General features: G+C 40.7%; 1 protein-coding gene and 1 long non-coding RNA gene across 2 annotated transcripts in view; both read left to right on the forward strand.

The window, feature by feature from the left end:
• Positions 1-1884: 1884 nt before the first annotated feature.
• itga9 (integrin, alpha 9) lies at positions 1885-56737 on the forward strand. Its single transcript, XM_023268148.3, has 28 exons — positions 1885-2337; positions 2587-2714; positions 4954-5060; positions 7176-7299; positions 8922-8989; positions 12015-12144; positions 12233-12318; positions 12405-12467; positions 12926-13063; positions 13453-13558; positions 15740-15834; positions 17269-17359; positions 17695-17740; positions 17839-17993; positions 20466-20626; positions 38360-38512; positions 39884-39960; positions 40379-40526; positions 44263-44349; positions 44550-44629; positions 44782-44865; positions 45407-45515; positions 45628-45735; positions 47541-47666; positions 47824-47943; positions 48033-48128; positions 51666-51785; positions 54284-56737. The coding sequence occupies exons 1-28, from the start codon at positions 2147-2149 to the stop codon at positions 54380-54382; spliced, it is 3096 nt and encodes a 1031-aa protein (XP_023123916.1). The 5' UTR covers positions 1885-2146; the 3' UTR covers positions 54383-56737.
• A 2904-nt stretch (positions 56738-59641) lies between these two features.
• LOC129350800 (uncharacterized) overlaps positions 59642-60422 on the forward strand; it is a 3230-nt gene continuing 2449 nt past the window's right edge. Inside the window, exon 1 of the long non-coding RNA XR_008604320.1 lies at positions 59642-59812. This is a non-coding gene — a long non-coding RNA (uncharacterized LOC129350800). The remainder of the gene's footprint in view (positions 59813-60422) is intronic.

Genomic DNA, 60422 nt, shown 5'->3' on the forward strand with positions numbered 1-60422 from the left:
GCTTTTACGTTGTGTAGGCTGTCTAACAGGGGGACAAGTTGTGATAAGATCCTGTTGAATAAGACATGGCGAGCAGACATCACAACATATCTGGGTTTTAAAGATCTTGTTGGATAAGGGTCACATACTTAACAAGGTTAACCTTTGTTTAACCTTTTCCTTCCTCCACAACAAAAACACAAGTTTTTTAATAGACTAAAGATCCCCTCATTGAAGGAGAATCAACAAAATTTCTTAAGTATGAGGACACATACAAGGAATTTTATTCTGATTTTCTCCTTGTCAGTATACTTAAATGTGTATAGAAATACATACTGTATAATTAAAGACCCAATACCTAGAGTGAAAAATCTATTTTTTTACCTTGGTAACATGTCCATGTGGTGTGTTTTTATGTGCTAGAAGGCCTATCACGCGCAAAACTAGTAGAAGTAACAGTGATTTCCAGGGTTTGGTATGCAACAAATCAAAGGAACCAATCCTGTTTGCTCATAGAGTGGGGCTTTCTGTATTATTCTTCTTCTTTAGCAACATTTTCTTGTCTGAGCATGTATTTGTTGAATTACTTTAATGTTGTAATTTACCATTGTGTAGTAGTACAGCGTAGTTTAGTTGTACATGAGCTGATATGCTCGAGCTGCAGTGAGCAGTGGAGAGGAGCTGCAAGAACTTCAATGATCTGCACATTCTAAAGAAGAACAGTGTCGAGTTACATCTAAGCCACTTTAAGGCAGCAAGAGATCATTTTCATTGAGTAAACGTCTAAATATGCAACTCTGATCCACAGAGATGAGTTTTTAGGGGTTTAGTCAATGACCAGAGAGGAGCTTTAAACAAAAACTGTGTAAATAAACATGACAGAAGTCCCCTGCAGAAATATAGGAAGTCATATGAAAATGTTCTGCTTTGAACTAGCGTTTGATCTGATGCGGTTTCTCCACCAAAGGAAAAAAAGAAAACTGAAAACTTACATCAATAGAGTAGAAACTCTGAATGTAAGTTGCACATTAGACCAGAGAGTGACTTTAACACTTGTGATGCCACAAAATCATAAATTACGTATCATTAAGCAAAACGGTGATTGAGTAGATGGGGGACTTTAAACTGCAGAAAACAAACTTCCAGACATCACCAAACATGTTGCTCAGCTGTTACATACAGACAAGAGATGGAAAACAACTCAGTCACTTGGATAGAGAAGGTGGCTCAGGGCACAGTGCAAAAAATACTGAAAGAAGTGTAGGATTCAGAGTTAATGACATGATCTTAGCACTGAAATATAGTGGTGTAGTAGGAAGTGAGACTGATGGATGGTTAATATAGCAAAAAAGCGGAAAATACAAGTCAATATTTGGAATATTTTACCTAAATGTTCTCCAATCTTTGCCCCACTCATTCTTTTTACTTTCTCCTTTGATTTCCATACAGGACAGTACTCGCACCATTGTCTGATATAAAGAAAGCAGCATCTCTGCGTAAACTTTAGAATTTCAGATCTTGTTTGAGTTTAAATCAATGAAACGGAGGCTTTTAATAAGTATGAAAATGTAGCTATTACTGTTGACTGTCTCTTGAAAACGTTAGGTGGCAGCAGTGCGCCCCCGTCTTGTAGTTTTGGTGAATTGAGCCCCCTTGAAGCCCACGGGTGAAATGTGATGCTTTGCGCCTCAAAACCATTCGCGTCTCTCCATGACCGTGTTACCATTGTCTGCGCACCACAAAGAAAAACACGCGTTCCTGTTTCTCCTTCCACACTAAAACCTCCACTTCCTTTCATAGTTGGAACAGCAGCTCAATCAAACGGCGGTGCTTTTATTTTGAAGGTCAACTTCTCTTATTTCCAGGATGCCATTTTTGCTACCTTGACAGCTGACTGCATTTATCTCCACGACAAGGCAGCCTGCGAGCAGCAACTTTGTCAGATTGACACAGAATGGAGAGAAGCTGACGCACCGTTATTTACCGGACCGTTAACTCTTCTCCTCCAGCCTTTCCTCATGCCATCACAGGCTCCATGCTGTGTTAAAGCAAGAAAAAAAGACCTGAAAGATACTTTGTAAAACTTTCTCCACTGAAGAGCTGACAGTTGGTTCTTATAGTTTTTTCTCTCTCATTTTTTTTGGACACTTTAACCGCGTTATTACGCATGATGCGTAAAGGGATGGCTCCTCTGCGGAAACACAAAACGGGAGTACAAAGTGTTTTTTATGTCTGTCTCTCCATTTCAGTGGCTTATTCTTACAATTTAGACTTAGAACATCCTTTGGTGTTCCGTGGACCAAACTCTAGTTTTTTTGGCTACTCGGTGCTGGAGCATTATCATGACAACACACGCTGGTGAGTCTCATGCTGAGCTGTTCCTGGAAGTGATGTTAATTTCTGTCAGTGATGCAATGATTTTGTACTTTAGAAACTTTTAAACGTCTCTAGAGCTCTAGTGCACCCCACACCCAAATAGCTTCAAGTATTGGTAATATTCTTCATGAAAAGCCAGTTCTGTTTGTGATGCAAATTCCCTAATTGCAGTGGAGTTTTAGAGATATGTTAAGTGTTGCCCCATCCTCTCCTCTCTCCTCATGTCTGCAGGGTAATAGTTGGGGCACCGAGGGCAAACTCGTCCTACAGTAGCTCTGTGCACTCTCCTGGAGCTGTATATAAGTGTAGAGTCCACAGCAACCCAGAGCGCCGCTGCACAGAGATGGATCTGGGAAGAGGTCAGTCACCACAGTCCTGCAGCATCAATACGACAAACATTAGACACACACACACACACACACACACTCTTGAGCAGTTCAAAAATGAACACTCATGTCACAGAAAAACTCCACACACATGCTGTGTTTTCCTGCTGCTATTTCTTGACCAGTCTCTGCACAAACTCCCCCAAGCATCTGTTTTGTTTTATCAGAATAATGCAGCCTTATACTGCACTTAACAGTACGCAGTTGTTCCTTCAGTTCTGACCCCGCTTTATTGAAACACGTAAAAGACAAGAAGGGGTCTGTGCGCAGAGGTCCATAAATATTTTGATAAATATGATTTATGCTTCTGCTAATATTTTCCGAGCACGTGAGCCAAAAAAAGTCGAGCTTCGCCCACCCAACGTACCCCACAAACCCACCCTCTTCTGCTCTGTTCTTGTGGTCAAGAAAGCCCCCCGGTGCACGCATGGCTTCAGTATTAACCCCCTGCTCAGTCAGTGTGTAACCAAGAAATAAGTATGCATGCCTGCAGCACACTGACACAGAGAGACAGTCAGCAGCTATGTGAGTCTGAATCAAGTGACTTCATGGACGAAAAGGCTAAAACTTAGAAAATAGTCTCTTTTAGATGATGTTAATGTCACTTCTACCGGGTTTGTGCTCCTTATTTAAAGCTGGTACACTATTAAAAACACCTCCGCAAATATACTAATGCACTCAGGTGTTTCGTAAATCTTTATTTTCATTGGAAACAGCTGCTTTTTTTTTTTTGTTATAAGATGCATTTTGAGGTAGTTTTGTTGTGGAGTATTTCAAGCAAAGCATCAGTTCTTCTAGGTGCACTTGTGTCATATACTTTTAAGGCAGGTATTTTTTTTCCAAGCGTCTTTGAGAACCAGCCACCGTTCTTCTGTGGATTCACTCTGTCTCATCATGACAACCTAAATCCATATAATCCCAGACTGCCTCCACGATGTTGAGATCAGAGTTCAGTGGGAACCATCTGTTGCAGGGCTCCTTGTTCGCTTTTGCTGCTGAAGACAGATCTTTATGGCTCTGGCTGTGTGTTTGGGGTCGTTGTCGTGCTGTAGAACGAATCTGGGACCAATCAGATGCCTCCCTGATGATAGCGAATGATGGATAAGACTCTAAAGTGCATGAAAGACTTTACAGAGGACTGTATTTTAGCTAATTGAAGGGATCTTGAGCTGCAACATGTAATGAGAGCAGGAAAATGATACTGCAACAGTTTTGATAGATCAGTCGTTCCGATGACTAATGTGGGGATTTGGAGTTATTGTTAAATGGTATATTATAAATTGTCAGTTCAGAACATAGCATTTCCTCCGAATTCTTTGGGTTCAAGGAATTTGTTTTTGTGATATTTGTGGATTTTTCATTGCTTTTTAATGTTTTGATTGCTTGACCGGGCTGCACGTGGCTCGGTGGTTAGCACTGTTGACGTGCAGCTAGAAGATCCCCGGTTCACGACCTGGCCTGGACCTGGGATCTTTCTGCATGGAGTTTGCAAGTTCTCCCTGTGCATGTGTTTCTCCAGGTTCTCCAGCTTCTTCCCGCAGTCCAAAAACATGCTGAGGTTAACTGGTAATTCTAAATTGTCTGCAGATATGAATGTGAGAGTGATTGTTTGTCTCTATATGTAGTCCTGTGATAGACTGGTGACCTGTCCAGGGTGTCTCCTGCCTTTACCCTAAATCAGCTTGGATCGACTCCAGCTCCCTCACGATCCTAATGTGGATTGAGCGGTGTATAGATAATAGATGGATGGATGATTGATTGAGGAAATGTTCAACATTTAACTCAGCAATACAAACGGTCCTTAGATGAAATCTTTAGGGGAAAAGAAGTATTTCTCCTAATGTAAAATATCAGTACTCACCAATGCATCATAGGTAAAACTCGCCTTGCTCTGAAATACAAACGCTGATATTGATCTCAAAAATCTGGTATTGTTATGCTATTTTAACTGTCACAATATTTTTTTTTTGCCTAAATTTGACAGTTTTGATGGTAACAGCTCTGTTAAAGAGTTGTCAAACTTTCACATGCTTTCTCAGTGTTTGATTTCTTCAAACTGTCAACTGTGTAAAAAGCTTTTGCACATTCAGCAGTAATAAAGACTAAAACACAGATCTCAAAAAGCTGACAAGAGCTGACAAGGAGCAAGTTGCTCTCTCTCCAAGACATCCTGATGACTCAACGCCTGCAAACTGCTCTCATTGTCTTTCAGGAAACAAGCCGAGAGAGTCGTGTGGGAAGACTTGCCAAGGAGACAGGGACGACGAGTGGATGGGGGTCAGCTTGGCCCGCCAGGACAGAGCCAACGGCAAAATACTGGTGAGTTTAGGGATGCAACACTACAGTCAATTTAGTTTAATGTGAACCATGTACGCTCATAAAATTGTCCTGATTATAACAAGATCATTGTTCCGCTTCTCTTACAAAGAACCACACTGTTAATCCACAGCTGGTCCCAACATTACAACCTTTCCTTTAGTTAAACGACTGTTCTTTCCATTCTCTCTTCCATTCTTACAAGCACTGGCACATGTTTAAAAAATGATATTAAAATAAAGATTCTGAATGACTTTTTGCGTATGAAAAGCTGGAGTAACGACCAACGCCAGGCAGATTTGGAAAGTGCTGTGTGGTTACATAATGCTGTGAAACATTTACCTCGTGTGTGGAGCTGGAAGAGTCAGTGGAAGGAGGGTTTGTTAAGAAGTTATTGAAAAAAATGAGAGCGTGGTTTAGAGAAATCAGAATGGTGCTAATCCCGGAGGTGCTCGGGTAAGTGTTTGCACGGAGATCATAGGGCAGCTGGTAGAGTTTGTTTAGGCTTCAGCTCCTCTGCGGTGGTCCTGTTCAAGGGCAGCCTTTCATTAAATATTAACCCTGGTCTCCTGCGGAGGGCAGTGAGGGAACCTGCAGGACGGTTTGAAGGCTTCTGGTGAACACTCTCAGCAGCTGTGAATACCTGTTGCTGACTGACCTCCTCTTTATCCAAAACATCCACATAACTTCTCATCTGTCCAACTTTTGTTCTTTTCAATATGTTTTTCTTTGCTCCATTTTTTATACTTCCATGGAATGCATTGGCATGATTTTCAAACCAGTCCCCCTGGCTTCAGTCACATTTTGAAGGCTTCTTGGGGTTGTCAGATTTGGGAATGTGAGTGTGGAGTTGTATAACAACAAACTTTTAGCTGCGCACTCTTTGACCATTCAGACAAGGTTGTGAGAAAAGAGAGGCGGTGGCTCTCCAGAGCCACGTGCTGCTGTGCTGGACCTTTTTTTTTTTAATCTCATCTGAATGGACTCATGTTTCTGTGCAACAAGAAGGAAACGGCTGCTTGGCAGATGTGTACAGCAGTGATTTCATCTTGCGCTTTCAGTGAGGGCCTTGTTTGCGACCAGGGAGATCTTAAAACAGAGCAGCAACAACAGCACAGACTCAGTACTCCAACCGTAAAAGTCCCATTTGCTGCTCAGCTGCTTTTGCTATGTTTATATCAGCTGATTGATCTTTTTTTTCCTCTTCGAAGAAACTGCTCTTAGTCCAGAGGGAGAGTTCATGCTGGTATTGCTACTTCTGTTGGCCAAGCTGTCCTCCGAAACACAAGTGTTTCTCAACATAGAATCTTGCTCCCAGACAGTCATCTGATGCTCTTTGTATGCTCCCAAGCTGCCAAGCTCTTATATTCATTTAGATTGGCTGTGCGTGTGTGCGTGTGTGTGTGTGTGTGTGTGTGTGTGTGTGTGAGTGTTGTGTGAAAGTGGGTTTTGGGGGAAATGAAGTGGACTCTGTCTGCACCGAGGCATCCAGAACTGTCCCCAGAGCCACAGGAGCCCCGCCGCCAATCCCCCAGCGTCCTAAATTATTACCACATTTACACATTTATGTGGCCTGCTTTGCACCAAGTTTAAAATCGAGTCTGTATTATCCTGTTTGCAGTAGAATGTGTGATTTTGAAAAACACGGCAGCAAAATATTGTTTTGAGAATTACTCACTGTCAGTTTAAGAAATGTACTCCCTGTTTAAGCAGCAGTGTAATAAAGTAGGAGTTTGTTCTTTGTCCTTTGATCCGCTTTTTTCTGCTGCTTGTCTGGTTTCTCCACTTGAAAAGTCCAGAGGAGCTGTTTTGAAATTAAAACTTCTAAAACACGAATGTTGATGTGAAGATTTTCTTGCTGAGCAGCAAATGCTGCTTGGGAAACACAGATCTCACGCTGCCGCTGAGAAATTCACACCACAGACCATGGCTGTTATGGTCAGGCTTTAATTCCCCCTCTCAATGACGATCATCTGACAGCCGCAGAGACGCACTGACTCCAGGCCTGTGAGGAAAGGGGTTGAAATGATTGGCAGCGGGTCGGGGGGACGCCTGCCGTCTGAAGTGTCGGTGTTTACAGAATGAGCATGCGTCTGAATTTGTTTTTTCGTCTCGCAGGCTTGTGCTCACCGCTGGAAGAATGTCTACTACGACTCAGAGCACATCCTTCCACATGGGTACTGCTCCATCATACCTCCAACGCTTCAGGGCAGGACGAAGCCGCTCATCCCTTGTTATGAAGGTACAGTAGAGGCACAAGCAGAGCATGACTGTAATTTGAGTTCATTTTATCTCATATTGACTTCTTAAATTAAGCAGAGATGGACATTAGGAAAGTTTAGAGGTCAATCGACTATTGGCCTGGTTGATTGTCTGGTCCAACATCCAGCATTTTTTCCAATTATTGGGATCCTTATTGTTTTAAATCGATTCCTGATAAAGTAACATAATTAGATAGAGATCTGTAGTCACAAGAAATCAACACTGATGGAGAAATGCTGAAAAATTCTAGTTTTTCCTGTTAGAATTTGTGTTATTCTAATTTTTGATGGTAAGATTTTCATTTTAGCTGCAAACTTGTATCGGTTCCTCCTCTGTTACTTATGATCAGTTTCAGCCCTGAGAAGAAAACTGACTTCTAGAAAAGATCAAAAACGGTGTTTTTAAAAAAGGTCCTGTTGGTTGAGTCCATTGGTTCAATACACCCTTTTAAGTTGTAACATGTTGAAGTCACACGGACGCAGATTATGACCTCAGTGTGATTATGATGTAATTTCTCTCTAAAAAAAAAAAAAAAAAAAAACTGACATAATTTAGTGTAGGAAGCATATTTGTGTGGACATTATAGCATTTAGCTTAAAGCTGTGTGGCTGCTGAATAGTCTTGTTTATGTCTTATCTCTTCAATCATCTCGTGACCACACTGATTTATCTGGTAACCCCCTTTAGGGGTCCAAACCCCCAAAGTTGTGAATCACTGATTTGGTCTGGTTATCTTTTTCCTTTTTGCATTTTATCACGCCACGTTATCTCTGTAGCTTCTGCCACCAGGGTGAAGAGCTGTGTCTGTAATTTGGTTCTGGCACTGAGGAGCTAAGCCTTGAAGTGTGATCCCTTCTCTTCAAGTCCAACACAAGCACTTTGTCAAGAGTCAGCTCCAACTATATGAGTCCAGTGGAGAGTTTGCACCATTTAGTAAAAGAAAAAACACTTTCACAAATGTGTAAAAATGGCAGAATGGTTTAATTTCGGCTCAAATTCCCGGAAATCAGGTGCTTTTAGGGAAAGATTTGCTTGTGAGGTCGAGCAATCAGATTTTGTTATGATTGTAGTAAATCAAATCCATTTGTCCTGTAGGTTGTTTTCTTTTGCGCACTCTCTCTACAACAATAAAAACTGAGTTCAGTCTGAAAAATAATGTGTTGTATAACATTTTAAGGTGACTCCGGCAAAAGTGCTCTTCATGTGTTTTGATATGTGACTCAGAGCTATTTATCAAAGGCTGTTTTACACATTAATTGTGCCCCCAGGTCAGGATTTCACTTCCTTCGGTAACTCTTGTTGCCAACAGTTGTGGAGCAGCCAGACACACTTTGCATGGGACCGTATTTACAGTGCATTTTGTGCTGATCCAAGCTCAATATTTTTGTAACCTGAGAGCACCGTGGCCCCCCTCCTCCTCGAGTGAGAGGTCTTTTTGTTGAATGTGGTGTTGCACCCCTTCTTTCAGTCTGCGTTCTGCCCCCAGATTCTTCTTGGATGGGACTGAGACTTTGACTAGCTCCATATGGAATGCAGGAAAAACTCCAGTAAATGCTGGCTCAGGCACACAGTGAAATAATTTGTGGTTTGTTTTTTCTTACAGACTATAAGCAGAAGTATGGGGAAGAGCACGGCTCGTGCCAAGCTGGGATTGCGGGAGTTTTTACGGAGGTCAGTAACAGTGCTTGTTCGTCTCCCTAACACATGTAATCCCCTGTTTCTGTTAATCTAACATAGAGATAGCTGTTTGCTGTCATCCATTCTCTATTGTCTGGAAGCTGCTGAAGCTTTATTTCACCCTTTCAGCTCAAGTGTTTAATCACATCTTCAAGCTTTTGCTCTCTGCAGTTTCACCTTACACATAGTAGAAACTATTAGACATCATTATCTTCCTTACTGTCTGTTTTTCATTCTCAGAAGACTCATTTCCTCACTTGAAAGTATGATTACCTTTAACACTACCACATGTCTAACGCTTCAAAGAATCTCTTTCCCTTCACTCTTTGTTGACTTTGACTCTGGTATTCTAAGGATAGTTAGCAGAGACATTATATATGATGAGCTCAAAGGGATTTTTTTTCGCTCGGATTGTTTATGATGTCAGATGGTGTGGAAAACCTGAATTCTACAGTCTGATATAAGCGAGTGTTTGTATTAAAGTCACCAGTGCCCTGCTGACTAACTGCTGATAAGTGTTAGCTTATGTTTCCATAGGCAGATACTGCAGGAAAGGCCTCACTTGACCTCTGGTCTGGTTCCACAAGATAAAACGCTTAAGAAAATATGAGTTTCCTTTACTTTATAGCTTAGATGTGCCACTGTTTTTTCATGTTCACACATGACATCAGCCTTGAATGTACAGTACCTTCTTATATCTTATAAACACCCATTTGATCTCGCAAACATGTTTGCCTGCAGGCTGGTGAGGCCGCTGCAGTGAGCTGACATGGTGAGAGGAAGGTCAAACAGATTTAACTAGTAAATGAATTTTGATAGAAATGGAGTTTGACAGGAAAAAAAAATACATTTGAAACATAAATTCACGTTTGAAAAATGTAAATTTGACTAGTTTAGACATTTTTGTTTTCAATGCATTAGCAACATAATTCTTTCCTCATGTTAGCAGTGAGCTCCATGTCCGGCAGAGGTTCTTTTCATTTCTCAGATTACAGCTACGCTCAATTTAAGGCATACAGTAATGTTCAGCAGACTGTAAGTGACCTAAAATGTGTCCTCGGAGCACAGCTGTGCTGTCAGGGTGGAGCCATTCTCACTGGGGACAACAGCAGAGACATTTTCTCATTTTCCTTTGATTTTACCTTTGAAAACATTATTATTTGACCTTATTAGCTACCCTGGAGCTAATCTGAAGCAACTCATCAAGCACTGCAGGCAGCTAATTGATATTCAGTCGACGTAAAATTCATCAGCAGCTGTTCTAAGCTTTGATTAATTGTTCAACTTATTTAGATTGAAGGTACTAAATGTAGGAATGTGAAGCAATTTACATGTATTCATTGAGTTTTTTTATTGCCCATGTTTAAAAGATTGTAATATTATTTGAAATATTAGAACTTTCTTATAGATAGATAGATAGATAGATAGATAGATAGATAGATAGATAGATAGATAGATAGATAGATAGATAGATAGATAGATAGATAGATAGATAGATAGATAGATAGATAGATAGATAGATAGATAGATAGATAGATAGACATAACAAATGGATATAGATAACAAAAATGTTCTGGATGTGACACAGGAATCTAGAACTGTGCTGCATTGATTAGACCGAGCTCATGCTTTTCCCATTTGTACATAAACACAGGATTTTTTGTACAAAAAGTGTGTTGGATTAGAATTGCATACTACGCCTTTAAGCTCCACTCATTCTTTGGTTCATCAATGGGAAGATTTCGTGCCTTTCTCTGTTTTATATCTTTCTATAAACTGAAAATCTATTGTTGTTTAGACTGTTTGAAATACAAAACAAGGCATTTATAGATGTCAGCTTGGACTATAGGAAACTTTGATTTACATTATTCACTATTTTGTAGTCTGTAATAGACCAAATGATTATTTGAGAAAACAATCAGTAGATGAATTGATGAAGGAAATAATTGTGAGTTGTTGCACCACATTCTACATTAACTCGTCCACATTTACAAAGACACGTGCTCAACAGACTGAAAAGCACATTCTTACAGCAAGCACAAGTATCACACATGGCTTTTTATAGTGGTTTTCCTTTTCGCTGATACTCAAATACACACGATCTCGCTGAGCATTTTACTATGTATGCCTTGATGTGTGTCAAAGAGCCTCTGATTCACAGCTGTTATGATCACTCAGGCTCACAGCAGAGTTTGACATCAGCAATCTTTTCATTATTTTAAACCCTAACGCAGAACCACAGAACATAAACTGCAACGACCTCCACAGGTGAAGAGCTGCGAGGTGTTCTCATCCACATCATGTGAAAGCTGTAAATAACACTGACGAGAAGACTTTCGGCTCCCGGAAAAGAAAAGAATCTGATAGCGTTGGATTCCACAATGAACCCACTGTTTTGAAAGCGAAGAGGCTTAATAAAAACCCACTTCTTTCCACAGATCGAGGACGTCAGAGTGGATCTGTTAAAGCATTTAAACAGCCCCTCTTGACAGAATGTGAGGAATTTAAAGAAAAGAGGTCCAACTGTTAAACCTTTATCCTTGTCTGAACCTTGGTCAGTGTGCCTGGTGGTGCCCAGATGTTTGACACCACAGCACAGGGGATGCATACTGCTGAGTCAGGTCTTTACTGTGCCGATTGGTTTGTTTGTATGGAGGAAGAGATCTCTCAGACATCCTCCAGTGTTGCCGATGATCAAGGCTACAGCACCTTTTCAGGGGTATGTGCAGCTTTAACTGCCCCGCTCTTGTATGTGCCACGAAGATCTGTGAACAAGTCAACAATTTTACAGCTCTCGGTTTTTTGCTTGTGCTCAGAATTCTCCATCACATCAAAGACAGCTGCTTCAGTGAGCGTGCCATCTGGATGTGTGTTTAAGAGCAGATAGCACAAACCAGTCTGCGGCTGCTGGTTAACCAGACGTTCACCCAGCAGCATTTTTCCTTTTTTCCTCTCCTCTGCTGCAGTCTATTGCAGTGCAGATAGTAGGTGACTGACAGAATGAATATTTTCTTTACAGGAGCTCGTGGTGATGGGGGCACCGGGGTCATACTACTGGACGGGGACGATCAAGGTGTACAACCTGACCTCTGACACCTTCTACAGCCCCAACAAAGACGACGTCGACTCCCACAGATACAGCTACCTTGGTGAGAGGCGGTTAATGAGAATACTGTTGTACCGAATGTGAAATGTATCGGTGTGGAGGAGCTGAAACTGATTACTGTGTGTCTCCAGGCTACGCTGTGACTGCTGGACACTTCTCCTCTCCTAATGTAATAGACATAGCTGCAGGGGCGCCTCAGCACAGCGGCAGTGGAAAAGTAGGGACTTTATCTTTTGTCTCGCTTCCAGCTGTTGAATTGACTTGTGTTGCTTGCTCCAGTGACTTTATTTTTCTCCTGCGCAGGTTTACATTTTCAAAATTGATGGTGTGTCTTTGGTGAAGAGTTTTCAAGCCTCAGGGAAAATGGTATGAGCTCGGATGTGGCTTTGGTCTCCCACAGTCCTGTTTTGCATTAATATACAGCGCAGATTTTTGCATTTCTTTCATCAGGAAACCATACAAAAATATTTGTTTAACCTAATCTGCCTTTGGAATCACGCAGTCGACTCTTGAGAAACATTGCAGACACACTGCTCTAATTGCTTTGTTGTCTGAACTAGGCTGTTTATGTCTGTGTTCGACATTCAGAAAGCAACAGCGATTTAAAGAAAGAACACACGTGCCAGAATCCAAAGCCAGGGAAACAGTTAATGCTTTTCATTCAGACTAAATACAGGACAGTCAGGGTAACTTGATATAAATTGTGTATATATTCCTCATATTGTCATAGCTATTAAAAAGCACAATTAAATCTGTGTTAATTGTATGAAGTGAAGATGTGTCTGTGTTCTGACCCGTTGCTCTTTGGCTCGACTTGGTTCCAGATGGGCTCTTACTTTGGCTCCTCATTGTGTGCAGTTGATCTGAACCAGGACGGCCTGTCGGATCTGCTGGTGGGGGCACCCATGCACAGCCAGCTCCGGGATGAGGGCCAGGTGACTGTGTACCTCAGCAAGGGCAACGTGAGTGGGGGCTGTGGGCTCAGTGGGAACACGATACCATAACTTGCAGACTTATTTTACTAGTGTGTCCATTCACTCCTTTCATCTGCGCAGATGTACATATCTAGAGTGAGTTATTTCGGACCATGTTTATTATCATGTTACTAGAATAAAACAATGGCGCGCTGTGTGATTTAGCAGTGAGATTATTTAAAAGTAGAGCTTCTGTTTGGACATCTTATATTGAAGACCTATTGCCATGAAGGTGACTGTGTGTTTGTTAAATCGTTTGGATCAAAGACAGCTATGTGCAGCTGAGGCCAACACTGCAGCAGTGTACTGCAGGCCCTTTCTCTTTTCTTATGCCAGCTCTTTATATAAACTGTTCTCTTGCCTGATTCTGTTTTCAGGGTGTGATGGAAGAGGACGCTGTGTTGACTGGTGACAGTGCTTTCAATGCACACTTTGGGGAGTCGATTGCTGCAATTGGAGACATAGATGACGACGGTTATCAAGGTCAGAAAAGCAACATTGTGTTATCATCATAAACTATCAGCTTCGCATCATAAATACGCTTAAACTATTAAAAGCAGGGCTCTCTGCACATTTTCAAGCAAAATGCAGCTAAATCAGGTGCTTCTCAGTTCTAGCACAACATATTTTGAGAACGACTGGTGGAGCAGAGTGATTTATTCACAGCTTTTAATTGTGCAAAACAGACAAATGTTTCAACACTACTATGTCAAATACTTTGACTCTGATGAAGACACAGTAGTGTTGAAATTGTATCACATGGTCTTCATCAGCATATAAAGTATGCTCATTTGTAATAAAAATACAGAGTTCAAAAGTTATGATACAGGACTCATCCAGGAATGAACATTTTTACACATTTTATTACGTGATTATGTTTTCATTTATTCATGACTAGACAGAGACATAGGAATGTTTAAAATAGTGGTTTCCAATTTCTTCAAGAAGTCATGAGATGACTACTGGGACAGGACAGAATGGTCAGAATATGAAAAATGTATTTTTCTTTTTTCCTGATTTTGTTTTGAGAAATTTTGGATAGTTTTACCTTTTTGATACTTAGACACCCTGTGTTGAAAATAAAATCCTTTTTTTAAACCTTGCTAACATGTCCATATGATGTTTTTTATATGCTAGAAGGCATATTAGGAGTAAAATAAGCAGTCAATCCTGAGCATTTTCACCTTGAAACTTTAGTGTACCAATGATGCTAAATTACTCCAATATTATAACTTTCCATTGTATAGTGTAGAGTAGTTTTACAGGGTTTGACTAGTGTTTGAAGACAATATAGCTGAAAGCAACGGTGTAGAGGTAAATATAAGACATATGAAGGCAGGAAGGGATTTTTTTCATGGAAAAAACTTCTAAATATGTAACTCTGATACAGGTAAATTAGGTTTTAGGGGTTTAATCAGGGACCACAGAAGGAGTTCAAACAATATTCCAAAAATACAACCAGAGAGGTTGAAATGGGAAAAGTTCTTGTCACCGATACACTAGTATGTGACCTCCCATTCATCACCAGTGAGAGGTCGGAGCAGAGCTGGGGGTGGTGTGCATGTTTTTAATGGCCCTCCAGTGGTCTATGAATCTGCAATCCAGAGAATGGCAACCACTCGGCGATGGCATTCAGCGCAATTGGAGCAGCATTGCTTCTGGATTCATGAAACAAAGCCGTTTCCTCTGTCATCTGGTGAATAATAAAGTCACACACTTTATATCCCTCAGCCCACAAGCAAACGATGTTTTGAGATGCTCAGTAGGTGCAAAAAAAACACTTCATAGACATTCTATTGCAATTACCCTGTGGTGTACGGGTTCTGTAGAAAATATTGCCCTCTTTTACCCTTGTGTGCACAGAGTCATCCAGACACAAACCAAATTATCCACACGCTCAGAGAGACATACATTTACGCTGTCTGTTTTCCGTGGCAAACGCTCGGTCTGGCTCCGAAGGCTCGACTTGGCGTTGATCTCACACTGGAGGCTGGAAGCTTCTGCCTGGTTCCATCTCCGTGTGAGATGCGCCTCGAGGCTTGCAGCCTGGCACAGCATGTGTGAGTGCAGAGAAAGATGGCAGCTGGGGAGTATAACTCATCTTGTAACTCGTCACTCTTGGATCGCGGAAAGAGCCAGACGTACCCGCTGACTGACACATGATTATTTACAACTTAGCTGCTACCATTTAATTTGAAAGCACAACTGTAGAAATACGCATGTGGCTACACTGACAAAAGGACTCTAACTCTATCTCCATATAATGAAATAATTATTGTGTAACACTTCTTAATTAATTTGTTTCACCAATTCTGCTTTGGTATGCTGCACCACATGGCATGGAAGTGTTTTGGTTTATGAAAGAAGGTTTATATATGGACTTTCTGATGAAATGGGCTCAGGCGAGGGTGTTTCAGGGCTCTCGCCAGCACTTTATAGTCTTGTTTCCACTTTCTCAGAGGTCGCACAAGTTTTATAGCCACTAACAACACTTAATTGTCTATTACAAGTCTTGTTTCTCAGGCACAGGCCAGCTGAACGTAAACAGAGGGTTAACGGGAGCTTTTGTGCGCTTTCACAAACACGCTCATTCATTTATGTACTCATTCATTCATGTGCCGACTTTTCACAGAAGCACTTTTTGTGCTTTATTTCTCTCTTCAGATGTAGCTATAGGGGCGCCTAAAGAGGATGACTATGCGGGAGCTGTGTACATCTACCACGGAGACGCCACAGGAATCACCAGAAAATACTCCATGGTAGGAACTCATGCAAACATCTCTTCCTCTGTGTGATCTGCTTGTTTCTCATTTCTACATTTATTAGTTGCTTTATAGCTTCATTAATGCGTGAAAGATTTTGATGAAGGCCAGCTTTTGAGTGTGTGCAGATGCATGTTGCTGCTGAAGTAGCTGAGTAATGTGTTGTAAAGTCACAGGTGGTAACGTGGAACTGGGAGTACATTTTTCACCCATGCAGCCTTGAATGCGGTACAAGCAGTTCCTTGGGGCTTCTTCTTAAAAATGTAAAAGACTACAAAGCATTTTCAAGCAAAATAATCACACTTTTAACCTCAGTAGTTCACGTTTACCGCTGGGATCAATCAATCAATCATGCAACTTTAGTTGTCCCCATTGGGGCAGTTGGCTATACAGCAGTGAGACGCATACCTTCACCACACATAAAACACAAGGCCCATAAATACAACTCTAAAAAACATAAACACACGGTAAAATATCCACTTAAAAAAGACTGAAAACATTCTGCAACTAGCTGCTTTTTCCTTATAGAGTTTAGGAAATTCAGGAAGAAAGATTTTAATAGTTTTTGAAGAATAGTGGCACAGCTGGTGACTTCATGGTACCATCACTGTAACACATGCACACAGCCAAAGTCGTGATCTCATGTTCAGGCTCTCCCCTGTTCCACTGCCTCAATGCAATCTCACGTAGCATTTCTGTCATCAGTCTTATGTGGAAAAAAAAAAAAAGCGTGTTCTCGGGGATTTCTTTCTATATTTTGAGACAACCATCCATTACAGCGCTTACCATAAGAAACTCTAACCTAACAAAGTTAAACAGAGGCAGCTTTTAGCGTTTCTGCTCCAAGTCGCTGGTGTAGTTTGCCTGAGGGCCTGAGAGCAGCTGCAAATGTTGAAATCTTTAAATGTAAACTTACATCCTACCTCTCTATTCTGGCTTTTGATATGGTTTTCAGGCATTTCTTACTTTGCTTTATTCAAATGTTGTTCCATTTTTATTCCATTTTAATCTATCTACTAGATATTGCCTTGTCAGTCATTTGTAAAGCACTTTGAGCTGCACTAAGCTCTATGACAGGTATACAAATAAAGTTTGATAGACTGTTCAAACAACAGTTTTGTAAACTGCAGCTCTCATGGAACAAAACTACAGATCTGGCAGCAAAGGTACTGACATCATCTGCTTTCGTCAATGTTCATAACTTACCGCCGCTCTTATTTTCTCCAACTTTCTTCTTATAAGTGTTGAAGTACTTGTTCGTCCCTGTCCTGCTGTCCTCACAGATATGTCTGAACTGACCCCGACTGCCCCTTAATTTGATCATCCATTTATGAAAAACAAATGCAGGGCAAAAACAAATCACACACTGTACTCGTTTTTTCCCATGTTGGCTCACACGTGTTATTCAAAGGCTGGTATCATCTGTTCCAGAAACTGTCTGGGCGCAGTGTAAACCCTGGTCTGCAGATGTTTGGCCAGTCCATCTCTGGCAATGTGGACATGGATGGCAATGGATACACAGGTATGATCATACGTGACTAGCTGACGCCTGGGAAGACTTTCCGAACCACACCAAGAAAATAAAAATAAAAGGAAGAAAAAAACTTGTTAAATATTTGGGTTTTTCACCCTCATGGTTTTTTGGATCTTATTCTTAGGCAATAGCGGAGTTTCAGCCTCGTGATTGAGGCATCTTGTTTACTGCATTCCACAGCTGACAGTCAGACTGAGCCAGCATGACAGTTTAAGACCTCTGTGCATTGTCTTGAATTTGCAGGTGTAAAAAGTGCTGTCAGCAGATGTTGCATTAATATCATATCTTTATGGATTTCCAAAACAATGGTGTTTTTGTTGCAGATATCACCATTGGAGCTTTTATGGCGGATAGTGTGGTGCTGCTGAGGTGAGTAGTGGGATAATTCTCCGATGCAAAGCGGCATTTGTTTCTACTTTGGAGTCGTTTTAATGCTCAGTCTCTCCCACACTTGTGCTCCTGTTCAGGTCCCGGCCTGTTATTACAGTGGACATCTCCATCTTTCTTCCCGTCTCCATCAACATCTCTGTGCCTCAGTGCCATGAGGGCCATCAGAACCTGAACTGCTTCAGCGTCACCGTCTGCATGCGATTCCGAGGACGACAGCTGCCTGGACAAATAGGTGATGAGTGAAACCTGTGACTGATGTGATACAGATTCCACAACTCTCACCCCTCTGTCTCCATGATTTAACCTTCTGAACCACAAGCAGTCCTAGGGCATTTTTTATTCTTTTTTTTGCTAATGTCACATTTTTACTCACTGTGAGCACGTTTTTTTACTGCAAAGGAAAATCATGTCTTCAATCAAACATGGCTTGAAGTAGAGAGAACTCAAGAGGAAGTAATATGCAATAAATCATTAAAAAGAAAGCACAAAGTTAAATTTCATAGATTGGAGAAAAGTTGGAATGAGTATGTACAAGATTTTTATCAAGTGCCCACAGATTTTGTCAATGTTGGGAAAAAGGATATCCACGTGTTAGAATATGCTGTATTTTATTACTTGCATTTTTATTTTGTACTTCTGTCCTATCTGGTCTGTGCAAACATCTGTTAATTTTTGCCAAATGACTCTTGGTCTCAGCTATGTCAGTCAGAATTCTTTGCTTTTTACAAAATCTCTACAAAATCCAAGGGCTTGCCTGTATTGGCTTTATTTTTGACAAAATTTTTAATAAGACTCATAAAATGCAGTGATTTAAATGAAATATCACATGACTAGTTCAAGAGCTGTCAGAAAGTTGGATATCCAGCAACTGTGTTTCATTTTTTACAATTTCTTGCTCTGAAAAATTGTGTAATTTTTTAGAATTTTTTAAAGGTAACATGCTTTTCAAACCTGCCAGTAGGTTTTGGGTTTCTGGAAATTAAACCAACCACTAAGTAGAGGAGAGAATGAAGAAATATATCTTGATATAGAATACACGATTGATTGTTTTGTTCATGTATAGTAATTGTTTGACATGAATATGCATCTTTGCTCTCTGGCCATGAATTTCAGAGAAGATAAATAGCATTCTCATGTCTGTGCATGAAGTATGACGCTAGAGCCAAGAGGTGATAAGCTTAGCTTAGCATGAAGAATGAAGGCTTGGGGGCCTCGCGCTCTCCATAGTGAAACAAATACAGCACGTCTAAAACTAGAGCTTCATACTAACAGTTAACAAGTTATGGTCTTAAAAGGAGATTACTATTTCTTGGAAACCAGCATTTCTTGATGTCGCTGAAAGTGCATCTGAAAAGCTGTAAATCTAGTAGGTCTGTGTCGTTGGTGTTGATCACCAACCCTGTCAATCCCCCGCAGATATATTCTGTTCTTGTTGTGTTGTGAGAAAGTGAAATTCATACTCCTTCAACTTCTAGTGGTCAATTAAATATGGAAAACTTGTAAACATGATCGAGCTGACTTACCGCAGCCCTTGGCCCATGGCTGACTGTCAGTCTGGCCGATGGTTTACCCTTCAGCCTTTGCTAACTTGTCGCTGAGGGGTGCGGCTGTTCAGGGCCGAGGTGCCGTGCTGCTCCAGTGTTTGGGTGTGGTCACTCACAGCCCCCAGGGGAGCAGGAGCCCTGTTGTTACATAATGACTATGTGGCCTGGCTCGCAGGAATAAAGCCTCTCTGTTTAGCCGTCTGGCGAACATCATGGAAAGTGCGGCACCATGTGTTTGGTGACTCCCATAATGAAGCCTTCCTGTGCCTCCTCTGGAGTGAGCTCATGGCGTTCGCTCAGTTGGACGGCGGAAACAGTAGGCTTTGGTCCGACTAGGGTGTGTTTACCACCCCTCCCACTGTTTTAGCAGTATGACACCCTCTTGGAGAAATTACTACAGAATGAGGCTGATTCATTCAGAGGAATGGATCCGAAATGGCCAAAGGAAACGGAAACATTCGGAATGTTTGACTTGATGCTTATGATTTCTGAATTCAAAACAGATTTGATGTTGTTCTGTCTCGACGTCACTAAAGCCGGGTGAGGAGTGTTGTTGTAACAGTGTTTTCTTTCATAGTAATACTTGTACTGCCGCTCCAACTGGAAAATTCATCTGTTTTTTTTGTTAATCATTTTGTCAGTTCACCTTAAGCAACAGAAATACCAACACAAAAGCCTGTTTTTATGCTTAGGCAAAGTTTGCCAGTAGACAATCCAGCGTGATCTAAAATTAATAAAAAAGCTTTTACTGTTTAGCCCTTCTTCACATCTTTGTCTGGCTTTTGGATGAAAAGTTCCTTAAAATCTCAATTGTCTGTCTAGTGTCTGGATGAAAGTCATGATTGTTGAAAGCAGATAGGTCAGTGTCAATCACAGCAGCAAACATAAATGGCACAAAATGTACTTATGTTTGTTTTTATCACACAGCATTGAACACAGAGTCCTTGTCAAGTTGAAGTAGTATCCAATGACTTGACCAAAAGAATGTTCCCATCTTCCCTCATGTTAATTTGACTGTAACGAGCGATAATTTATCTGTTCCCATGCTTTAATGGCAATCACCAGAAAACCGAATCTGCATACTCCAAGTGTTTCTCAAGAGCAGAGAGCCACCGCTGTCAGTCGATATTATGTGTAACAGCGTTTGTGTCTCTTCTCAGAGTTGCTGTACAACTTGACTGCTGATGTGGATAAGCGACAGAAGAGCCAGCCTTCCCGGATTTACTTTGCCCAGGGCGGATCTCAGGTCAGCCAGATGAGCCAGCAGCTCAGCCTGGACATCAGCAGAGAGCAGTGCCAGCGCTTCACTGCCTACGTTAAGGTAAGTTTGAACTGTGCGGTTGACCGCTGCTGGCTGTGTTTGTGTTGGGTTGTCCAAATGTTCCTCGTGTCCTCAGCTGATCCCTCTGTTGCTTTCCCATGACACTCTCCCCCTGCAGTGTTGATTTATGATATGACTTATTTGCTTATGTGGTCTCTTCTTATTTATTTACAGTGCTTTTTTTTTTTTGGTTTAAGCATTAAAGTCCAGACATTTCCAGCTAAAATGTTTAGACAGATCAAAAACAAGTGGCATAATTAAAATGTCAAGATTAAGTGAGGATGATCTCGTAGCTCGTAGGGGTAAAAGAATTGGCTGTTGTAGCTGAATGGCTTCAGATCGACAGGCATCTGCTGGGAAGCTATTTGTGTCGCCCTGCTGGGTTCAGGTTAAAGGTAACAGTCAGGGGCTTGATGGTTCCTGAAATCATGCTGCTCAAGTGTGTCTGCAGAAACTGACAGAAACAGGAAACAGACTCCCCTTTGTCATCGCATAGTCCCTCTATTGTGCTCCTCTGTGAATTTAGTCTCGTAGGGTCTTCGTCCTGAGGGCATCATCCATGTTTCACCTCCTCTCATACGGAGGCCCTCTGCAGTCCTGTAAATTTCACTGGCATTCATAACGCTGCTCTCCAGGCGCTTTCACTGTGGGAGGCAGAGCTGCCAGCCGAGGAGGTGGGGGCTGTCATTACCGCGCCTGCCTCTCTTCCTTCAACTATTCAGACTATAATGAGTGCATAGCACAAGGAAGAATTGTAGCTGTGAGCTGCTTTATTCAACACGACACGCCTATCCCAGTTATCGAGGTTTATTCAGGGAAGTCGCCCGTGTGTTTATCCAGGCTCCTTGATAAACCCGGACTGTGTGGCACGTGGGACGAATCTACCATTTCAAACTTAATGCTCACTTCTCTCCATCCAAGTTGAAACACAAGTAACATTAAGAGGAGGGTAACTCATGTAAAGTAGTGTTGTCACCCAGGGACATTTCAGCACTTGAACCAAACGTCTTTAGGTTTGTGGGTGGGCGAGTGAATTATCACTCAGTCGTAGCTGCCACGAATCTGTGGCATCTCTCTGGCCAGGAGATAAACACACTTGTACTCTAAGTGCCATCTATCAGGCCAGGAAAAGCGTTATATTGCTGCTCCATTGGTTAGTTCAGGCACTAAAGTTGCTGGATGAAATGACACTTTGATGTTGGTCTGAAAATCGCCTTAACGATCTTCAGAGGTGCGGATAGGTGGATTTTATGACCTTCAGACAGGACAGAGGTGCTGTTGCTGTTTGATCCTCTTTCAGTCTTTATGTTAAAGGCTTCTGGCTCTAGCGTTATGTAGACGGAGTGGTATTGAAATTCTCTTAACTCTTGAGAAAAAAGGGCAAATAAGGGTATCCTCCTAGAATGTTGAACCATTCCCTTCAAATTTGAACATGATAAGTGTTTTTTTTCATGTGACTTCTTCAGCATTTCTACCAGATTCCACCTGTTCAACAGCAGAAACCAGAAGGGAAATTCTGAGAGTTACCATAAACTGAAAAGCCACACAGGACTATGAAGGTGTGGTGCCCAGATTACAACCTTACAAGACTGTTTACAGGCTGAATGACCTTAAATATGCATGAGGAGTAAAGGGACCCAAGATTGCGACCTTGGATAAAAAAAACTGTCTGCCGTGAGTTATTGTCATCATTGAGCGTGTTTGTCCTAAAGTTCAGAGAAGAGCTGAAGAATCACCATAATCAGAGGTGATCTGGCTCCACTCTGCGTGAGGGTCTAGTCTGCTTGACCAATCGCATCGTTTATCTTCCTCATGTGTCTGCCCACATGAGCCATTCCCCCGAAGAGGTATGCTAATGGAAACCAGCTGGTTTGCCGGGCTGCATCCTCAAGGGTGAGGGTGGGGGGGATTGTGCACTCTCGCCCCATCCTTCTCTCTCTTGGCTCAAACATACAGTGAGAACACGGACCGAGACCGGCGTCACAGCAGGGTGCCTGGCTGCTGTTGTGTCAACTGGAGCTGCATGCTGGCGCTGCTGATGGAAAAGCCTCATGTCAGGGTTGATTGCTTGAGCCCTGGAGGAGGGCCGGTGGAAGCAGGCCACGAGCTATTCTGAGCCACTCTCACGTTTGGAAACTCCTCTGACCATCTGTCGACCCCGTTTGTTGTCGTTGTACATGGAACTCTTTTAAAGGACCTCAGTTTGCAGCTAAACTTAATGGTACACTGTCAGAGTTGTCTCTGTTCTAGGCAGGCAGCAGACACGCTCAATTTTCCCCCATCTGAAGTCGAGTGAAAAGCTGGAGCTGCCACTCAGTAAATCATGGAGCTGCTGGGAACACAAGAGCATAACAGGAGTTATTCAGAGAGCATGCAGTACAGAAGCTAATAGTTCAGTGTGCAACTTTTTGGAGAGTAATTCCTTCTGAAATTATGCAAGTCTTTCATGTTGATCATTTTAAATATGTTTTCTTTGGCAGCAACCTGCAGCATACCAGCCCTCCAGATGGTCTTTGTTTGGTTATTTTTAGCTAAATAAACTCCTTGCCGGCTTTCACTCAAGCTGTACCTCACATTTAGGGAGGGAAAGGAGTCGTGATGACTGATGAATGATTAGAAGTTCAGATGACCGGCGATGCTGTGCGTGAGATGGAAATGACTCACTTAACAAGAGAACCAATAACTTGAGGCAGGAATTCTTCAGTTTGATGTGTTCTAGTAAGTGATTTTGTACAGTTGGCATCTCATAGTTTTATAGAACAGACTCTCCGCTTATCGTGCCAAACAGAATGCATTTATTAAAATAGTTTGAATGTTTTTAGTGCGATTCGCGTGCAAATGGACGCCTCAGCAAACAACCTGTACAATAAGGAACAGTGCAAATATTTTTCAGACAGGTAACTGACTTTTAATATGCAGACATACTTTATTTCTACACACCATTTGTCTTATGTTGGATGGATATGATAAGGAGCACACAGTTGGAGGATTGGCAAGTTAAAGAGTCACCAGGGACTAACATTTTACAACCACATTGTCTATGTAAAGTATGCCAGAGCGATATTGGAAAATACTGACTTTGCAACATTTTGTTGTTGTGAGATATGAAAAAATACTGGAATTTTCACTTGATGACTTGAAAAACTCTGTTTGGAAAGAGTGAATCATTCTACAATGATTGGAGTGATTTTGTAAGAGACTATCTGCATCAAAAATAGATACAAAAAATACTGGAATTTGGACTTTCTCAACTGGTGTAGCACTGGCAAAGGCATCCAAAATAATTTTATGGCTTTGGCTGGCATTCAGGACTGGTTTAATACTCATCATGCAGAGCTTTGTGCTGCTGATTTAAGTGATCAGACAAATTAGTCATGCTGCAAGACACTGCCGACAGAGTACCTGTTTTTGGTCATCCTTTCTCGAGCCAAAATATTTCCATACAGCTGACGTTGCATTTCTTTTTGAAACCAAACCTTCATTTTTAGTGCTTCTTTCCTGTTCCTCGCTGATTTTCCTGTGCACACGTGGATCCTGCATGTCAACAAATTCTGCTGCTTGCAAAAAAGCTATTAAGAAACTGCATCCAAGAACCCTTAAATCTATCAGAGAGATTTCTTCTTGTGGAAAATTAGATCTGTTGAAGTTTTCTTTTTGTGTCAAAGAGCGAAAAAAGTTGAAGCATGATGTGTTTGAGTAAATTTACTTAACTTCACTTTCTTTGAGCTAAATGTAAACATGAGAATACTAACATGTTTGCAGCGACAATGCCAATATGTCGATTTTTAGCAGATGTTTACTATCTTAATTAGCGGTGTTGGCATGATAAAATTTAACAATTAGCGCCACAAAAAATTCATCCAAAGTTGATGTGAATGTCATTAATTTTGTGAGTTGTTTTGTCATAAACCACAGTATTAAGCAAAGTAAAATTCGATGAAAAGGTAATACCTTTTCTGATTGATTTTGATATTTCTGTCTGGACAAATGTGGTGGATTGACTGACTGATATAGCCATTACTAGAGCAACACACACATGCCAAGACAAAATAAAACAAGCAAAAAAAAAACCCAAAAATTCAATCAGAAAAGTATTCAGATTATGTTCTGTTCTTTATCTATGTATGCATGTTCAATGCTGAGTGGAGGACATGAGTGCCCACAGATTTGAGTGCAACGCTGGATGTCAACATTACATGGTGATATACAGCATGTCCATGTATGTCTATAATCATTAATCACTGTGTGTTTGGTTGGAGGGTAATTCCGCTCACTTGGCTTTGATTCATTGGCTGCCTTAGTCAATATATTTAAAGTATTCCTTTGTTTGATGTTCTGTACTTCTTCTCTGCTTACATCTTTGGCAATTTATCCATCATCATATGCGTTTTGACCTGAGCAGCCCCATTACTGCGGAGCGCACGTGAGCCTTGAAATCGTGCCAAAAGCAAGCTCCATTTGTGGTCATGAGTGGTTTTGTGTAGCGCTGGAGATGCATCACAGTCTCCAAGGAGGAGCTAAAATAGGCTGCTAAAGCCATGCCTGTAACAGTTGTCTGTTTAATTTAGCTTGTAAAGTATCCACCACCCCCCCACCCGCTCTCCTTTCCCCTGGCCTATATTACTCTGCGCCCTATATCTCATGTCCTGCTAACGTTTGCATGGCACCACTGGAGTATTTAAAGGTCCATTAAACTTTATTCTGATGGCTGCTGCTGTTATTGTGGCATCTTCAGGATGAGCATCTATCTGCCAAAGCTAAATGCGCTGCAATCTGTCAGGTCTCATATTACTGAATGGAAATCTTGACCACACGGATATATTAAATTTGAGCAATGCTATGCATGAGCTCCTCAGGCCTTGTAGATGGACTGATGATGGTCTGTGAAGCTACAGAGAGAACCAGGTTATGCGCATCATTATCTCAGTGAATCTAATTGAAAGGAGGTAATGTTTTAACCAACCAGCTGGCCTGCTTGTTAGAGTCAAATTTAGTAGACAAATATAGTAATTGAAAAGCTATATGTTGTTGCAAAGCAAACATGCTGCCTATATGCTCAAATGACTGAAGTCTGATGCTGGGCATTGGAAAAATTGTCAACAGTAAGAGCTTAAGTAGTTTGTTAATTCATTGTTATGCTGTTAATCCATGACAAAATGTATAAATTACAAATTTCTTAAATCATTACTATGAAAAATACCAAAAAAAAAAGAAATAAATGAATCCACCAGGAGCAGCTTTTAACATGTGAACATTTCAAAAACAAAAAACAAAAAAACTATATTTAAAATAGTGAACAGAATACAGTTGGATATGTGAATCTTGGCTTCAGCTTGTTTGTAGGCCAAACAATTTATTGATTAACTGAGAAAATAAGCGCTTTGTAATCGATAATGAAAATAATTAAAGAAATGTACGATATTGGATTTTTATGCTGATATTTTGCATCTCATTTGCCAATACGATATATGCATTTATTTTTTCCAACTAATTGCAGAGAAGATTAGGTCTCTCCTGTAGTGGAATAAACATATTTTCATCTGACACTTATCATGATGGTTACTGACAGGTGCAGGGAAAAATACAATGCAATACGATGGTAAAATAAAAAAAATAAAATAAAAAAACACTTCAACTTACATGTAAAACCTGCCATTATCATTTTTATGGAACATTTTCAAATCAAACTGTTAACTTTAAGCCTGACAGGTGTTATCTGTCTGCAAAATTTCAATTTAGGCCAATGCAGATGTTTAATTTTAAAGCCTTTATCAGTCGACTATCCAGTGATGATGCAGATATCAATATGCATAGTTAGGTGCAGCTCAGGTCAGCAGTGATTTTAATGAAGAGTTTTATTAGATTGAAAACTGTATAACACACCAGAAATTGATTACTGACAATGACCACCTCCTTAAAAAAAATTCATCACTTCACTGTATCTAATCCTGGATGGAGAGGTGTGGCTCACAGGATGTGACTTTGCCTCCCAGAGGACCTGGACAATCAAAATAAAGTAGCTGACAGAGGGTTTGCTAAATGATTGACAGGTTACCTGATTGTATTTGACCTGTTTTCTGCTTTGATATCAGCTAACCTGCTCCTCAAAGTAAGTCAAAACGAATGTGGGAAATCATCTACGCTTACTGTTTGACCCAAGTCTGCTCTCCACAGACAAACAGGAAGCCCAGGAGAGTAAAGCAAAGCAGGGGTTCCTGTCGCTGCGTCCCAAACAGGCTCCAGAAAGACAAAGTCCCAGAGCCTCGGCACTGTCTGGCACGTGGAAACCCAGAGCCACACTGCCGGCTTTGTTTGCCCTTTTTAAAGTTCAACAGAGAACAAGAGAGCTGATACAATGGAAGTATATAGCAGGAAGTTAATCAACTCCAGCTGCTCCACATGGCAGCAAGTCAAGCTGCTATTTATAAAGAATATAATTTAAAAATATTTCTATAGCAGTGCAGTGATATAGTAAATCAAGTGGAAACGTCATAGATGCCGTCATAAATAAACTCGGCTGGCCGCTTTGGCTGCAAGTACTAGCGTTAATAGCGTTTACCGGATACTAAAGAAGAGCTATTCCAGTTAATTTTAGCTCAGGGTAACAATTTCGTCAGGATTTCCCTACATGGTCGTGCCAGCATGAACATTAAGATGGTGTCTTCTGCAGGGCTGTTTGAGGGAGCGCTCAGCCAACACACTCTTTGTTGCAGTAAAACAAATTTCTCATGCAGTTCCTCTCATGCATGTGTATGCAAGATGTAAGTGAGGTATTATTTTTGGTATGGCTGCTCATTAGAGTCGCTCTGTGTTGTTGCCATAGTAAAGCCGTCGTTGCTCATATCAAGCGCGAGCAAAGGTTGGGCAGATGTGATGATTTGTTGACTTTGGCAGCTAAGAATGCCAGGCAAAATGTTTCTGCAGTCTTTTGGCCGTGCTGCTGCCACACGATGCCACCGCAAGGCAACATAATGGGTGGCCAAGTCTGACCACAATGAAGGAGTTTCTCTTGCCATGTTTCCCACTTCCACTGCTGAGGAAACATACAGTGTAAGTATACGTGTGTGCAGAGTGAGTTGGATCATAAACGCTGCCTGTGATCCAGTGAGAGGAGGCTTCCTTAACAACCTGGCTGTTATCATTTCCCACTACATGACCAGCAGGACTTGTTGACATGTGTACATGCGGTGGCGTCGACATCAAATACAGCTTCCCGTATAAAGAGGCTACGAAGGAAGCGGAGCAAATATATACCCGAGACGTTTGTTTATGTCCGGCGGATACTGTAACCTGAACTCGTCAGGTGGATTTGAGAAATGTGTGTGTGCGTGCTGCGGTTTTATCAGGGCTTTGTCTGAAAACAATGGTTCCAACAATAACAGTGAAGCAAAAGTGCCACAGATTGGTGCACAGTGACGAAATCAGCTGCAGGAAGCATCTGGAGGCCTCCTCTATCACCAGGATGGAATAGACTCAAACACACTGACAAGCACACAGTGAACTGCACATTTTGATCTGCTCCTCCCTGCTGGTATCTCCTCCATCAGAGGAACCTTTTCTCTTGGGACTGAAATAATCATTTTCAATAAATGTCTGTATTTAGAGTTTAGTGACATTTAAACTGTGAGAACACGACGCAGAAGTCAGCGGCTTTATTAAGAGATGCTCGTTATTTTCGAAAAGGCACTTTTCTATGCGACGAATTGCGTAAAAATGCAGATAACGAGCTTCCTGTTTATGCAAAAAGAGTATTTATCAGCATCTTGAAGGAAGTCGATCTCTCAGAGACAGGAAGGCTTCAGAGGCTTGTTGTTCTTTCTAAACAGCAACAAATTACAGAAATAGAATCAGACGCTTTTAGTTTGATGGGTTTATGAGTTAAGCTCTATAAAATGTCAGAAATCATTTGCTATGTGCTGCAAAGTGAACTATATTTACCCCCGGCCAACAAAAAAAAAAAAAAAACACGTTTTGCTAGAGGATGCACAATTAAACTATGAAATCTTTATTATGTTCAGAACAAAGGAGTCTCAACTGAATACAAGCACTTTTTTGTTATTATTATTCTTAGCATCATTCTTCCCTTTATTACCTAAAACATATTGCAGACTTATAAGGTGACCAAAGCCACCTTGTTTCTGTTGAATTCCCTGTTCTCAAAGCTGCTTCCTTAAAAGGATCTCCTCTGGATTCTTCTCCTCTTTTTTCTGCACTTGGTTTGTTTTGCTTCTCAAGACGTGTCCTTGTGGTGACTCCACACTCCTCTGTCAGGTTACAATAAAGATCAGCCAGAGGTTAAATGTAGATGGACACAATCGTGACGGGAGCTCTGAGTGGAGAATTTAAGGAATGATTTGAAGCGGCCATAATACAGGACATTTAAGACTCATTTACTTTCACTCTAGCTCCTGTTGCTGCTGAATTTCCACAGCGCTCCACTTTACAGCTTTAGGGTCATTTCAAGAGTCAAATGAGATGTAGTAGTGGTACTGAAAATAGAAGCGAAACAAAGAATGTGTTGAGAATACCACAATGTGGGGGCTAAGCGAGGAGGAACTGAGATATGAGGGAACACATCTGTGTATTTCTAGGTGGCTGGCTGGATTTCAGATCCAGATATTACACTAATACAGTTATAGTTAGCATTGGCGTTAAATCAAGTTGTTGTTGATAGAATGTAGTAAAAATAACACGCTGATGAATTTGGTATGTTTGAGCAGTAAACCAATTCCATCTGCCAATTTCCACTGGGGAAGTGAGGCACCTTTCTCTCCTCCTTTATAAATCCCAGCTGTGACTTTAACTGTCTAAGGGTCAAATGCTGAATGCCTTCTTCATGATGCATACGAGACCGTAAAAGTTTCCTGCAATTTGTGTTTACGTGAACGTTGTTTTAAAAAGCAATAAATTCAATACGCTTGGATTCTTCGAGGCGAGATGTATATCTCCTTATCTGCACCCCTGGGATCTTTATTGAGGAGAGTCTGTTTAGTAAAAGACTGAGGCAGAAAGGTGTGTGTTTTTGTGTTTCAGAGGAGTCAGTTTGTAAGATGAGGATTTTTAGAAGCATGTAGTATGCCAATGAATGTTTTTGTGCACATGGCGTGTTGAAAGCAACAGCGTATTTATTGGCAGCATTTATGAAGCATGAAAGTACAGATGGTATACGTTTCCTGTCACTTCGGTGATGGCACTCGTCTGTTTCAGTCAGGAGGAAATATGTGTTTGCTCATGGGAGATATTGCAACACACCACCATGTCTAGCAGCACTCAGTCTCTCTAAAGGTTAGGATTCGGTTGATTTATGTTTTCTCCAAAACAGCTGGCCAGAATTGTACTCACTGGATTCTGTGTTCTGTCTTCAGAAACGTGCAGCAGTACAACTGATCAGTTGTTATTATGTTTATTCTGGTGTTGAAGATACTGGAAGATGAATTCTGATCTGTCTGTAGTGAACCTGATAATAAAACATTTAGAAAGGATAATAATGAACGAATCAAGAATAGAAAGAATAAGTTGAAAGTTTGAAATGGAAAACGGAGTGAAATATTCTGAGATTTAAGTTCTCAAACAATTCAGATGTGAAAATACACTTGTGTCCCCTTTTTTTCATGTTGTCAAAGTGACAGTGAAATGGTTTACAAATGTCATCCAGAAGGAATTTCAATTTATTTGTGCAAAAACTCATTACAGGCCCACTGATGTTTACTGACTGCACTATTTACTCCTAATTGCCATGACTGTACAACCCCATAAATTCACACATTTGCTTTCATTCCCAACCAAAAAGCAGAACAATCGCTGTGGCTGTAATTTAGTTCTCAGCACATATTTACATATTTTTGCACCAGACACAACGTACAAAAAACTCTGAACTCTGATCTCTGTACTCGGCTCTTGTTTGAAACACTTTGTCAGTTTGATTTGTTTCAGTGTGTTGTGGTACACAGCCAAGTGTGTGATTTATCAGGTTGGTGCTTGAAGCTGGACAGACATCTGAGAATCACTGCCTCTACTACTAGTATCAGACACACTGAACAATTTTCCAGTGGTCGGAGTAAACACGGCTTGTGCTGAATGGGAACAGTTTTCAAGGGCGTACTGCATATATTTGGTATGACTGGTCGTCTGGCATTGTCAGATTACTCAGAATCACTTGATTCTGGACAGACAAAAAGTATTACAGCCCAAAACTCCCTTTTTTAGGTTGAATTTTAAGGTTTGTTAACCAGACAGGGCTGGAAGAACATTTCCACTGACTCATATTGTTTCAGACAAGACTTCTTGCTCAACGCTCCTATGATCAATATTTTTTATAATAAAACGTGTATCAAGGGAGAATGCGAAAACAATTTTCACCTGAATATGCAGTTTCCCTCAGCTTTATGGAGCTGTATAATGAGTTCTTCATCCAACAACTTTGCTGCTTTGGTTCCATCTCACTGCTCTCATAGCTCTTTTGGCCACAACTTCTTCCAGCTTAAAAGCCTTGAAAAGTAAGATGTGCGCAATTTAGCCCTGCCACCAACAAGTATTTTTCTTTTGCTCGATCTTTCGACTAGCTTAGCAGTAAGTTGATTAGTCTAAATGATCATTTTTCCTCCCAAAAAATCTAAATGACTATTTGATTTAAATTTTTTCGTTTTGACAAACTGTGTGTCATTCTGCAACACAACGCCGCACAGTACAAAACTGTGCAACAGATGAAAAGTTGCAGGATTAAACTGGCAACTCCAACAAGATAAAAATAAATCAGAAAGAAGGTTCAAGTCACTTGCAGTTTATTATATAAGGCAATCCTTTTTTCTATTAAACCCCTTAACAAAATGAAAAAGTTCAGTTTGTATATTAAACAAAGGGGGATATTTTACATGCACAAATCAGCTAAAGCAACTCTTACTCTCCTTATTGTGTAGTTTTTCTCTGACTTTCAGAGCATATTCGATTTCTATGAAAAAATAGCCAAATTCACAATACAGACCAGCAGCTTGGAAATAACTGCTGGTTGACATGTAGTGTGAATTTTCAGTGGCTGTTTCAAACTACTTCCAACAATATGTAAATGAGACCAGCTTTATTGGGAATTTGGTTATATTTAAATACAGTACATGTGAGCACAGAGAGCAGGAGAGAAGTAAATAGATAAAAAATGGCTTAATGGTCAATAGGATCGATGTGTTTTCACTGCAGGTGTTTTCAGGTGCTTTTGTAGGCTACCAGAACTCCACACAGTTTTCAATCCACCTTTTTGCTTTGTGATCATTTGAAGTACTTACATAAGTTTGATGCTTTCAGTCTTTTAGTAACTTTTGCGCTGAATCAAGTCGAGCTTTGCCTGAGTCATTGTCTGAAACTGTAGCAGCGACTGCAGCTGAGTAAAGACACTGATGTAATGACAGAAATTATGTAGTAGTGGCAAACAAAAACTTTTGTTGTAATGAATTAAAGTTAAAGAAAAACATGTGTCGGTTAAAAATATTTAACATTTATTTACGTCATGCCAACAATTACTTGGTTAACAGTTGTTGACTAATGCCTTTGCAAGTCAACACCAGAAATACTTGGCGGTTCAAAGAATTATCTGTTTTTTAAAAAAAAATCTACAACAGCAGTTAACTGTTTTGTCTAAGATGTTACATAGTCACAGACCAAAGACTGTAGCCCCCCCATATCCATGCTAATGCTCAAATGTTGTAAACCAGCAAGGTGCAAAAAATGACGTCTCATGAAACCAGTAAGTTTTGATCTGGAAATTAAAATATAGTTGTGTGTAGGTCATAATAAACTGACATATAAACATATGACAGGAGCAGATGGTTTCATATGAGTATCAAACAGCGGAGTAAACATATTGGGTCATTTAGCAACTAGGGATTCATGTATTTCCTTCAGGAGAAGCTGGTGGAGAACAAAAACAGAGCTAAAAGAGGAGATAATACTGGACTTAATATTATCAGACAGGTGCAGACAATCAAAATGAATGACAGTTTTGCTCTGTAAGTGCTGGAGAGATACACATAATGGGTTTTGTTCACAAACAAAATTCCGATAACTATGTGTCGTGCGAAAAGGAGTTTCTCATAGCGATGATCCCACAGAGAATTATCACCCCTCTATGCCTTTCTGTTATTATTTTAGCATCTTTCCGTTCATTGTTTCGATTTTACCACCCGCAGCTTCATGGCAACTTCTCACGGCTCTCAGTGGTGTCGTTTACAGCCCCCACAGAAAGCTGTTTACAGGGGAAAAAAAACTCCTACAAACCAACTGTATGCCACATGCAAAGGACCAAACAGCGGACAGGCAAAGTTAGATACTTGTTAGTACACAAAGTGGAGCCTTTAGAAGATAAAGAGCCAGATGTTGCTTGCAGGGGTTTTTTGCTTGGACCAACCAGTTTGGGTGGAGACCGAAATAAAGGTAAAAGAAGAGTGAATAGAACAGAAACGCCCAAGATGAATATTTCTTTGTGTCTGTTGGATGTGTAATTAAGCAATATGTTTATAATATCAGCTTTTCAAAGTGACATTATGCCAGTGTTGGATTTTTAATTTGTTCCTCTGTTGCTAATAGTCAGTCATTACTAAAATGGCAGCAAACAAACAAAAAAACTTTAATGCAAAAAATTACAGGATGCATAAAAACACCTCATTTGTAATTACAAGCCAGTGATGGCACAATGGCGGGCGCAAAAACTGAATAATCAAAGCACCGTGAAAGTACCAAAACAGCAAGAGGAAAACCACATAAAGAGATGAACAGTAAGAAACCAGCAGGCAGGTTTAGAAGCAGCTGCGCTTCTTCTCACTAAGAAGTCCTTGACAGCGTCCTTGGAGGAAGTTATTGAGATTTTAAAGAAATATCCTGCCATTGGCAAGAGCAGGCTGAACTGAAAAGCTGCTCCTCGGGGAAGTTTAGCAGGATGTAAAGAGCGATTGTTAAACGTGAGTGAAGCATTCTGTCAAATATGTGTGTGAGCCTCGTAATTTGATAACAGATCTTTTCTTGTTTAAGAATAAGGATTGCAGATCTGTCATTTTTAAGGAACTATGGTGACAGACTCTCATTTCTCTGCCATGACACGTGACCAGAAAGACCATTTTCGCAGACAGAATGAAGCTGCTTCTACTCCAAAAAAAAAAAAGGTTCTTGCTAAAACAATCGGACAACCCACTTATCTCCTCCTGCACAGTTTGTCATTCTAGGCTTCCCAACATCTGCTAACCTATTCTGAGCTGAGCAGCTGCTGCAGTTTGACCTGCAGTCTTCAAAAGTTTAAGCAATTCTCTCACTTTCTGGACTCTTTTGAGGGCATGTCGAGATAAGCTGTTTAAGTGCACGCCTGCCATGTGCTGCAGACATTACAGTAAATACTTTCAATTTGAAGTTGTCTCATTGTGTCTCAGTGTGCACACATGCCCCTGCCCTCTGACAGGCTGCCTCCATTCATCACTTCACTGAAAAGCTTTTTCCATTTAAACTTAAGATTCCCTGGCGTTCAGCCCTTAAATAAAATGGCTTCAACCTGCAAGCCATCCAAACATCCACTGTCCTAAAAAGGACTCCTGCGAATGCGTTTCCTTCACAAGTTAATAAAGACTTCCCATGACCAGGCTTAAGCTATATGCTTTTGAGGGAATGGTTTGGCTGAGAGAGGAGCTCTAGCAAAGCATGAGGCGTTTGGAACTGAGGATCAGAGCCTTTCTCAGATTGACGTCATCCTCCCCTCACCCACCACGGTGGAGCTGCTCTGTGAGCTTCAAGGGGGCAGCTTGGTGTGTTGCCATCTTGTTGATCAGATTAACATGTGGAAATCAGAGCTTCCAACACCAGAATGTAACTGGAGCACAGTTGAACTGGCGTTAAAATCTATAAAATATGTTCAACTAAATCAGATTAATTCATTCAGTAGCAGCATCGTGTTCTCAAAGCAGGCATGCTTGCTTTGCGAATTTGTGGGAAAGAGTCAAAAGCAAAGTCAAGGGGAAAGAATGGTTGGTAATGTGTAAGTTATGCTCTGTTGTACCAAGTGAATGGGTCCTGAGTGTGAACATACACGCTGAGCTCGTATACTGGCAGAACCTTTGTTCCAGAGCGAGCGAGTGTGGCAGCTTAAGGTCTGACTTCAAGCTGTTTTCTTTCCAAGCATGCTGAATATCAAGCTGACACGGTTCCTGTCCATTAAATATCCGAATAATCAAGGAGGAAGCACTTGCATCAAGTGTGTCGTTAAAAAACCGAACTGCTGTGACGTGCAGATTTTTCATCCTATGGCTGAAAATGCACAATTATGGCCGAAACCGCTGGAAAACAGCTGGTTCTCACGGAGGTTTCTGGCTCTGTATCTCTACCGTATTGCCTGGAACCTTTAATGAGTAATGTTGTCCGTGGGATGATGAGAGGTTTCAGAAGATTTTTAATTGACCATGCAGAATATTTGATATATTTACTGGCAGACCTTCCCTCCCCTAGGATGCAGTCCAAGAAAAAAATCCTTCAACTTCAACAAAATAACCTCCATGTGCATGATTTAAAAATTTGACTCTGGCATTCTCAGTGGTAGTATGGAATCAGACAGTGTGACAGATGGAAGCAACCTGCAGGATGGAGCTAAAGAGTCACAAAAATGGCCAAGAAATTATGTTAGAATTATTGTTATAACTGTGAAATAAAAACTACCAGATAATTGGACTGAAATCTTTACACCATGTCAGTTTAAGTCCACATGGAAGCTAGAAGCAGTTAAACGTACTACCATTTTTGTGACCATTTCTCTGTTGCTGTTTCTTCACAAATACAGTAAGATAACCATCTAGCTGCGTACGAAGCTCAGAATGACCGACTGTTTCTCCAACTAGTGAAAACAGCCATCAATAGGCACAACACCAGATCTATTTGAATCTCTTATGTTAATAGTCATTCAGGGGTATAAAATTACTGCTGTTCACATATCAGAAATTCCATCCATTCCATTCCTCTATCTGATCTGAGATCTGGGTGACGGACCCTGTTGCTTCTGTGTTTGAATGAGGATTAACACGGTGTGAGCCTGTTGAGCAGAGAATTGCCGTCACAAACTTTCTCCTCTGAACTTCACCAGCATGTGAGGAACAGTTGTTGGGTTTCTTTTCCATAAAATCATCAGTAACAGGTAGTTAACACTGGCCGCTGTCTTTTTCTGCTGGAGCTCAGGACCTCCTCTGTTCCGTAAATACAGGAATTAAAGGCAGGATCAGGTGGGAGTAAATGACCTGACTGAGGGTGGAGATCCGGGTGGGGCAATTGGCAATACTGATCAAGGGATAATAAAAGCTTGGGCCAAGTGTTTCCAAACAGACTCCGGTGCTTTTAATGCATGAACGCTGTGACTCTTGGGAGCTCTCCTGTAAATTAGCAGTCTTTAGGTGTGTGTTTTAGGGGAAAAGTGCTCTTACATCTGCACCATAATAGATGCTTTGTTAATAAAAGAAGCAGAAATCCTCCACTGTTCCCCAGTCTAATAATAAGATTATGTACATACAAGTCACTTTTAAGCATGCAAAAGCACTTCATTTTGCTTCAACCAATGATGTCCTGTTGTTCCCCAGTGGCTTGTGAAAATGTGAGATAAGCAGAGGGAGTTTGGGACTGGAGACCCAAGCAGTCAGCTCCCAGGGGGTCAGTTCACTCAGAGGCCAGCAGAGAGAGGCCATTTCAAGCATTCTACTTTAACTGCTACTGAGGCTGAAGGCTTTGCCAGTGCTTCACACTGTATATCACTATTTGTCCTACACTGCCTGTGTCATATAACCTCACGGCTGAGCTGACACGCTGCTAGAACAACGTCGCCTCTATGTGTCCAATGAGGCGTGAATTGCATTTTTGTGATGGATGTAAGGTGAAGACCTCATGTCTGCATTTCTGCATTTAATGCCGTCATGTTCAATTAGAGCTGAGGTGATCGACAGGATTTCTTCTGCGAATGTTTTGATGATTGATTAAATCATGCTGGCAGCTAGGGAAGGCAATGCCGCTCTGGTCAGTCGGTCCATTTGGAAAAGTTACATGTTCTGGTGAGTGAACCAACCGTAAACGTGTAAATATGCTGAAGTTGGCTCAAAGCAGAGTTGCTCTCATGAGGACTTGCAGACTTGCACAAAATGCATTGGTTCCACCATTCACATGTGAATAAAATAAGCAATTTCAACCTGATTTGTCACATATCTTCCAACAAAATGCAGCTGAATCATATGTTTCTCAGCAAACCTCAAGAGGACAAAAGAGGAACTGAAGTGCACTGATTAACCCGCAGCCTTTTTATTGTGCAAACCCACTAATGTTACAACACTACTCTGTCTTCATCAGAGCCAAAGTGGAAAAGTCATGAGGCAAACGGATAAATTCAACTTATACCAAGTGTACAAGTGGTTGAACAGGGTTTCAGATCTATTGGATGATAAATCAAAGGATGGGAGTTGTCACAATCAATGTTCAAGTTCAGTATGTCAGTCTGGGGTGTTGGTACATTACGAAAGAAATGATTCATGGTTTAATCAAGAAAAAATGTCTCGCACTTTAACAGATAATGAAAATAGATGTGATTTGCTGTTGATCGTCAGCTGCATAACCAGCCAACAGAAATCACCAAAAACTGTCCGATATTATCATCAAGGCCGAATCTTTATCTGTGTGCAGCACGATTTCCCAAACGAGCCCCAAATCATCTGTTTTTGTCTATTCATGTCCTGCACCAACATTTGCTCTTTCCTGCTGTAACTCTCTCAGTGCTGATGAGCTGGGTGGGTTCAGCAGTGATGTCTGATGTACTCAAAGCCCAGACTGGCTCTGTGCCTGCATGAGGAAAGAGGACGGGTGGGTGGACACTGGAAAATGCTGTGATAAAAAGTACAAAAGAGAGAAAGTTCAAAAGAACGAGTCACCTAAATGACCAGGGGAAGACACAGGGAAGCTCTTTGTTTTCAGATTGCGGGCTTGACTCCCTTTTGGACATAGAGACCCAGGTTGAAGTTGCAGCTTGTGTGTGTTTTTGCTGCGGCTTTTCGACAGCGAGACCAGAGCCAGACCCACCAAGTAGCTTTCAAAGAGCCGACTGTAGCTGTTAAAGACACAAGGAGATGAAAAACCAACATGAGTATCTGCTTTTCCCATGTATGTCTTTCAGCGCTGTCATCTAATGACGATGCAGGATTTGATCACATTTAGCTCTGTTTTCATTCTGTCTGCATTGTTTCCAAGCCCGATGCCAAATCAAACACTTCTTTTGTGGTCTTAGATGGAGCTGCCAGAAGCTCCACGATATATCTCAGAGGCAGTGCCAGCAGGTTAAAAAAAAGATCCACTTTGCTGAGAGTTTGCAGTGGTTATTACTTGCATTACTTTTAACGAGTAAATTAAGAAGAAATGATCATTGTTTAGAGAGATGTGTCATTTATTTAAACCATGTCACATGGTTTTGTCTTCTATCTATATACTTGCATCTGTGTTCCCTCTGTGACTTTTTGGCACAGTGATTACTGTCAGAATGTCGTATCCAGACTGTATGATCTTCTGATAATCTGCAGCGTAATCAGTCTTTGCGCCAGGCGTTAATCATAGAAAGATGTTAAATTACTATAATCGCCCAGATAGTTACATGACAGTTGTTTCTTTGAGGCTACATTTAGTTTCAATAGCTTTGTGTGTCTTGGTCGGACAAGTTCTTTGCAATAGCCTTGCTGTTTGTGTTCTCTGCAGAAAGATGTGAAGGACGTGTTCACAGCCATCACGTTCGAGGTGGCCTATAGTCTGGGGAGGCACATACTGACGGGACACCAGGACCGAGACCTGCCGGCGCTCACTCCAGTGCTACGATGGAGGAAAGGGAACAAGATTGCAGTGAGGAATGAGGTACAAAAATGAATTATTTTCGTATCTATTCATATATGGAATTTTTTTAAGTAAAACCCTCTCTGATTTCGGTGATGATGGTTACCGGCCTTCTCATTTTCACTACTGGAATGAAAAAAGATGAAGAAAAATGAAAAGTTGTGTAGTAAGAAGGTTTAAAATTTATCTTGAAAAGTCAATTTCCAGTATCTGAAACAAAGTCTGATACAGTCATTACATGGAGAAACATAATCAGCAGTTGGATTTAAGGCAACCCTCTATGAGGCACATGAATATAAAAAAAAACATTTTCATGTGTATTTTTGCAAATTGATTGTATCTATTGAAATCGCTCCAGTGGGCATTTATCTTCATGGAGTTGGATCTTGGGACAAAAAGGATAATTGAAGCTGTTACCTCTGGGGAAAAAAGAAAACTGTGAAGCCCCATTATAAAGTAGATCTTTTTTTCTGAGGAAGAAGGAAGGCATTGGAGGATTTATCGCTCTTTAATTAAAATTCTGTGTCACGTGTCCATAGTTGTTCTCAAACTGAAGCTTCTTTCAATCTCACTTTTGGTCTATTGTCATGAATTACTTCACACTTATAAAGCTTTAGTTAGATCAAGAGTGCTGCAAGGATTTAGAACTGTAACAAACAATTATTAGTAGTTATCTTCTCAATTAGTAATTTAGTCCATAAAGTGTTTTAAAACCTGTGAAAAATGCAATATATCTCATACATATTATAGGTGGCTTTCTTACTCTTCAAAAGTACAAATCCTAGTCTTTTTATTATGTTAATCTTGTGCTCATAGTAAGAGGATGATTCAGATATTGGTCATTTCCTCGGCTGCCTGCACTGAAAGTGAAATTCTCCCCTCGCTTCATATATAATGAAAATCACGTCTTCCCATGGACCACAGAAGGAATGAAGGAAATAGCTCAAATAGGGGTTATGATGATTTGGTATTAGTTACCAGCTTATTATTTTCAGTGTTAGCTTTTCTTGAGAGGAATCCAAAAAGACTGATTCATTTATTTTCTTTGCGACCACCTCTAACCTGCCCCACATGTGTTTCCCCACCGTCTGCGCCACCTGAAAAACTGAGGGATTTGCGTCTTTCAACATTTACAGAATCCATTTTTCTGAAACTCATTAACATGACATCAAACTTCACCGCTTGACTTCAGTTTCCTTTTATGATTTATCCATAAACCAAAGGCATAGTCTGACTAATTAAAGGCGAGATCAGAGCAGATTCTGGCTTTTGTGGACAGAAAAATCTACTTGGTGGTTCCAACAACAACACAACACTGCCCCCTAGTCTGAATATGGAGTCATTGTGCTTGGACTGCATGAGCTCATGTGAACTTTACCGTTTCCTCTTCAGACTTGGTTTGAGAAGAACTGCCTGTCAGACGACTGTGCTGCAGACCTCAGGCTTCATGGGAAACTGCTGCTCTCTGGGTAAAAACATTCAGCTTTGCAGTTCACATTCATTCTCTGTTCTTGGCCTTTTCTTCCAGTCCTGAGGAAGCAAGCTGACGTCATAGGCCATGTGGGTGTGGGGAGTGGAACCGTGACGCATGCTTGGAGGATATCCATATGTTTTTCCATCGTTAGGGAGTTCCCTCTCTTTTTATTGTGTGTCTCCTGCTGTCTGTACATTTAGTAACACTTTACATCTGTCATTCTAACAAGTATTTGTCCTACATATATTGTTTGTTTTACTCAAAAAACAAGTGAATGCTCTCCTTTAGGGGCACTCCTCTTTGTATTCCTGCATTCAAAATGAAATGTAGATTCCTAGTTAACTGCTGCTCTTTCTGTGAAGCTTTATAAAATTTATTCCTGAACTACATTGTTTACTTTATGCCACCTCCAGATTGCATAGTAAACCCCATCTGGCTCTCGGAGGAGTGAAGAACGTCTCTTTGAACCTGACCATCTCTAACGCTGGAGATGACGCCTACGACACTAACATCTACTTCAACTTCTCCAGAGAGGTTTTCTACATCAACTACTGGCAGAAGGTCTGTCGCTCTTGGAGTATCTACTGTTTATTTACTCGGGTGCATGTGTTTATTCCTGAAATCCAACTGGGTGTCGTTTTGCTTTAGTTACATGCGAGTGAAACTGTAGTTGAAATTATACACAAAACCATATTTTACACATACATATCAGATGGATGGCTTTAGATTTTTTGCTGGGATGTACATTTTCTCAAAGGGAGTTTATTTTAAAAGACTATATGATTATATGTCTGCAGCGTAGTGTAAACAGTGAAACAGAAGAATTCGCAGACCTGCGTGATGACTTTAGCTTTGCCTGAGCTCATGTAGGTAGATAAAAGGATAAAAGACAGGAGAACCCCAGCAGGAGCAGCAACAGCTGTCCTGTTTCAGAGGGCAGCTCCTCTGGCTGAGCTGTCATGTGCTTCTGTGACTCATTCAAAACAGACACACCATGTCAACACAAATGAGCTGTATGCTTGAGAGCAAGGCACACATACTTCATTTTCCCACAAGTTTGACTTATGTACCATTCAAATCAAGTTATTCATGTCTAAATAAGCCCCACATAAGGTCCCATTTAATCTTCTAAATGCAGGTATGTAAAACGAGGATTATGACTGACCTTCACGGAGATACTGATCAGACCTGCTCCTCCTCACATAGTTCGACCTCTAATGATTTCTACATTCTATCGCTGTTAAAGAAATATCTACCCACTGCCATCCTACATTAGACCTGAGACTGTCCTCGCTGCGTGCAGATGGATTTCACAGTAGACACCTCGGCCTCCACTCACGTCTGTTCGCTCACTTGTTGCAAAGAGACCCACAGTCGGCTCACGACTGAGAGAGAGAGAGAGACGCCACGTCAGATGGTGTGCTCTGACAGCATCCATCAGGAAGGCTTCCCCCCCCTCCACTCATAATGGACCTCGAGTTTATCCTCCAGCTGGGTTTTTTAACCCCCGTGATCTCTGTAAAGCACACAACTAGTGATTTAAAACCCCCAACAAAGGTGAAATTGAATTTAAATAGAATACATGCTGCAGGCGAATATTAGAAAAACAGTGAGTCCGTTTCAATTTCATAGCTAATCTAATGAACCGGGCTGACATTAAGTGTCAGGTTACCAGCAGCCCTAGAGCCTCATTTTGTTCAGGAACCTGGTAAGTCAAGGTGGCCTGCTCCAACAAAAGGAACAGGAGGAATTGATGGCAAAGAGGCTGCTGAGCAGATTTACTACCGTATGCTCTGTGAGACATTTCTAATTACTACCGGAGAAGACTGAGGTGATGATTTGACCCCTTTTTGCAAAGTTAAGGTCAGCTTCTAACCCTCCCCTGAGGCTTTTTCTCCAGTGAGTGAAGTGTGAACTTGTACTCCCCCTACATTTTTAAGAGTGTGATGTGTTATCTCTCTGTTGTTCTTCCAACGCAAGCTGTCCGAAAGCCGCGGAGGTGAATTGGTTTCAGGAGCACTGCCTTCATACCCGTGGGACTCAAAAACTGCAGCACTGGCTTCTGTGTTTTCTTTAGTTATCTCTGCAGTGTTTGGGTAGTCAGTTTAGGCTTCTTTTTTTTAATAGCCAGACATGTGGCAGATGTTTTGTGCCATTGCTATTTCTACATTGATCAAAAAAAAAATTAGACACACACATACACACAATGGCCTTATATAAATCATAATTTGTTTGATTAAGGTAGTATGCAGTATATAAAGAGGGAGCTTCACTACCTATAATATTTATTTGCTCTTTAAACATTAACACAGCAGTTTGACTAGACAATATTTATTGGTATTTGTCCAAAAAAAGATACACAGTATGTCATAATATCGTAAATCTAGGCAAAATTACATATTAATTAATCAGATTCATGTTTTATGTCATGCACTGTGTTCTACTGTTTTGACAAAACTCTTCACAAGTGTAAATCGATATCTACACTTGCTAATTTAGATTGAGCTATCAATTTACCTGCTGTTTATGCTGTAGAGGGTCGCCGGTGGTCACAATCACGCCTACAGCTAATTTAGATTCATGAGTTATCCTAAGCATGTGTGTCTTTGGACTGTGGGATGTAGCTGGAACACCCAGAAAAACCACAAATACACCACAAGACCCCAGCTGACCTGCGGGTTCAAACCAAGTAAAGGATCTGAAAACTTCTTCTGCCGCTGATTTTCTGGTGATTTAACAGTTGGAGCAAATGAGCATTGTGGTGAAAAGCCCAGAAGTTGGGAATGCAACTAAGAAATGTGTGAATTTCAGTGCACTTTTAAAGCAAAGAATATATGAATCACTGATTTTCTTGGCTGTGAAGTGAAACTTTGCACATGCTGTGAAAGCCAGAGCTACATCTTCATACCTGTGTGGAGACGATAAAGTAGGTGATGACACTGGTTTGGAAAAAGCAGACTAAAGTAAAGCCAAATGTCCAAATACCAAAGTGGCGGGAGACATAAAGAGACACGCAGAACATGCAGAAAATAAGCCTCCTGTGTATTGTCATCCACACTGACTGCTCCAGTAGATTCTTCAGCTGACACTGAAGCAGGGTAAACAGTCCTGATGATGTTTAATAGCCCTGCCATTTGTGAAAATCCCAGTTTGTATTAGTTCCAGATACAGGAAGACAAGAGAAAGTAAGCAAGAGAAAGAAGGTGAAGAAGTGCTGGACAAACAGACATTGTCTCTGGAGACGCTGTGGGCCATATGTCCGAGTGCTCTGCTCTCTCTCAAGGGCTGCCAGGTGGGTGATGGGTAAACATGCTCACTTCCCCAATCCTGCCCAGCCCCAAGGGACAGGCGGTGTTTGCACAGCAGCACAGAGGAATACAGGAAGTAGAGGAAATTCCATCATTGCCAGTTATGATGGGTCCCACCTCCCCCTCTGCAGGACTCGCTGCAGTCTCCCTGCAAAGGGCAGCGCTGCTTATTTAGGCCGACTTAATGAAGACGGAGGGCAAAGCCACACCCCGAGCCGACACTGAGAATCTGCTGAATAAGGGAGAACGGGAGTGTGGATGGGTGTCTACCTTTAAATATGTCAGCATACCGCAGACACCATCACACCTCTTTCCTTTATCAAATTTGGAAACGGCTTATAAACAGACTCGCAGCAGCCCGTGCATGCAGACGTTTTGTATGACTGACCCAAACACCTCTGTGAATATTCCAGGAGCTCTACTCTCTCTTTTTTGTATTATTAAAGTCCTGAGTTATCTCTGTCCTCTTTCATGCTCCTTCCACATGAGCTCAGCTGACAGCCCCTCAGTGAACTCTCGCTAAAAGAATTCTTACTCCTCGTAGGGTCAAGGCCTGAGTGTTTATACAGCGCAGCCGGTGAAGCTCTATATTGTTTAGACAAGCTTCCAAACACACAGCCTGGAGGCTGTCCAATTACCCGCCCGCTAAGATGTGTGTGCCATCACTGCTTTGTACATTCTTTGTTTAACCCAATTTAGAACTTCAATGAGACACTAGAGTCTATTTGCTTACATTCAGAAATATATATAATGATAATCTGAAAGTATACTGTATATGTTTGCAGGTATGTCTCCAAGAATGTACAGCATTGTACCGGAAATTTGTATTTATTTTACCATCCAAAGCCACTGGAGATCTTCTTTCCTTAACTTATCAGCACTGATTGTTCTGTCACAGTATCTTCTGTCTCCACATGTGTCACCCACTCTGTCTCCAGTCAGTCTGTCCTCACCGCCTCCTCACTCTCTGTCTATCTGTCCTTTTGCAGGAAGAGAAGGGTATTTCCTGTGCACTTGTTGATTTAGACTTCCTCAAATGCAGAGTGGGATTTCCCTTCATGAGAGCGCAGACTAAGGTAAGAACTAATTGCACAAAGCTGCACGCAGCATTTTGAGAGAAAACTTAAATCAAAGTGCACTGGTGTGCAGAAAATTTACTATTGACTGCATTTTTAAATGAGAAAAAAATGCAGTGTCTGACAGCAAATTAGCTTTGTCACATGGAAAACTGTATTCATGGTTGCAGTTATTTATTCTCTCTTTTTCTTCTCTCAAGTATCATTTTGCAGTGATTTTTGACACCAGTCAGCTCTCTGGGGAAAATGATACGTTGCAGTTCTTAGTTCAAGCAAAAAGGTAAAAGTTTCACATTTTAGTGCATAACTAAGAGTAATTATTTTTTGCGGATTCCTGTGAATTAAGATGCGTATTCATTCCCATAAATGTGCCCAAATTTATGCTTTACAATGTATTCAATTTTCAACTTTGGTGTTCTTTCTGTGTTTCAGTGCCAATCCTGAGCACAAACTCTCTGACAACAGTTTAGATCTTTCCATCCCTCTGATTCATGAGACTGACACCACTATTACTGGGTAAGAGCACAACAAACATGAACACTCATAGCTATGTAGGCATTTTAAGTAGGTAAAGTTTTGTTTATGTAGCACTTTCTAATGCCTTGGTTTTAAAGTGCTTTATCAATAAATTCTGCAAATGTAAAACTGTTTAATTTTATATGCCTCAAATAAAGAGTTGAACTGGTCCATCTGTTGGCTCTCAGGCAGAGAGGGAGTTCTTTCTCTCAGTATGGAGGATATCAACTTGAAAAGCCTTATCTGTGAACGCTTTATCTTAGCTCTGCTTCACAGAGAAGGGAGGGAGATGTAAAACAGCCCAGAGGTCTGACATCTGATAAAGCTGCTGTCTTTAATGTGAGGGGAGGCTTCGGAGCAAAGCTGGACACGTATCTCAGCTGCTAAAGAAAACACTGCTGTTCAGCTGAACATGATCGAAGCCAGAGATTTTGATGGAACTCTTTTTAAATGTTGTTTCTGCGTCCATTTAAATATGTATTTGTTATGTTAATGCATTTTGTTCTGTCTCCCTCCCGAACAATGTGCTTGTTATCCGCAGCGTGGTAGCACCGAGCTCCTTTGTGTACGGAAACTCCATCGATGCCTCCCGCTTCGTCCAGCTAGAAGACATGGAGTGCAACTTTCAGCCTCTCAATCTCACTTTCCAGGTAGGTCAAGCACAGATCATATATGATTTTTACTTTTGGACATTTTCCTATATTTTCACTCCTCATTTCTTTGGTCTCCATTTTTCTCTGTCTCTGTGTGATGTGGTTCCAGGCCATAAACAAGGGGCCCAGCAGGCTGCCTGGCTCCACTGTGGACATCAGGATACCTAACCGGCTGGCTGGCAGCGGAGCTGACATGTTCCACATCATTGAAACACAGGTGGATGCCAACAGCAGTCTATCTACATTATTTTTCCAGCGCATATCATAATTTATTAGTTTATTCACCTGCAGGCAGCCATATTTTTAGCTCATTTATCCAGCCCTGTCGGTCTTCCTTCTCCTCATGGCACAGCTGCTGGCATCCATCTCAGAGCACACGTTTTTTATTTATTTATTTAACCTTTATCTAACAAAGTAAGTTAGTTGAGAACTGATTCTCATTTTCAATAACAACCTAGCCAAGAGGCGGCACACAAACAAGATAAACAATAAAATGGATTACATGTTCAGCAAATCACACAATATTACAAAACAAATTACGCAGTGGCTTGTAAAATGGAAAGACTGAAAACAGGTGCAGTGGTCCAGAAGTGTTACGCTAACTGACTTTTTGAAAGCGGTACGTATGAGGTGAGATTTAGAGATTGTTGCAAAGAGTTCCAGTCATTAGTGGCAGAACACTGGAATGAGGATTGACTCAGTGGTACGATCTGTGGGAATGCGGATCTTAATGAAACTATTAGAACGAAGAGTACAGTTGGAGTTATGAATGACAAGTAATGAACGCAGATATGATGGTATTTTACCAATGAGGGTTTTCTAGCTGTACAGAAACCAGTGTAATTGTCTACGGGAGTGAAAAGTTGGCCAGTTCGTAAGGAGCTTTACATATAGAAAGGTGCTTTTTGTCAGAACAGAGGCATTTTGCTTAGCGTGAGGCACCACCTGACTAGCGAAAATCTAAAATGTTGACGTTGCTACTGAAGCTAGCCATCCATTTTGTTTCACAACATTTTGCATTTAGATAAAGAAACACAATACTCCCGCCGGGTTTAAATGTTTTCCTAACCCTTGCATTGCTCCTTTCATATAGGTAGATCATGGGGGAGCTCAAGCTGTTAATTGTATTTACTGTGAATGGGCAGACAGGGTTGAATGTATCCCACCCTCCTAGAGCCCATCTGGAATCACTTTCAGGGGATCAGACAGCTTGCACGAAATGGGAATGGGACACCTGCAGAGCTGGCTACTGCCCTGTACCATCCCCAGCCTGGAACTACACATCATAAATGCCGTTACCACTGCGTCTAGCCGGTGGCATGTTGGACAGTTGCACTCTTATATTTTATAGCCAGGCATTTACATTTTATACAGAACTCGATTTGCTCAAAGGTAATATACAAGCTCTTGACTGTTGCTCTATGTGTTCTAGTTTTTCTGCCCAAAATCCCTCAAACTTTAATAATTGCTGTGGAAATTCTGTTCTCGTGGGGGATTTTAGCGGGTAAAAGTTAGTGCAGCAGTTAGTGCAGCCGATGAATCTTCACACCAACAGTGGCGGCAGGAACAGAAGACATGAGAAAAGGCGGCAATAAAAGCTCAGACAGGCTGGGTGGTAGCTGAGCAGACAATGAGCAAAGCCAGAGGAGATTTCCACCTCCAGAGCTTCAGGTCGGACCAAGGAGAGGGGAAAGGGGAAGTGCTCCCTGGGGGCTGGGCAGTAAACCAGACACCTCTAAATCACTCCATATGGGAAATCTGCATGGGAGGGGTACCAGCTTGTTGGGGAGAACATCCTGTTAGCCCTGAAGAGTCCTAACAATAGTGGGATTGGGCCAGTTTAGGTGACAAAAGTGCTTGTGTTGACATTTTTGGAGTCAGACCCAAACCCAAGCTGATCCTGTGCAGTGCAAAAATGACAAAACTCCTGCTTTCCTTTGCACACACACCATCAGTCATATGATTTTATCTATAATCCTAGTCAGCACAGCTCAGTTTTTCAGTGCAACTGTTCTGTTTCAGGTGGCCGATGGCCGAGGGAACTGCACCCCTCACAAGAACCCGACACCGTGCACCATCCCCCAGGATAGAGAGAGCATCTTCCACTCCATATTTTCCTTCTTCACCAAATCAGGGCGCAAAGTCTTGGTAAATATGCAGCCTTCATGTCGCTTTGACATTTTGGAGGTCACTGACAGTCACCCCCTGTGGGGATTCTTGTTTTTTTTTTAGTTAGTCTGTTTATCACACATCCCTCTCGTTCTTTCCCACTCCTTTTTGAAACCAGTCCGTCTTATTTTAACAGGACTGCGACCGGCCTGGAAGAGCATGTATGACGATCTCCTGCAGTCTGGGACCACAGCTAAAGGAAGAAGCTTTGAGCATAGATGTAAAACTTCTGCTGAACACTGAAATCCTGAAGAGGGTAAAACATATGTCACGAGTTCAATAGATAAAATTACAGGATATTGTGATTCTCAAAGTAAAAGCAACCCACCTTCTCTCCAACCACAGGATAGTTCCTCTGTCATCCAGTTTGTGACGAGGGGAAGTGTGCAAGTAAATGACAGGGCAGTAGAGGTGCCAAATGGTCTGCCGGAGGACATTTCTGTGAGTAAATCATGAATTTACCATCCGTTTACTGTATATTAATTGCAACGGAGGCAGATATTTTTCTCTGGAGTTGGTAAAGACCAAAACAAAACTAAAAGGACACTGAGTTTTGAAATCAACATCTACTCAGAGAGACAATTCCAAATGAATATTAATGCTGCTCCCTATCTGCTGGATGTACAAATAGGCAACTTGGAGAACAAACTGTTCACCATGTCAGTTTAATAAATACATGATATGTCCATGTTGTGCTTATAGTACATGTTTAAAAGAAGCATTTAGTGCAGATTTATAGTCATTTCACCCAAATAGCCCCAAAAATGTCATGATATCCAGTTTTTATATAGATTTTAGCTTTATTGGTGAGTTTTTTAGATGTCTGCCTTGCTGTAAGTGAATAGAATTTCATGTATATTAACCTAAACCTTAAACTATGGATATTCTAGTTATGCATATGTAAAACAAGTCCTAGAATAAAGCCATAATTACTACCATGTGACATATATTACAAATTAGGTTTATTTTTTTAGTGAATTTGTACGAACTTACCCTTCAAACCTTGTTCATGCTGACTCTCTTTGGATTAAAAGCCTTGATCTTGGCAAAATTCAGAGGACATTTACTCAACAGAGCTGCTACAGTTTGTAGAGTTGCTATGTCTTGCTAAAAAACAGTGTGGTAGGATGCAGATGCATACTGGGGCTTGGATCCACCCATTCAGGGTGAAGGACAAGGTGCTCATTGCATGGCTCTGCTGGCACAAATATATCAATAAGCAAGTATATATGTTTTATATTTAGACGGACAGTCCATCATGCTGTGATGAGACATTCCTTTAACCACTCATGTGCTCCAGTGTGGATCATTATAGAGGATGTGAGTGCAGGGAACAGCTGGGGGCTGTTGGTATATTGTGTGTTGGCACTTCTATTGGCTGTTTTCAGGGTCCTCAGCTGTGCACAAGGACATACCCTCCCCACACTGTTATTTGCTGAGTGATTGAATGGCCCCCCAGATCAGATTTGATGATTATATTGTGCACCCAGCACGCTCACGGTGGGATCTCTTAGAGATTAGGGTTGTGACTGGGTTGAAGCCCTGCTGACCCTGAGCTCCATTTGTGCACGGAAAATTCAGACCTGCTATGAATACGTCCGCGACATGCCGTTCTCTCAGCACTTAAAGAGTGTGCTAATTCCAGCGACTGTTACCCCCCCCCTTAGGTTTCTCTAAACACTGTTACCTTTTCCCTCAGGATCCCTGCTAGCTAGAGTACACACTGCAGATATAATTTGTGGGTCCTGGTTGTACTGTTCACAGCAAAAATACTGGTTTCCAGCAGAGCAACAAGCTTGGATTTTCATCACCCTTGACATGTAAACAAATCCACATAAATCCACATTTTTGCTGTCAGTATCAAGATACACATTTTGAAATGAACATACTTCACATTAAGATGAGTACAAAAGTTAAATTTGGAAAGTCAGAGTCAGGGAGCATCGACCCTCAGAGCTTTCATCTTTATTGTAGACGCAAATGCCTTGGCATGCATAACAACAGTTAGATTCCAGAGCTTGGAGTAAGAGGGAGGTGTTAATGTGGGAAACTATTCAACAGAGAGATTAAGCTTCACTTGTCCACTTGGTTTGGTCTGTGCTTACAGTTGGTGTCTCATGCCACATTTACGTTCAAAGCCTGTGCAGCTCTGCACAATGAAGTTCCACAGCCAGCTCTGAAATTGACCCACCATTGTTTGAAGCAACATGTGCAGGGTGATCTGACATTTGAGAGAACACACAGTATTTGCCTTTACTTCAGGTCATTAGTTAATAAACACATCAGCTTCATGATCCTGGTGAATGTGTTGTTTTCCATTTAAGGCCTGAATGCTGACTGTGAAGCAAACTGTGGTGGAGAATAATGGAATATTTCACCCCAGTCAAAACACTGCTTCAGTGAAAACTTTTTAAACTACACATTAACTAACAACCTGAAATTATATGAAAAAAAACATTATCTGACTTACGTTCCTTCTAGGTACAGCTGATCTGGGGTGTCCCAGCAGCTGTGATAAGTCACTTTCCAATTTAAGCATTTAAAATAATCATATTGAGAGACTCTGATAACTCTGAGTAAACTTTAATTTTTTCATTTTTAATATGATCATTTTACCATTGTTAGACATTATAGTAAACATTAAAGCACTGCTGCTGCTCTAAAGTGATTTGAAATAATTATGTTTGCTTACTTAATTACAGTAAATGCAAAATTTGTTTTTAAGTGCCAGCTTCTACCATTGTAGTAATGTCTTTACCCAGAGAACTGAACTGAGTTTGCAGTCAGTGACAGATTATCCAATAGGTCAGTGTTCACTCATGTCATGGGAAACAGCCCACATAACTTTAATTTATTGTGGAAACAGTTGCTAAGCCTCCCAAAATGGAGAAAACTCTAAATTAGCCTCCTTCTGGGCTTCAAGGAGGTATTTCTAAAGTACAGCACTCCAGATTGGAAAGGAAGTGGTGGATTTTTAACTTCTTTGACCAAATAAGATGAATAGTTTCGATTAAACAGAAATTTAAACAGCAAGCATTATGAAATAGTGATGCTTAATCCTAATTCTATGATGACTAGTGATGAAAAAAAATGCTAAAATGAAAGGCAGCATCTTGTAAGTCAGTTGGAGGCAGTGATGAATACCAAGAATCTATGCAGAGTCACGCTCCTGCAGCAGCTCTGTGATTTTATACTGAGATGCTAAATGCTTTGAGTTCAGTGCGAGTGTCATTGCTAACACACTGGTTATTCACCTTTAGCTGTTAAAACATTTACCATATTCACCATATTAATTTAGATTGTTATTATGCTAATGTTGCTAAGGACACAGTTATACAGATGGGATGTCATCAGTTTTATAAGTTTCTAGTCAGAAACCAAAGTTAGACGCAGGTGAAAAGACATCAGAGTCATTTGGCTTCATCCTCTGGAGACCCATGAATGTCTGCAACAACTATCATTGCACTCCATCTTATAGTTACTTAAATAATTCTTGATACGTCCAGAAATGCTTTCACTTATTATGTGAAAGAAAATATGCTTCACAGCAGTTTGTGCTGCTATTAGTTACATGTGGAGCAGAGGTCACCATAATGTTCCATGGGGCGTTCAAAACTCCAGTATATACTTTGAATTCAATGTAAAATTGTGTTTCAGTGGATGTTGGTTGAAATACGACACCTTACAGTATCATTTCATTTTTAACATGCATTGATTTTGACTCTTTTCTGTTCCCTGTGTATATGATTGATGAGAGTGTTCTAAAATAAATTCTTTTAGTATCCAGTTTCCTGCTGTTTTTGGTTTACATGTAGCTTTCTGTCTCTGCTAAAGCACACTGAAATAAGATGTGCCTTGGTTGTTACTTTGCACTGCATTGCATCATTAGCAGCACATGACTTAATGCTCATTTTTGTGTGTCTGTGTGTGCGCGTGCTGCATTTGAGTGTGACTCACTGAGGCGTTGTTGTGTTTCAGCTGGTGTTCGAGGCGCTCCACAGTCAAGAGCCGAGGGGTTACGTCGTTGGCTGGATCATTGCCATCAGTCTGCTGGTGGGAATCCTCATCTTTTTGCTGTTAGCTGTGCTACTCTGGAAGGTAAACCAACACTTGAACACAGATACTCACACAGAAAGTCGCAAAAGTGCTTGTTTTTCTGACGTTTTAATCGTAAATATGAGGGAGTTGTCACAAGCTTGGGTGTCACAGCCAGAGGCACAGCGTTTAACTCTGGTTAAGTGTCAGCACAGTATCCAGTTGTGCAGAGACAGCTGGAGGTCAGGAGAAGAGGTGGGGGTGACAGCTCGCTTTGGGCCTTCAACAAGTATGAAAGGACAAATCACAGACTGGACAATAATTCACACCATCCCACTCACATGAAAGACGAATGCATAAGGGAAAAGGCAATTACCCCGACATCCAGAGGCCCCGTTAGCACAAAACTCCTTTTCTTTTTCGCTGCTTCATCTTCCACCGGGAATACCACAACTGAACCTTGGAATGTTGGTCCGGGGATACATTTCCCCCCCTCCGAACCCCAGGGCTTCAGATCTTGCCAAAATAAACTCCACTTACAAGAGCGGCACATGTCCTGTATTGCTCTTTTCAGGAAATGCCTGAGGAGCGCACAGGTCTGTATCAATAAACTTTAGTAGCCAAACGCAGATAAATGAATGGAGTCATAGTGAGAGAGGCAACATCCCAGTGCAGCTGCTTTGTTTAAGTACACACCAAGAATCTACTGCTCTCGCCGTCCTGTCATATTTTCTTTATATTACACTTGGTAAACGCAGGTTGTAGCTCAGTGAATTATAAATGGGTTCACAATATTACATTCCTACAAAAACAACTTATTCTGCAAGGGAAATGCTTGATTTGCTGCTATCCATGCTGCTGGCTGTGTGCGGTTTAGCCTATTAACCTCAAACTATTTATGTTACTGCCGGCCATGTTTAAAAGATTCCATGCTATGATGTGTTAAATTGATTTCATACCTCCCAGACATCCATTGTCATGCCTCTGTGACAGCGACAGCCGGAGCTGGAGGTATTATGTTTTCCATTTGTCATCTCATGAATGAAGGATCTCCTGTCACATGGAGGGAAGTTCCTTATATTTGTCACAAAAGTTCACGTTGGCTCCAGGATGAACTGATTAGAAATTGGTGGTCAACATTTTTACATTCTAATGTCAAATCTGGCCAGATATGGACATAAACTGCAACTTGACGAGGTTCCCATAAATTCTCATTTTTCATCTGTTTCGCTCCAGGGCTAGTCTCAATTTCAGATAACTAACTTTAAGATATAATCTATCACAGTGAACTCAAGCTATGAGTTGGTATTTTTGTTATTTTTTTAATACTGCAGTTGAACGAAGGGACTGAGAAATAAATTCTTTCTTTGGTGGTGCATTTAATTGCCCTCCTGACGATCTGCTGAATAACACTGCAGTTTACAAGCTACGTAAAATCAAATCCACAAGACAAGCAAGACAATGTTGTTGTGTAAGGCCAGTTTTTTATTGCAATAAAAATGTTGCTGTTCTGTGGCTGAATTTCATCTCGTGTGTCAGAGCTGACAAAATTATGATGCTACAGTCCATTCAATACAGGAGTTTTGAGAATGATAATATGTAAAAGTTCATCTAACAATATTCTGAATCAGATAATAAATGTAGCTCACTGGACATCCTTTTAGATAATAGTTCCTCAAATTTAGTTGTAGTAGAACCAAGATATGTGCACCATAACTTAGAGTATAATGGGTTTCTACATGGTCACTAAATTGCTACCAACATACAATCAGTATTTTAGGTTTATGTGCTGTGCTGCCTGCTTTTTACAGGAAGAAATAAACATCTTGGGAAATATGCTATTTCAAGAATTAGAAAGTGGATGCTGTTCTCATGTCAGTGCAGAAAATGTGAAGCTACAGCCAGTTAGCTTAGGTTAGTATGGGATGATCTGATAGTCGAATGGTTTGGGCCAATACCACCGGTTTCACTGTATCTATCTCATAAAATGTGAAGATTCTAAAGTGTAAAACTCCAGTGTAAAAACAACACATTGCAATTTTAGAGGGAGTTATGTGCAGGAGTTTTTGTTTGCTGGGAATTTACTGCGTCAAGCAGCTTGGAACACAACACCCATGAGTGCCACAACCATCAAACCACCTGCTGACTAGCTTTATATTTAGAGTGAACACATGAGAATTGTATCTATCTTTCCATCTAACTTTTTGCAAAGACAAAATGAGAGCATTTGCAAAAATGTCAGACCATTTCTTTGACAGGAGACATATTTGCCAATACTAATATATCTGTGAAATGTTAATATGGGGTGATAATATCAGCTCTAGGTCACAGCTATGCATTACCTATATCATAAGTTTTGCTTGAAAAATGCCCAACTCCAGAGAGGGAACATCCAACTTAAAAAGTAATGATATGCTTTGGAAAATGGTCAGCAGTGATGTAAAGTATATTTTATTTGTAGTTAATGAGCTGAGATTGGGAAACTACACTCCTGCAGTCAGATGTGACCACAGAAACATCTACTAACCGCACAAAATGTTGCTCCTCTTGCCCTTTGACAGATGGGATTCTTCCGTCGGCGCTATAGAGAGATCATCGAGGCTGAGAAGAACAGGAAGGACAGCGATGAAAGCTGGGACTGGATGGAAAAGAACCACTGAGACTTGCAGTGGGGGTCCCGGAGGAGCCGGTGAGATTAGGGATTGGGTCGGGAAGGATCCAATAGCACGGGGTCTCGCAGCCCAGCTGCCCCAGTGGCACCAGGCCCTTCAAGTCTTCCATATGTGGAAGAGAGGAATATTCTCCATATTTTTTGGAGACTTGATATTTTTTTGTGGGTGGGGGGTCCAGGAAACAGGCTTCTGAGGTGACAGTGTGGCTTGCCAGAGGACACTTGCTGTGGAATTCAGCTAATCTCAAAGGACGTAACTCCCAGCCAGCGGAACAGAGCTGTTGATGGAGACCCACATCCGTACGGGGATGTGGAGACGGCATGAATACTGGTGGACAACAAAACCCTCAGGGCTGTGTTACATAGCAAATTTATTTTTATACATACACTTTAAGCCATATTGTATAAAACTGAGCTCCTAGAAGAGTTGGGGTTTTGAAGGCCATTATAAACATACTGTACCTACAGTATGTTTTCCTAAAAGCACTGATGTTTGATAAGAATGAATGCCTTGGCTCTATAGCTTTACTTTTTGTGCCAAAGATATGTCCCAAATAGTACATGATTGGAGTCATTTGTATAGTCAGTCCATCCCAGTTGCTGGGAATCAAAGATTGTATCTTTTCTGTACTATTTCTGCCTTGTGAATAACTTTCTTTACACATATGACTTCTCCTGCAGATAATCAGCCAGAGCTAATTCTGTGCTGTAACACTCAGACACACAATGACTAAAATGCACTGTCCCCGTGTCATCCATCAGTGTTGTTAAAGCTGACTCAGAGGCTCTGAAGACTCAGTGTAAGATCACTCTGAGGTCTTGAGGACCTTGTTCAGGATGTGGTAATCAACACCACTATAGAGTTCTCTGTTAACACTTTATTTGCCATGTTTCCCTTATTATCCATGCCTAAAATGCAAAATGAAAAGGGTTGTAAATTATGTCGTAAAGGCCGACGTTCACATTTTAAGCTTTGTGAGTTTCCATAAGCATTCCAATTGTTCTGTCTAACTTTTAACCAGGTTGTTTCGAGGTCATGATATACATAAGTTACATATTTTGACAGAATTACATTTTAATCTTAATTCTTGAAATGTTTTAAAAGTGCAGTGCGTAGTAGAGCAAATAATCTGGTGCTGCTTTTGCAGGAACTAATTGCTCAGGTATGCAGCGGACTTTTCAGATGGACCCCCAAAAGTGAACATATCTCAACTGACTGCATTTCTCAGTGAAATACAGTAACAAATAATTCACTATCTGTGGTGACTTGAGAGCTGATCGTGATTTATTTGCAAAACCCTTCCAGACTTCACCTAAGCAGACCGTATTTGATTTTACTATTATGTTATTAGGCATTGGGTTTTATAGTGAAATATGAGCCACATTACTCTCCACGGCCAGATGAAAGTCTGCGCTGGGAGTCTACCTACAGTCGTTTACAGGGGCCCATGGTATGAGTAATGCCCTAAAAATAGGTGGGAATGTGCTGCGCTCAGTCACTACACAGAAACGAGCTCTTTGGGGCTCACGGGAAAAGCTCATTTTAAGTCAATGCGGAGGAATGTCAGCGCCATGAAAATCTGCCACCATTCAAGTCCACAGCTCCTCTGTGCCTAAACATTTTCCTCCAGCATGTTCTTACGAGTCTTTTAAATGCGGGGCTTCATTGTGAATGAAAACAGTGAATTACATTTTATATTAATGGCCTTGAAAGAAGTAAGATATTTACTATTTTATACATTTGAAGAGCTTTATTGCAAAACAACATAAAAAATATATGATCCAATTTTTTGACAATTTTGAAGAATTTATCAATGACTATTGGGTGTTTACTGAGTTTATTAAAATAGAATATGTTAGAATGAAATCCTTTGGAATATTTTTTCATCAAGTCAGATTTAAACGTGCAATGCCAAAGAACAAAAGCTTTATATTAATATGTTAGAAAGACTTCAGTGCTAAGTCACTTTATGGATCACTATGGTTGCTTCGCTTTTTATTGTGCTGTATGATTCTTTTGATACCATTTAATTCCACTGGCATTACAGCGTATACTGTACACATCCACGTTTTCCCTCTGCATCTGTTTATTTGATGCTATACATGTATGCAGAGAAACCGACACTTGACGTTTTTTTTTTTTTTTGGTAAAATTTAACTGTGATAATTATATTTTGATTCTATGTTTGTTGTCACCGTTAATCACACCGTTATGTGGGGTTTTGTTCTGAGTATACTACTGTCACTGAGTATCATTTCCATTATAGTGTGCTGTATGTTTGATGTTTAAATTCATGTTCAAGCTGTATATTTCTCTGTTGATAAATTTTAGAGTGAAATTTCAGAGTTCTGTATGCTGTTTTTTGGTCTACATCAGTCCAGTGGGGTTGTTGGTTGGTTTGCTGCTATTTGATGGTGTGTGGTGCTCTCTGCTGGCAGCAACAATTCCTCAGGAATGTGGGGGGGAAAAACTCAAAACTACACATTTATGATCTTTAAAAACCTTTTAGGATGTATTGGTAGTAGCATTTCAGTAAATGTCAAGTTTTATTGAGAAGACATATTATACACACATATATACACACTAAATATGCATGTAAGTCCTAGAGCTGAAACCATTAACCAATGCACAGAAAATTAATGTGTGACATTTATGATTGATCAGTTTGTCATTTATCAAGCAAAAATGCCAAACAGTCCTGAGTTTCAGCTTATCAAACATGAGAGTATGTTATTGTCTTTTTCATTGTTATATCATTGTAAACTAAATATCAGTAAGTTTTTTTTTAAAAATATTGGATGGCTAACTTTATCCAATGGATGGATTCAGCAAAAGTGGGACATTTCTTACCATTATTACAATTATTCACATACACCTATACCAAAATGGTAAAAGTCTTATAACATTCACATGTAAAGTTTTGAATTCAGCAAAGTACTATAGTTTTTAACCCTTTAGAACCCAGCGTAATGCCGGCGCTACGTTTTGCATATTGATCTTTGATTGGCTGTAGATTTTAAACCAGATAAGATAGATCGATAATTCTTTTTGCATATAAAATCTGAGGAGTTACACTAACATTTCACAAATTCACCAGGTCTCAGGGTGCTTTTTCGTTGCAGTGATGGGTTTGTAAAATTACATAATAAAGCGCACACAACAAAACTCTTTATAAACCAGACCACCCATATTTGGAGGACTTCTTACGTTGAAATAAGCGTGATCACGTTGTGGCCATGAACTGTCACATGATGTCCATACCCGAGAGGCTCCCCACCCCATCAACAGGAAGTGACGTTGTTGCCGGGAGTTGCAGTTTTTCAGCCAACAACTACAACTGTAGTTTTCGGCTGTAGCCTGCACAGATATGAGCTCTCACTCGTTTCAGTCCCTTTTTTTTTTTTTTTTTTTTTTTTTTTTTTTAACAACAACATTCAGACACACAGCCCACACACACACCAGACATCCACCACGGTCCGTGTACGGATCTGGTAATTGGATTTTCCGTTCTGAAACGGGTATTGAAAAACAAAAAACGAGTGGTTATTTGATTTTCGTTTTAAAATACAAAAATTAAAATTGAAATACAAGGCATTTTTCCGTTTCATGATCAAAAAGAGATATACGATTTTTTAAATGCTTTGATTTTCGTTTTATATTTAGAATAACAAGAAAGTAAAATCAGTAAGAGACAGAAACGAAAAAAGGTCCGTTTTTTCATTTTCTGAGACCGGAAGTGGTCATCAGCAAGTGTGGAGCCAAACAGAGTACGGTACATAGACTGTACATACATTTTTTTTCGTGAGTTTTCATGGTCAAAATGAGAGATCAGGTGGCAGATCTTAAAATAAATCAATATTGATTTTTTTTTATAGAGCGTTAAAGTTTTACAAAGCCAGGAGGCGGGACTACTTGATTGACAGTCCGGTCTGGAATGATTGACAGGTCCTATGGAGGAGGCTGCAGAGACTCTGCTCTCCTCGTTTGGATTAATTCTGATATAATAACTGTTGGTTTATTTATCGGTGGAGCAGCAGAACATTTTTCACAGACGGTTTTCCTGCCCGTTGGCTTGTTTTAACCAGTTTTCTACCTTCGGCTGATTCTACCAGCAGACACTGAGAGGACTCTAATAGTTCGGTAAGTAAATGTTTATTTTCGTATCGGTGCCGCTTTTAATGCACTTTATATGCAGCTTTAGTGTCAGATGTAATGTGTGCCATGCACTCCAGATGTTGGTGGAGTTTGTTTCAGTGTGTGTTGACCAGAGAAGAAAGTTAGCATAGTAAATATTAGCTTTAATGTTAGCGATGCTAACCGAGCTAGCTGCTCAGTCGTAGCCTGATTAAAGCTAACGTAGCATCAAGCTAATGTGTTGAGTTTCATGTAAACAGCTGAAGTGTGTTGTGTTCCTGTAATGTGGTTCATTAAGTTCATAAAACTGTGGCTGGTTGACATTAATGTAACATTCAGGAAACTTAAATGTGATTAAAACAGTAACGTTAATGTTCTAGTTGTCAGTAATCAGCTTTAATTTGACACTAAAACAGACTCATAGTTTTAAATGACATCAGTTTCATTAATTTGTTGAAAATTGTCTCATTTGTTGTTGTGATGTTGCTGCTGATTCATTAAAAGCAGATGATCCATGTTGAAGATACGTTTAGTTCTAGTATCAGAAGTACAAGAAGGAAAATAGAAGTTTAGTTCTGCTACATCAAAGATTTCAGGATTAAAATAACTAAATGAGTCTTTATGCCTCAAACTCTATTTTTACAATAAATAAATAATGAAATAATCACAGATAATAAAAATATGAATAGCAGAGAAAACCTGAGAGAATAATTTCCTGAAAAGTCTGTGAAGGAAAAGCAGCTTTTTTATCCTGAAAGATCAGAATCAGCTCCAACATCTGCATCTGACAGCATCAAGTCAACCAGAAAGAAAAGAAAATGACTTCTTTCTGATCACATCTGTTCCGCTGCTCACAGGCTGCTGCTGCTCACATTCTTCACATTTATAGTCCACTTTTAAAAGTTCAGCAGACAGGTGCTCTGCTTTGGAGTGTGACGATGTCGTCGGTGACGTGGAGAGTAAAGTTTCCGTTTCACCCACAGCGTGCTTTAGGGCAGCTGGGTCGGACTTGATGTTTGAAATACTGACCGACAGCTCAGATTTAACTGTCTGTAGTTCTGTTTTAATGGGTGTTAAACTTTCATGCAAAGCCGCCAGGAGCTGAGTCTTTAAAATAACCGCCGTCTCGTTACAGAGTGAAAGTAGCAGTTCCTCCTTAAGGTCAGAGATTGCAGCATCTGAGGGCCTCTTCAAAAGAAGACGTAGTTGATGAAGGCGTTCTGGAGCAGGACCAGAAAGACCACGACCAAGCAGCCTTGAGATCTTAGGCAGCATCTCCCTCAGGTGGGTGTCAACGGTGTTCACGGTCAGGTCTGTGGTAATCCCATCAAAAAACAAAACAGAAAAAAATCTAGATTATAAATCAACATGTAACCAAAGCACTCTGTGTATAACACCATAGTATAGGATGTAATTCAGAAAATGTCAAAGTATAGTATTCTTTTCAAGAATAACATAGTATGGCCTGCAGTTCATAGTATAGCATGTCGGCAAAAAAACCCACCTGATTATTATGTGGTTCAAAAAGTGCAAAATGATAGAATGTTGCCTAAAATTGTCATGTATGACATGTGGTTCAAAAAATGTCATAGTGCAGTATATTGTCAAAATAGTATGTTTTTCAAGAAAACATCAGAGTATGTGTCATCTAAAAAATGCCATAGAATAATATTTCATTGCACAAGTAAAACTATAGTAATTTTAAAAACTGTTCAAATTCTTATGTTGCTAAAAAACAAACAAAAAAAAGTCATAGTAATATGTCAATTTAAAATGCCTTTAGTATAGAGTGTCGCCCAACAAGCGTCATAGTATAGCATGTTGCCCAAAAAACTTCATAGTATAGCCTTTGGTCCAAAAAACGTCATAGTACAGCATGTGGCTCAAAAAACAT

The sequence above is a fragment of the Amphiprion ocellaris genome, chromosome 16 (assembly GCF_022539595.1).
Source record: "Amphiprion ocellaris isolate individual 3 ecotype Okinawa chromosome 16, ASM2253959v1, whole genome shotgun sequence".
NCBI classification, from domain to species: domain Eukaryota; kingdom Metazoa; phylum Chordata; class Actinopteri; family Pomacentridae; genus Amphiprion; species Amphiprion ocellaris.

Excerpts from the sequence above, each read along its gene's own strand:
- itga9 (XM_023268148.3), top strand. The coding sequence starts at position 2,147 with ATGATGCGTAAAGGGATGGCTCCTCTGCGGAAACACAAAACGGGAGTA. Across the intron at positions 20,627-38,359 it reads GCTTCACTGCCTACGTTAAG|AAAGATGTGAAGGACGTGTT; the intron begins GTAAGTTTGAAC and ends TGTTCTCTGCAG. Across the intron at positions 39,961-40,378 it reads GGGAAACTGCTGCTCTCTGG|ATTGCATAGTAAACCCCATC; the intron begins GTAAAAACATTC and ends TGCCACCTCCAG.